Here is a 60,948-nt window from a genome sequence, read left to right as displayed (position 1 = left end):
TTTCTCTCTCCCCCTCCTCTGACAAATTTGCCGAGCTACAGTATGCACTTGGACAAATGCCTTGGCCATCATCTGTGCCTTATTATCTGTTAATGCCACATCCTCCCCACTCGTCAACACTGGATAATCCCACTCCCTTCTGACCCCACTCATCCTCTTAATCATCCCCCTACTTCTCCCACAATTGACGCCCTTCCAACGGTGTCACAGAACTGACGCCAACATGTCCTCTTTGCCTGATGCATAGTTCTCCTCACCAGGGCCTGCTTATACTGAATCAGGTGTTGGAAGTTGTGTCCTTTGCAGTACTCTAAATGCCCTGTTCCTTCTCCTCACCATTGCCCCACACACCTCCATCCACCATGGGACTGCTTTCCTCCTTCTCCTCCCTGAACTCTTAGGTATAGCCTCAGTAGCTGCCCCCATTAAAGCTGTTCTCACCCAGTTATTCATACTATCCACATCCCCTCTCATATTCACCCGAGCCATCACCTGCTTACTCAGCTCCTGAAACGGATCCCACTTTGCCCTTCCAAACACCCACCTGCCTACTCCATTCACTGACACCTCCTACTCCCTCCGGCCTACTGTGCATACTATGGGGTAATGATCGCTCCCTACTGTCAACTCCTCTCATACCTCCCACTCACAGATTCCTGCCATCACACTAGATACCAGAGTGAGGTCCAAGGCAGACTCTTTCCCTGTGGCTACATCAATCCTGGTCCCTCGGCCATCATTCAGGCACACCAGATCTTTAATTTATATTATATTTTCCATCACATGGCCATTTCCATCCATCTATCCGTTTCCCCCCAGAACATTTTGTGGGCATTAAAATCCCCACACCACATTACCCTACTTCTATCCTGGCCCTCCACAGCACTTCCAGGTCCAATATCTGACCTGGATTATAGTAGTTCACTACCACTAGCACCCCTCCTCTCAACCATACCTCCACCACCACATATTCCTGTTCAATACCTTTGCCTAGCATCCTGTAAGGAAGTCCTTGCTTTATGAGGGTGGTATCTTTGAACATTCACTAGAACGCCTCCTCTCAAGATGTCGCTTACCGCTTTAATGCTGACACTCACAGGCACTCCTGTTATCACCCCTTTAATCCACGTCTTCCCTGCTTGATCAGTCCAGCTGCTCGACACCACCTTACACTTCCCTATTTGATTCAATCTGGAGAGCTTTTTTCCTCTGCGCCATGTCCTTACAGACACGTTTGAGGAGTAACGGATTACATGTAATCCGTTACATTACCAGCAAAAATATTGTAATCAGTTTACAGATACTTTTGAAAAACTAGATTACTTTGAGGATTACTTTTAAATCGTAAATGACTTTTAGCGAGCAAAAAAATATTTTACATTCTTTTCTCAATGACAATCAAATTAGCATTGACAATTTGTTAAGTTTGTTCCACCTGAGTGAGTCTGACCACAAGTCAGAGATCACTATGATTGACACAGCAAATGTGTTTGATCGATCGCGGGAAAAGAGCAGGAATAGGTTTCGTAGGCTACAGACCAAGCTATGTCTTCCAATGGTGCGACTGCTGTCGGCAACGAATCTTTGTTTTTGAAACCAGTGGACAGCCTATGGAATAAAAGTGGGCCCTTTGTTGCTCAATCTAATTCATGCTGATAAAAAAAAGCCATAGGCCTAATGGACACATGCTCAAACTCACACATTTTTGATAGACTTAAGAGGCAATCCGTAGTTGCTACATCCATTTTTGGACTTGTAAATATATACACACAGTACCAGTCAAACTTTTGGACCCACCTACTCATTCTAGTTTTTATTTTTACATTGTATAATAATAGTGAAGACATCAAAACTATGAAATAACACATGGAATCATGTAGTAACCAAAAAAATTGTTAAAAGAATCATAATAGATTTTAGATTCTTCAAAGTAGCCACCCTTTGCCTTAATGACAGCTTTGCACACTCTTAGCATTCTCTCAACCAGCTTCACCTGGAATGCTTATCCAACAGTCTTGAAGGAGTTCCAACATATGCTGAGCACATGTGGGCTGTTTTCCTTCACTCTGCGGTCCAACTCCTCCCAAACCATCTCAATTGGGTTGAGGTCGGGTGATTGTGGAGGCCAGGTCATCTGATGCAGCACTCCATCACTCTCCTTCTTGTGAAAATAGCCCTTACATAGCCTGGAGTTGTGTTGGAACATTGTCCTGTTGAAAAACAACTGATAGTTACACTAAGCGCAAACATCCATATATGGCCAGCTATGTAAACTTTAACATTGATTTATCCTGTAATAGATGTCGTTCAATTGGTGACATACATTTGTGTCTTCTTCTAATGCATCTTAAGGGGAAAGTCATCTAAAAGTAACTGAATGTAATCAGATTACATTACTGAGTTTGGGTAAAAGTTACATTACTGATTACAATTTGACAGGTAACTAACATTTGGAAAGTAACCTACCCAACCCTGCTTACAGAACACCAACAAGCTCCCATCTCTTAACACTTTAGCATTGACAACTCCCCCAGTCAACTATTTTATCACAGCCGTTAACCTTATCAGCCTCATCACACCAACTTTCCCTTCCTCCTTAAACTTCAGAATCACTTTATGATCTTCCTCAACCCATGCTCCCCTCGCGATTTATCTTTTCCTTCTTTGGCACTCTCTACCTCAACTATATTGCTCTCCTCAAACTTTTTTTTTTCAAAATCTCTCCCTCCATAGACTTCTCGCTCCCCTTCAAACCCCTAGTCCTTTTCTCTTTCCTGCTCCATACTTCCTTCAATTTCTCTCCATCATCTCCATCCATCTCCGACCGTCAGGTCATAGCGGTGCCAAACCGTCGCCATCGTGCTGCTTCCTCTCATTGGGTATCTCAAGTTGAAGGCCGACCGAGGTACTGCAGGCTGCCATTAGCAACTTAATTATGCTTTTAACTTCGTCTGTGTGTTATTTTAAAGTAATCAGTTCAACGATATACATCTGGTGAAAAATATGCAACTACTGGTACCATGACTGTGTTCGACTTTCTATAATGGGGGATCGTGTTCTTGAAAGAACGCTTTCAGTACCTTGGTCTGCCATCAAATTAAAATCCTGAATGCGAGAGACCAGTCTTGTTTCCGTGGTATCTGCCCTCTCATTGGCTAGAATGGTCCCACCTGATCTTTTCTCCTCCCGCCTGCCTTCCATCTTTGAGGACATGTATTTGCATTGTTAGAGCGGTCACTCGACTATCTTGTGCATATGATAGATCGTATTTGGCCACACCCACGAAACGGGAGCAAACGTACCTCAAAAGTTGATGAAGAGTGTGCACCGTTTGGTGGAAACGTGTTGTTCAGTACATACCGTCGCGCAACAATAGCAAACGATGAACGCACCCAGGCTACATCCCACGAGCGACTACACACCCATCAATGTAAACAGATTGAGGTGCTGATAGTCAGTTGATTGACTTTGACTTGGCCTGCAGAGCAATAGACTTTCGTGATGTGGTCCAATTAAAACGCAGGTTTCATTCTTCAGAAGCCAACCAGATGGACTGTTACGCATAGACCAGGAAGCAATGCCGAGTAGTGGTAATCTGAAATCCTCTACTATTTCTGCATGAAAAGAAGTAGCTAGCTATATATCTTTATGAATGTCCACTGAAAAGGGCTTTGCATTATACAATGACGATACAACGGCGAGGAAATCCTAAAGTCCCAGACGCCAACGGGATTGAGAAAAAGATCAAAAGGTAACGTCAACGACATGCATGGCCAGTGCTAGTCTGATTAAACAGCCTGTGCAATACACAATTAATTGGTATATGTACACATCCTGAAACATTGGAGTGCAAAATTGTGTAAATGTTCCTTACACACCAGAATATTGAATACAATTACAGTTAAACTTACTCTACCGGTTGTCTGTGCGATTTGTTCTAAATTTGAGACAAAATATCCCCAGGAAAGTACTATATTGTTTACCCAACTTCCTAGAGAGCCAGTAGGTTTTGGTTCCGTTCGGCACCGAGGTAAAATTCGTTTTATTGGCTATTCGGTCGGCAGAACTATTTTGTGTGTGGTGTGTGGTGTGTGTGTGTGTGTGTGTGTGTGTGTGTGTGTGTGTGTGTGTGTGTGTGTGTGTGTGTGTGTGTGTGTTAATAAGATGGGTGGAAGAGGGAAGTCTTTTTGTTTTTCTGTTCTCCTTTCACTGCAGGACAATCAAACCAAACTTCCTCTCTCCTGTCCTCTCTCAGGGGTAATGCTCTAAGGCAGGCGTCTGCATGGCGGGTGTCCCGTGGCTCTCTGCTCGTAGTGGTGGTGGCCATGGCTGTGGTGGGAACCCTCACCTGGCTCTACCTGGCCTCAGGGGACCCTTACACCACAGAGACCCTGGTCAGACAGGCTGAGGTGGTTGCTCAGACCAGGGTCTACACTGTGGATTGTTCTGAGGACTATGAGAACTACAAACGCTACCCAGGTTGGTTTAAAACAACACAGATTTGTATTAAAGCCACAATCTAAAAATGATGCGTCCCATATGAAGAGTTTAGTTGAATTAGATGCGTTAGTGCAAGGTTAGAATAAAAGCCAGCACACTTCCTTTCCCTAGTTGGGGAATACGCTATGAAACTCCCGCCTACTTCCTGGATCATGTCCCATACTGTTTTTGAATGAGTTTTTAAGATTATATAATCAAATTCATGAAAACATGGTCATTTTAATATTATATTTGTATTCGTGTATTAGTTTACTTTTACCTGATGCCTTTCCTGAATGTTTTAGATTGCTTTTTTGTAATTGGTTTCTTTTATAAAAGGCTTTGAGTAGAAGTAAATGAAATTCTTGAATCCCATTAAAAACAGTATATGACATGATCCAGGAAGTAGGCAGGACTTTCATTTTGTATAGGCACAGATAGATGAGTAGAACATCTTTGGTATAGGGCTGGACTGCATTCAGTATGTTTTTATGTTCTGGAATGTTCAATTGAACAGAAACAATGCTGTACTGAACGAATGTGTTATTCATGTAACCGATGTGAAATGGCTAGCTAGTTAGCGGTGGTGCGAGCTAATAGCGCTTCAATCGGTGACGTCACTCGCTCTGAGACCTCGAAGTAGTTGTTCCCCTTGCTCTGCAAGGGCCGCGGCTTTTGTGGAGCGACGGGTAACGATGCCTCGTGGGTGTCAGTTGTTGATGTGTGCAGAGGGTCCCTGGTTCGAGCCCAGGTAGGGGTGAGGAGAGGGACAGAAGCAAAACTGTTACATTGGTGCCGTGACCCGGATCACTGGTTGCTGCGGAAAAGGAGGTCAAAAGGGGGGTGAGTGTAACCGATGTGAAATGACTAGCTAGTTAGCGGTGGTGCGCGCTAATAGCGTTTCAATCGGTGACGTCACTCGCTCTGAGACCTCAAAGTAGTTGTTCCCCTTGCTCTGCAAGGGCCGTCTGTGGCTTTTGTGGAGCGATGGGTAACGATGCCTCGTGGGTGTTAGTTGTTGATGTGTGCAGAGGGTCCCTGGTTCGAGCCGGTAGGGGTGAGGAGAGGGACAGAAGCAAAACTGTTACATTCAGTACAAACCACTCTGCGATATAGCAAACATTCAATCAAACTGAACACACCCCTGGTGTCCACTGTCCTAAACCTAACTGCTCTGCCATTCATGTGCATTGGCTGCGCTCCAGTGATGATTTGGACAAAGTTGAGCAGGCAGGCTGAAGTTTCTTCTGTGATGTTGCAGATGATGTGAGATACTCTTTTTCCCAGGATGCACTCCCCAAACATGTGGCCGAGCCGTCACAGACAACTCGGTGACCAGGGAGGAGGCCATGGCCCTCAGGCGGTGAGGGATTCTATACTATCTTTTGTCTCTGTCTCTAGCTCCTACCTCCCCTCTCTTTCCTTTTCTCTGTAACTTATTTCTCTACTCCTGCAGGTTGGCAGAGAGGGGTCTGGCCCTAGCTGGTTCAGATGGAGGGGTGAGTGTCTACTTTTAGTTACACATATTTGGACTTAAACAGGACCTAAAGCTAGGATGAAGACTGTTGCTCAGATTTCAGTTGTAGCTTCCCTCTGTCTCCGCTAGAGGTCAGGGTGGTACAACCATAGAGATCTTATTAAATTCTAATTCCTAATTCTATGGGTACAACATCCAAAGTTATGTTCAGACAGGCCGATACAGTTATTAGTGTGTAATGCTATCGTACATGGCTGTTTGGTTGACCCCTCACCGTCCTATCTTCCCTCCACCTCCTGTAGATCTGGTCCACAGCCATAATAAATGATTGTTTATGGCCTGTTAAGATACTGTAGTGGAAGAAACTGGGGACATCTGAAAAAATGAACATGATTTATTTACTGGCTAAGAGAGAGCAGAGTATCCCTGGGTAGCTGACAGAACTATTTAATTTGTATCCCGCGACGTGGTTAGCCTCAGTTGCTGGGACCGCTACTATCTGTCCTGGGATACTGCCATACCCTAAAGGTCTAGCTTAACAAAACCTTTCGATATTGCCAAGCTTTTCAATGACTTTCACCAGTAAACTCAGAAGTGAAATGACAACAGTGAAACATCATATTTTTGTATGTAAGATCTAATATGAAAGAAAAGGATCGCTGTTTTCAATTTGGTCAAGAGAGGTGGAAAAATTACTATTATCCATCAATAATGATAGGCCAGCAGGTATAGACAACCTTGATGGGAAAGTATTGAGAATGGTAGCAGACTATTGCCACCCCTATTTGCTAAATCTTTAACCAAAGCCTAAAGGAATGTGTGTGTCCACAGGCGTGGAAGGAAGCTAAGATAATACCACTGCCTAAAAATATTAAAGCACCCTTTGCTGTCTCTAACAGCCACCCAATGAGTTTGTTGGGGGTAGAGAATTGTGTTTGACCAAATACAATGATATTTTCTAGAGAACAAGTTAACTACTGACTTTCAGCATGCATATCGTGAAGGGCACTCAACTTGTACTGCACTGACTCCGAAGACAGATGATTGGTTAAAATAAATGGATAATAAGATGATAGTTGGAGTTGTATTGTTAGATTTCAGTACAGCCTTTGATGTTGTTGATCATAAATTGTTATTGAAAAAACTCACTTGCTATGACTTTACATCATCTACCATCACATGGTTGGAGAGTTATTTATCCAATAGAACCCAGAGAGTGTTATTCAGTGGAAGCTTCTTTAACATCCAATATGTACAGTGCGGTGTCCCTCAGGGCAGTTGCCTTGGGCCGTTACTGTTCTCTATTTTTACAAATGATTTGCCACTAGTCTTACACAAAATTAGAACAACTACGTATGCAGATAATTCCACACTCTACATATTAGCACCCAAAGTCAGTGAGCTCACTGAATTATAAATAGGGATTTACAGTTCAATCAGAATGGGTGATTAATAATAAACTGATCTTAAACGCATCTACAACTAAAAGCATTGTATTTGGTTCAAAACTTTCTCTAAGACCTAAACCTCAACTGGAGTTGTGTATAAAGGGTGTGACCGTTGAGGAAGCTAAACTCCTAGGTATAACAATGGCTGGTCAATTATCATGGGCAAGTCATATTGACAAAGCTGTTGTGGTGATGGTGAGGAGTACGGCTGTTATAAAAACATGTGGACTAGTTGTTCAGGATCTGGTCTTGTCCCATCTTGATTACTGTCCAGTAACATGGTCAAGTGCAGCAAAGAAATACCTAACAAAGCTGCGGCTGGCTCAAAACAGAGCAGCACGCCTTGCCCTTAACTGCACATACAGAACTAACATCAACAACATGCATGCCAGTCTTTCCTGGTTGAGGGTTGATGAGAAATGAACTGCCTCTCTTCTAGTTTATGAGAAGTATTACTGTAATGAAAGTTCCAGATTGTCAGCTTAATCAAATAACATTCAGCTCAGACACCCAGACATACCCCTCATGACATGCCACCAGGGGTCTCTTCACACTCCCCAAGTCCAAAACTAATTTACTGCAACGCATACAGAGCCATGATCCCATGGAAGCAAACCTCAAAATTACTTTAAAAAAAAGAATATTTTAATTTTGTGTGACTGTCCTTGTCTATCCAGTGTGTTGTTACTTGTCATGTTTTGTGTGTGTTTTTTTAATTTTTTAAATTTAAGTGTGGACGCGAGGGTGAACTGATGCGGTATGTGTCTCTCCAGTGTGTGTGGTGGAGACTGTTACTCTCGTATGCTGGCGGAGTAAGAGAACTGGGGGAGGTGCGCTGGCTGGTTGGGGTCCTCAGGAACAATAGCTGCTGCTTCGGCAAAAGCTAATGGGGATCCGAATAAACCAATAAATAACAAGTAAAGGGCAGAGAAGTAGACAGAAATAAGTTCTAATAATTTGCTTGTTTTCTTATTGTCATTTTTTTTGGCCTCTCCAGGCTTCCATCCTGGACCTGCACTCTGGGGCTCTGTCGATGGGGAAGCAGTTTGTCAACATCTACAGGTGAGGAGGAGTGAACAGTTCTCTCGCTATCTCGCTCTCTCTCTGATCCAGTGTTTTTTCCCTTTTTATATTCATAATAATGATCCTAATTAAATAGCACTTTTCATTACGAACAGGAATTTCAAAGTCTCTTTGAAAACAAAAACAAATGTACAGATCTGGCAGTTCGTGGCTGATCGTCTTCCACAGCTTCAGATGTCTGGAGGCAGTTCGGAAAGGCAGTCAGTAGCTTGAGGCAGTTTGGAAAGGCAGTCAGCAGCTTGAGCAGAGGGAGTATCGATGATACAGACAGGCAGGGAGAAATGTCAGTCAGATAGTAGACAAGCCCAAGCCCAGAGCTCTTCATCAGGCATGCCGTCTCCTCCGTAGGCACACTATCAAAGTGCAGCACCCACCTGGCTGATACTTCGGCGGCTGTAAAAGTGCCAGAAAAGACCACCACACCTCGACAGTAGTCTGGAACAGTCCCGTATGAGGCGAGCCTCTGCCTTTCCTTCAAACCGCAGTCCGTGTCTTTCCAGAAATATTTACAGAGCTCTCTGCCTAGGCGACCTCATGGCGCCATGGCAACCACAGAACTCCTGGGTATACCGGTATGGATCCACATACTTGTATATCTGCGGTAAAGAGGTCAATGGAATAGAAGAAGGATGCCGGATTGGCGTTCATTCAACACATATAATTGAACAAATTGGATATTTGTAAAATCCGTAGTGATTGATGTATTATAACAGGCCCACGATGTGGTCACTTAAGTCCGATTTGGATATACAGTATTTGGCTGTTTTCGCTCCATAACATTTAGAAGTGGTTACTTTTCAGGTTTAGAAGAAGTGACTGATAAATGCTAACTCCCGTTTCGTATACGCTGGTAGCATAGCTAGAGTACAGAAATCGGTGGAGGTTGTCAAAGTCGTTCTTTAACTGCAATGCAGCTGATTGGTGACGATGACATGAACATGTGTTGGGGTTGACATCCATACAAGCCTTATACATTGTTTTACCTCAGCATAGTGTGAAATACACATAAACAGTAGCCCAAATGTATAGGCACAGTTTTGCTGGGGGACAATGAGGAGATTCGGTGTCATTCCCCCATGGCGTCTTTCTCCCACATGTTTCCATGGCATTTACATTTTTGGGTCGAGTTCCATTGAGCTCTTTACCAGATCTATGTACTGCCTATAAATGCTAAATAAATGTGAAGTTCTACAAATGTCATTACTTCACTGTCAGTTTTGTCCTAGTTTGATTGAGTGTAAAACCATCAGAACAGAGAAAGCCCATTCCACTACTCATAAAACATATTAAGAACTTTTGAATATTCTGAAACTTAAAATACTGTCAAATACCCCCATACCCTCAAAAATGTGAAAAATATTGTGATAGGATATTTTGGCCTTATCGCCCAGCCCTACTCTGACTCTAAAACTGAATCTCATTTGCCCTCCCCAGCTATAAAACCTTGGTGCAGCTGGCTGCTACACTCATCGAAATAGAATCTAGATTAGATTTCTAGGGCTACACTACTAACTAACTGAACCATTAATCTCACTCACTCGCTCCATCAGTCTTCCGAATCTGTGGCATCTCCTGCAATCCACCTGCTTCTTTATCCTGCCCTCTTTGGAAAGTTGCTCTGCCATGGCCTCTTGGGTAATTGTGCAGTGCACTGTGCTTTCTGTGTGTTGCTGGATGGTAATGTATGCTAATGGCCCGGTTCTGTTCTGCTCTCTATGCCTGCGTGGCTGGTGACAGGTACTTTGGGGAGCAGATAACAGATGTATTCTCTGAAGAGGACTTCCGACTCTACAGGTTGGTGTGTGCGTGTTTTTAGGGCTGCATAATTCATCGATTTCAGATCGAAATTGACATGTGCAATATACATATTCTCCTTTCATTAACATTCCATTAATACAACAAAAACTACACTCTGGTACCTCTTCCAATGAGATGCGCTAGACTCCGTTCAGTCATTCTCTACATGCACAGAGGAAGCTGACCAATCACACTCTGCATGGCATGCACATACTGGCCAATCACAACCGTCCCTGCTGAGAGCGCGCAGTTCTATATTGTAGAGCTCCGCCCCCTATTGGTTTAGCAGCATCGCCTGAGAAAATGTAGTTATGCACGCACCTTCAGACTATGAGAGTACATGTGGCCCTATACACTGAGTATAGCAAACATTAGGAACACCTTCCTAATATTGAGTTGCATTCCCAATGGATTCTGCAAGGTGTCAAATGCGTTCCACAGGGATGCTGGCCTGTGTTGACTCCAATTCTTCCCACAGTTGTCAAGCTGGCTGGATGTCTTTTGGGTGGCGGACCATTCTTGATACACACAGGAAATTGTTGAGTGTGAACAGCCCAGCAGCGTTGCAGTTCTTGACACAAACCAGTGAGCCTGGCACCTACTACCATACCCCATTCAAAGGCACTTAAATATTTTGTCTTGCCCATTCACCCTCTGAATGGCACATGTACACAATCCATACCTTAATTGTCTCAAGGCTTAAAAATCCTTCTTTAACCTGTCTCCTCCCCTTCATCTACACTGATTGAAGTGGATTTAACAAGTGACATCAATTAGGGATCATAGCTTTCCCCTGGACTCACCTGGTCAGTCTGTCATAAAAGAGCAGGTGTTCTTAATGTTTTGTATACTCTGTGTATATTGAGGCTATTTCCCTCAATTAGCCTCCCAGTTATTTTCAGTGTGACTTGAAACTGTAGAGTCATAGAAGAAAAGAAGTTGACGAAACCGTCGTAGGATATCAAGTCACCCTACGTCGTCATGAGTACGCTGGGATTTCGGTCCCTCAGTATTCCGTGTCAGTGAGCTTGGGACAGGCAGCTGTTTTTTTATTTTTATGACCTTTCCACAGGATATATGGGATCATCAGATCATGATATTTTGTTATTTCACACAGAGGCTTGGTGATTATCGAGGCCGGGAGTGTTGGAAAGATTTTTCAAATACTGAGGAACTATCATTTGCAATGGATGTTAAAAAAACAGACTTCGTTTACAATGTTTGAGTGGAAGAAATAATGACTGAGAAGCTCAGCTTATTAGTTGTGGACTTGGTGAGTTAAGACAATCAGATATTGCCAAATGGGCCCTCTCCTACATTAAACCATCAAAGGGAAAACAATTCACACCATTCATAACAATGAATGGGCAAGAATTGACGGGAGACAGCTGAGCGCATTCTGAAGAGCTGAGGTATATGTTTTATGGAGAGAGACACTTCATATCTTTGCCACACACCCTTTCTCTTGTTACAACAGTTTAAACTCAACTCAAGACACATTATCTTCACACTTATTTTAGATGTTTTGTCTGACAGTCACAACACAATCAGCTCAACATATTGCCACACAGGCTGCCCAAATTGCTGGATTCCCAAATAGGCATAGGCCTACACACTTGTGATTTGAAACCATCCACAGAAGAAAAAAATGAAATAAGCTAATGATCTCTGGTTAAGTCATGCTCTCTGGTGAAGTATTTTATTTACACAGGATTCATTTATACATTTTTGGCAAAACATCAACTTAATTCAAGGGAAGCCTGCATCCTAACAGTGCACTGTGCAACCGCAAACTTTCCTTTCCAATTTGCAAGAGGCTGAAACCAGAGAGCTGTATATAATGATGAGATGCTCATGTCTCCGCCCTAACAATGGGAGTCGTTGTGACCAAGGTGGGAAGGCAGGCGACAAGCTTAGGTCTGCATATTATGCCCATAGATACGCATTGGGCTTATTCTGGACAGATTTCGGCGAGAGTGAGCCCACTTGCTTCGGAGAAACTCTCACCGGAGAAAGAATCCAAGTGAGCGAAACAGCGTCCCTCTGCCTTACTATATATAGCCCATGTATCTGATGAGGTCTGGCCAGAAATAGTATGACATGTCATACTCTTTTGGTCCAGACAGGATCAGAGACATGGTCTACACATACTGAGACACGGGGTGCTGTTTCGCTCGCTCGGATCAATATTTCAATATTTAATTTGGATGGTCCTTGCGATGACGACTACTTGGAGGAGGCGACTGTCACTCCCTCTCTAACATTTTGACCAAACCGGCTCCGTGCATGCACCATCGTGTTCATGTTGATTTTGTCTATCCCCCCCAGACGCATTCATGACACGCATGTTAAAATACCAAAACCAACTGTGAACCAACTACACTGCTCAAAAAAATAAAGGGAACACTTAAACAACACATCCTAGATCTGAATGAAAGAAATAATCTTATTGAATACTTTTTTCTTTACATAGTTGAATGTGCTGACAACAAAATCACACAAAAATAATCAATGGAAATCCAATTTATCAACCCATGAAGGTCTGGATTTGGAGTCACACTCAAAATTAAAGTGAAAAACCACACTACAGGCTGATCCAACTTTGATGTAATGTCCTTAAAACATGTCAAAATGAGGCTCAGTAGTGTGTGTGTGGCCTCCACGTGCCTGTATGACCTCCCTACAACGCTTGGGCATGCTCCTGATGAGGTGGCGGATGGAAACTAAACATTGGTTTGTTGTTTTACCTGAAATGCATATGGTCCTTTTTTTTGTTTGGTTATTTGTAGAATTTTTACCCATGTTGAGTCATACAAAATGGTATGTTCTCTACTCCGACAATTAATCCACGGATAAAAAGGGAAACCTAGTTTGTTTTCTTCTTCTGTGGATGTTATATGGTAGTTGGCAACCAACTTTAAGGTGCATTACCACCACCAAATGGGCTGGAGTGTGGCCCCCGTTCATCTTTCAATCACCCACGTGCACATATGCTCATGAAAACAGTGAGATGGGAGAGGTGGGACCTGCAGAGCATCAAGTGTCTAAAATATAATTACTATTTTAGCGCCTGGCTACGCTTGCGAGCACTTTGGATTGAATAACATTTTTATTTTGCAACATTTTTATCACGCATGCAAAACGGGGAGTGTGGTCAGCATGTAAGAGCAGTTTTGTTTTTACTCTTTGAGGAGCCTGCAATCCAACTCGGGATTACCCTCCCCCTCTTCCTCCTGTGACGGAAGCAGCTGAGTGGGTAGGCGGACCCTACAAGTGTCTGAAGAAGGCAGATGAACCAATGGCTCCATCCATGCCAGCTCTCAAGTACATGGAGGGTGCCTGGGAAAGCCCGCTGATGGCGTAGTGTAATTGTTCCTGCCATTGACGAGTGTCCGCTCTCCAAGAGACACTCTCAATGGAGATTCCTAAGCTCAATGACACCATGTTCATCTTGTTCCGGGCTCCTGACCCTATAATAAAAAACCCACGCTACCGAGTCCAAAGGACCGATTCACAGCACAGCAAGCTGAAAAGTATTTCACTCTCAACACTCAGGCAGCAGCTGCTGCCAGCAATGTGGCACTCCTTGCAGTGTCGCTGTCCAAGTTGTTGACAGGGAAGGATGCTCTCACGGGGAAGGTGGATAAAGTGGCTTGGATTTCTGGCGCTATCCTTCATTTGACTCAGGTCTCCGCAATATGTGCTGGGCGGCACCTGTGGCTCACCGGCACCTGTGGCTCTCTCTCACTGCCATGAAGGAGCTAGAGCGGAACGAGTTTCTCAACGCACCTATCTCCAAGAAGGCTCTTTTCGGAGCTGCTGTGGTGGAGGCGATGGAGCGCTTTGGGAAATCGGATGTGTGAAAGCAGCTGGCCAAACATCTGCCCTTGGTGACGTCAGCCTTACAGCATCGACGGCCATCTTGTCATCCTCATCTCAGAGACCAGGGTCTGTAGTCCGATACCGAGCCCGGCGCCAGGCGGCAGCTCCAACCAACACTCCTGCTGTCCCAGCTACCCTGCGCCGCCAGCTGACCCAGATGCGACGCCGCGTTTGACACAATGCGGGGGAGCAGATGGGGGGGGAACAGACTCTGACCAGTTTTACCTCCATTCCCCACGCTCCTGTTGGAGGAGACCCTATTCCACAAAGGAGACCCTTTTCCATGACAAACAGATCTCTCAGGTTGCTCTCTGTCCAGAGGTGTATCGGCCCTTTTCAGGCGCGTAATGTCAGACTCGCATATCTCTGGCTCACGTGTCCAGTGCTCATCAGAGAAGATGGTGTGTGTGACAGAAAGGGCTCCGACCCACTACCAGCCCCCTTTGGAGCAGGCAGCAGGGATGAGCTTTGGCCCACGTACAGGGCCACAGACTGAGCCTGCCTCTGTTATTAGGAGACGCCGGTACTACCATTATGCACATAACTATCATAACGGCGCCACCGGATTCTCTGGTCTGATGAAACTAGGGTCGTCACTAGTTACCACAAACACAAAGTCATAAACCCCACATATTTCTAAAATGTATCTTCTTAAAATGTGATTTTTAAACTTAACCCTAAGCTTAACTCCTAACATTATGCCTGACCCCGACTTTAAATGAAGACCAAAAGCAAATGTTGGTTTTCATGAAATTTTACGATATAGCCAATTTGTGACTGTGGGAACTAGTGCAAACCCTGAATGAGGAGCAGCAAGTGTGCATAACGATAACGCTGCAAACGTGGTAAAGGCCATCGCGTTGATTGACTGGACCAGACTCCAATGTTTTGGAAACAGTCTGCACCTTGCAATCGGTAGGCTCAATGTCATTTTTTTTAAGGCACTTTGACTTTAATTTCAATTATAATAAAGGTTGAACCTACCTATACATAATTGCACAATCATAAGCTTCCTATTCCATTTGCAGTCCATGGCTGCCTGAATACATAATTAACTTACTGTTTAACAACACATAATGGTAACATAGGAAATAGGCTCTAATAATATTGTTAATTAATTACTGTTGCGTTTATAGCACACTATATTTTGAAGATCTTGTTAAAAATGAATGTTTGTTAATATGTAGCTGTAATGATCCTATCAATTATCATATATATATATAACAATGTTGAACAAGATTTTCATTAGGTTTTGTATTCAGTTAGCACAGTACGTATTAATTCATACAATCTCATGTTAGAAGTGATGTTTTCTACCCTGACATATGTTTTAACCATGTCTGATGGAATTACCAAGTTTTCACCCAAGTGTTTGAAAATCGCAATTCATAATCGCAATTGCAATATCTGGCCCAAAAAAATTGCTATTTGATATTTTGTATTAATCGTGTGTGTGTGTGTGTGTGTGTGTGTGTTCATCTGTGTGAATTATATTTACAGGCCCAAGTTACTGTTAAGCACAATTGTAAGATGCCCTGTATGAATCAATTTTCATTCATTAATAATAGACTGATTGATTAATTGTTTTATTGGTTGATTGATTACTTCCACCCTACAGGGAGGTGCGTGGTCGTATTCAGGCAGTGATAGCGGAGACATTTGACCTGGACCCGTCTCTTCTGTACCTCACCAAGCCCACCTTCTTCTCACGCATCAACAGCACACTGGCCAAGACACAGCATGATGAGTACTGGCACCCTCACATAGACAAGGTAAGATTATTTTATATAAGATAAGGTGCCATAATATAATTAAGCAATAAGGCACCTAGGGGTGTCGTACGACACAACGCGGAGTGCCTGCCTTACGCACGACACAACGCAAAGTGCCTGGATACAGCTCTTACCTGTGGTATATTGGCAATATACCACAACCCCCCCAAGCTGTCTTATTGCTATTATAAACTGGTTACCAACATAATTAGAGTAATAAAAATACATGTTTTGTCATGCGTGTAGTATACGGTCAGATATACCGCGGCTTTCGGCCAATCAGCATTCAGGGCTCGAACCACCCAGTTTCTAATGTTACATAAAGAAAGGTGTCATATGTTTTATACCATGGTGTTGTTGAATACTGCTTTCTGATTGGCTTGAAGGGCATTCTAGAGCGTGCATTATTTCCCTATAACGCATGGTATATTTACACGGTAGAATTCAATGGCTATAGTTCATTTTTACATGTTGTGTTTTCAGCTGCTTTTGAAAGTAACAGTCAAATTGAAAACAGTATTGGTATTGTTGAATTCGATTTTCATAATAGCAAGCTAGGACTGATGGTTTAGTTAGCTAAACTAGCAAGTCTGTTTGTTTGGTTACCGCGGCAACTACTGTATCTATCTAGTAAACTTCCTAGCTACTTCAGTGGATGTTGAACACATTTCTACCAGCAAATGAACACATTTCCAGTGGCAAATCTGTTTAAATTATAGCCATAGCATAAACGGGATAATAAATTCTGGGCTCTATTCGTTCTCTGGAAAATAATGCAACTAGGTGGAAGGTCAGTTCCACTGCACTAGCGCGTCGTGGAACATACCTTCCACCTCTAACTTTTTTCTATAGAACGCATAGCCTCTCGTTGATTATCTCTTACATGTATACAAACAAACACAAACGTTTAAACTTTGCCTCTTTCTGCATTATCCTGTGATACATTTTACAGGGGCACCTAGATTACCTTTAAATCAAATGTTACGTCACAGGCGCCGAATACAACAGGTGTAGACCTTACAGTGAAATGCTTACTTACAAGCCCCTAACCGACAATGCAATTAACAAATAATTAAAGAGCAGCAGTAAAATAACAATAGCGAGATTATATACAGGGCGTACAGGTACAGAATCAATGTGAAGGGTCACCGGTTAGGAGGGGAATGGGGCAATGCAAATAGTCTGGGTAGTCATTTGATTAGATGTTCAGGAGTCTTATGGCTTGGGGGTAGAAGCTGTTTAGAAGCCTCTTGGATCTAGACCTGATGCTCTGGTACCGCTTCCCATGCGGTAGAAGAGAGAACAGTCTATGACTGGGGTGGCTGGAGTCTTTGACAATTTTTAGGGCCTTTCCTCTGACACCGCCTGGTATAGAGGTCCTGGATGGAAGGAAGCTTGGCCCCAGTGATGTACTGGGCCGTACGCACTACCCTCTGTAGTGCCTTGTGGTCGGAAACCAAGCAGTTGCAATACCAGGCAGTGATGCAACCAGTCAGGATGCCGTCGATGGTGCAGCTGTAGAACCATTTGAGAATCTGAGGACCCATACCAAATCTTTCCATTCTCCTGAGGGGAAATAGGTTCTGTTGTGCCCTCTTCACGACTGTCTTGGTGTGCTTGGACCATGTTAGTTTGTTGATGTGAACGCCAAGGAATTTGAAGCTCTCAACCTGCTCCACTATAGCCCCGTCAATGAGAATGGGGGTGTGCTCGGTCCTCCTTTTCCTGTAGTCCATTATCATCTCCTTTGTCTTGATCATGTTGAAGGAGAGGTTGTTGTCCTGGCACCACACGGCCAGGTCTCCGAACTCCTCCCTATAGGCTGTCTCGTTGTTTTCGGTGATCAGGCCGGTGGGCGGCCCGTCAGGAAGTCCAGGATCCAGTTAGCTTAGTGATGAGCTTTGAGGGCACTATGGTGTTGAACGCTGAGCTGTAGTCAAAGAATAACATTCTCACATAGGTGTTCCTTTTGTCCAGGTGTGAAAGGTCAGTGTGGAATACAATAGAGATTGCATAATTTGTGGATCTGTTAGGGCGGTATGCAAATTGGAGTGGGGCTAGGGTTTCTGGGATAATGGTGTTGATGTGAGCCATGACCAGCCTTTCAAAGCATTTCATGGCTACGGGTCGGTAGTCATTTAGGCAGGTGACCTTAGTGTTCTTGGGCACAGGGACTATGGTAGTCTGCATGAAACATGTTGGTATTAGACTCAGACAGGGAGAAGTTGAAAATGTCAGTGATGACACTTGCCAGTTGGTCAGCGCATGCTCGGAGTACACGTCCTGGTAATCCGTCTGGCCCTGCGGCCTTGTGAATGTTTACCTATTTTTTAAAGGTCTTACTCGCATCACTTTAGTTGTGTAGTCAAGAAGTGTTGAAGCCTCCTAGCTTACCAAAATGCAATGAATGTCCCCTTCTCCTGTTTCACAGTACAGCAGACCCGCTGACTGTAGTCAGACTCGTGTAGGGCATACACTTCCTCCCATCTGTGTTTAAATATCCCCTTTAATGTTTATGAAACAGATTTCATATTCAAGTATGAAACTTTTGTACAGTAGTTCTATATCAATGACTTCATAAAAAGTACAGTATGGAACAGGAAAACCTATTGAATGTGTTTTGGGGCGAGTAAAACTTTTTGTTTCAGTTTTTTATTTTTTCTCCAAAAAGTGATTTGAAATATAGTCTTGAGGGTAAGTTCATGGTTAATTGAAAGTTGCGTGTTTTCTGTGAGATTGAATGCAGCTTTGATCGCACATGAATATATCTCATTATTGTTTAGCCAGCAGGGCAATAGAATGAAGTGATTATTTCATACCAGACTATGATTCCTCCCATTCCATCTTCCTGTGATGTCTCGACTGTGGACCTTGGCAAAGCAAACTTTTTGAAATTCATTGGGTTATTCAATTGATAGGACTGTAAGAGTTGTTTGTACACATTGAACACTACAGATAAAGGTCCCAAAGGATATGTCGGAATGTTTATCTTTTCTGTTCGCTAAGGTGTGTGTGTGTGTGTGTTCTCGTATCTTTGATCATTGTTCATTTGCTGATGCTCCATCGTGTGTGTGTTCGCCTTCTGCCTGTGTACGTGCGCTTATTAGTTATTCTGGGTATCTCTGATCATTATTCATTTTACGGTGCCCCAAAAACTTCTCATCATATCTCCTCTGAGTCTTCCGCAATATTAATTAATGTCTCCTTATCCTCTCTTTCGGCTCCTCGACAGCTGGGAAAATGTAATCCAAAACACGTGGTTGCACGTGTTAGATATTCTGGGTATCTCTGATCATTATTCATTTTACATTTCCCCAAACATTTATCGTCATATCTCCTCTGTCTTCCACAATATTAATGAATGTCACCTTATCCTCTCTCTCTCGGCTCCTCGACAACTGGGATAATGTAATCCAAAAACACCAGCTCTCTCCCCCATCTGTCCTCTCCACCCTGCCCCTTCCTCCTCCACCAGGTTTAATTGGCCCAACCAGGTCCTCATTTAAATGTAAATGGTTTTAAGTGTCTTTGGGGCTGGTTTCCACCCCATCAATCTTACTGCTGAGATGGTTTCATACACACTTGGCCTCTCAGCTGCAACATGTCTGTTCTCTGTATCGCCCAGGACGAATCGGCATAATGTCTGGCATGAAGACGTGGGAAACTAATGCAGTTTCCCCTAGGATTTTTTGGTAACTTTATATTTGGGTAGTCCATCTGTAGATGCTCTACAGACTACCAGTAACATTTCTGCTAGCCCTATCCCTTATCCTAACCTTAAACTTAACCCTAACCCTTAGCCTAACCCATATTCTAAACCTAACCTTTACTGTAACCTTAGCAAGCAGTTGCTTTTCAAGACATAGTTTGTTAATAGTATGAACATCTACAGATGGACTATCCAAATAAAGGTTTATATTTTTTATATATTGTTTTGCAGCGCTAGTGTGCCACTGTTAAATGCGTATAAGGGAAAAACTGCTATGTAAAACAGTGCAAAATAACCTTGCCATGCCCATGCTCATCCAGTGAACACTGAAACACCATTATGGGAGTATGTTCCCAAGTTGAAGAAGAACATTTTTAGTTATGTCCCTGATGTAATTTGGTTTGATTAGATGGTTTTTAGATGTTTTATTTGTGTTTCGGGGTGGCAGTTAGCCTAGTGGTTTGAGCGTTGGGACAGTAACCAAAAGGTTGCTGGATCGAATCCCCGAGCTGACAAGGTAAAAAATCTGTCATTCTGCCCCTGAACAAGTCAGTTAACCCAGTATTCCTAGGCCGTCATTATAAATAAGAATTTGATCTTAACTGACTTACCTAGTTAAATAAAGGGGATATATATATATATATATATATATATATATATATATATATATATATATATATATATATATAATGATTTTTTTATTCATCAAACCCCCTGGCTAAACAAGCACTATTGTAGACATGACAACAGTTGTTTGCGACAGTTAATCTTTCATATAGCCTAATCAAACAGCCCAATTAGATGTATAGATTTTTAGAAGCTCCTTAAATCTCTCTTGCTGGCATTATTTATTTTCTGGACATGTTGCTTGATGAAAATACTTGAATAAGGCAAAACTTCCCAAATTGTCGTCTGGTGCCTGGAAAATGAAGGCATATAGGTATGAACAAAAAAAGAATCGCACTCGGTATTACTGCCAACAAGTGAGCGTATTGTTTGTCTGCAGAGGTTTAAGAACCTGTTGTGTGTTTACCAACATAACAGGTAACCTACGGATCCTTTGACTACACCTCTCTGCTCTACCTGTCTGACTACGGAATGGACTTCACCGGAGGAAGGTTCATCTTCATGGACTCCAATGGCAACCGCACTGTGGAACCGCGAGCAGGTAAAACAGCTCAAAATCTATTGGAAAACTCTTTTGTAAATGCTATTCATTTTTACTATCCCTTTTATTCTTCTTCTTCTTCTTATTATTATTATTATTATTATTATTATTATTATTATTATAACATTATTACTTTCACTTTTGGCTGTACATTGTAATCAGCGTTTAACAGTGTTAGCAGTGCTTCGTAAGTGTCCACTCTCTTTATGGTTAAAGTAGTGTTTATGTGTAGACTAAATGACCCCTAATCCCCTGTAAATGGGTGACTGTGTGGAAGTAAGGCCGTAAATGCTGCAGGATTAGCCGTGATTGTCCTTGGGGGGCCTCGGCTAATGCTGTTGTCAGTCACTGTAGATCATGTTAACTCTCACTCTTATCTTCTTGGTAATGAAGAGTCTGCATTTATTTATAGATGATTGTAAAGTATGGTGATTATGTGTAAACTGTTTAGTTTCAAGAGAAACTGATGTGATTAAATATTATCTCTCTGTGCCTTGTGTTTTGACACCACTGGTTGAGTGGAAGTGTATGATGTCCATATTCAGTCCTCTCCACATGAGACTCTGGGCTTGCTTTCTCTCACACTTTCTCACTTTTTCTCTGTTCTGGCTCTCTGGCTATGGATTTATCCGCCTCTTGTAGTTTCTGAAACTATCTATTTTGCGGACTTCTCTCTTTCCTCTACTATGTATTTTTATTTTCTTTCTCGTCTCATGACAGTGAGTTCTGTGTTTCATCTGACAGACCTTCAGAATACACATGACCAAAGTCCTTTATTATTAAAGAGAGAACATGCAAATGACATGTATGACTGTATGTGACTGCTGAGAGAAAGAATGGGGAAGAAAAAAGAAGGAAAGACCGTGAAGGCTTTTGAAGAGGGACTGCTGTGAATCTTCACTGCACACGACCGAAGCCCTTTATTATTAAAATAGAGAATATACAGTACCTGTCAAATGTTTGGACACGCCTACTCATTCAAGGGTTTTTCTTTATTTTAACTATTTTCTACATTGTAGAATAATAGTGAAGACATCAAAACTATGAAATAACACACATGGAATCATGTAGTAACCAAAAAAGTGTTAAACAAATTAAAATATATTTTAGATTCTTCAAAGTAGCCTTGACGACAGCTTTGCGCACTCTTGGCATTCTCTCAACCAGCTTCACCTGGAATGCTTTTCCAACAGTCTTGAAGGAGTTCCCACATATGTTGAGCACTTGTTGGCTGCTTTTCCTTCACTCTGCAGTCCAACTCTTCCCAAACCATCTCAATTGAGTTGATGTCGGGTGATTTTGGAGGCCAGGTCATCTGATGTAGCACTCCATCACTCTCCTTTTGGTCAAATAGCCCTTACACAGCCTGGAGATGTGTTGGGTCATTGTCCTGTTGAAAAACAAATGATAGTCCCACTAAGTGCAAACCAGATGGGATGGCGTATCGTTGCAGAATGGTAGCCATGCTGGTTAAGTGCGCCTTGAATTCTAAATAAATCACTGACGTCACCAGCAAAGCACCCCCTACACCATCACACCTCATCCTCCATCCTCCCCGTTGGGAACCAGACATGCGTAGATTTTCCATTCACCTACTCTGCGTCTCACTAAGATATGGACTTATCAGACCAAAGGACAGATTTCCAACAGTCTAATGTCCATTGCTCGTGTGTCTTGACCCAAGCAAGTCTGTAATTATTGGTGTCCTTTAGTAGTGGTTCCTTGGAAGCAATTCAACCATGAAGGTCTGATTTCACACAGTCACCTCTGAACAGTTGATGTTGAGATGTGTATGTTATTTTTATTTGGGTTGCAATTTCTGAGGCCTGTAACTCTAATGAACGTATCCTCTGCAGCAGAGGTAAGTCTGGGTCTTCCTTTCCTGTGGTGTTCCTCATGAGAGCCAGTTTCATCAGCGCTTGATGGTTTTTGCAACTGCACTTGAAACTTTCAAAGTTCTTGAAATGTTCCGGATTGACTGACCTTCATGTCTCAAATGAATGATGGACTGTCATTTCTCTTTCCTTATTTGAGCTGTTCTTGCCATAATATGGACATAGCCCTATTTGGTAAAATACAATTTTCTGTATACCACCCCTACCTTGTCACACAACTGATTGTCTCAAACGCATTAATTAATTAATTTTTATTTCACCTTTATTTAACCAGGTAAGCCAGTTGAGAACAAGTTCTCATTTACAACTGTGACCTGGTCAAGATAAAGCAAAGCAGTGTGACACAAACAACAACACAGAGTTACACATGGAATAGACAAACGCAAGAAATAAACAAACGTACAGTCAATAACAAAATAGAAAAGACAGTGTGTGCAAATTAAGTAAGATTAGGGAGGTAAGGCAATAAATAGGCTGTAGTGGCAAAATAATTAGTGTGTGTGTGTGTGTGTGTGTGTGTGTGTGTGTGTGTGTGTGTGTGTGTGTGTGTGTGTGTGTGTGTGTGTGTGTGTAAATACAAAAATAACAATATGGGGATGCGGTAGTTGGACGGGCTATTTACAGATGGGCTATGTACAGGTGCAATGATCTGTAAGCTGCTCTGATCGGTGATGCTTAAAGTTTGTGAGGGAGATATGAGTCTCCAGCTTCAGTGATTTTTTTTTATTTTTTTTTGCAATTCGTTCCAGTCATTGGCAGCAGAGAACTGGAAGGAAAGGCGGCCAAAGGGGGAATTGGCTTTGGGGGTGACCAGTGAAATATACCTGCTGGTGCGCGTGCTACGGGTGGGTGCTGCTATGGTGACCAGTGACCTGAGATAAGGCGGGGCTTTACCTAGCAAGGACTTATAGATGACCTGGAGCCAGTGGGTTTGGCGACGAATATGAAGCGAGGGCCAGCCAACGAGAGCATACAGGTCGCAGTGGTGGGTAGTATATGGGGCTTTGGTGATGAAACGGATGGCACTGTGATGGACTGCATCCAATTTGCTGAGTAGAGTGTTGGAGGCTATTTTGTAAATGACATCGAAGTCAAGGATCAGTAGGATAGTCAGTTTTACGAGGGTATGTTTGGAAGCATGAGTGAAGGATGCTTTGTTGTGAAATAGGAAGCCGATTCTAGATTACAATTTTGGATTGGAGATGCTTAATATGAGTCTGGAAGGAGAGTTTACAGTCTAACCAGACACCTAGGTATTTGTAGTTGTCCACATATTCTAAGTCAGAACCGTCCAGAGTAGTGATGCTAGGCGGGCGGGCAGGTGCGGGCAGCGATCGGTTGAAGAGCATGCATTTAGTTTTACTTGCATTTAAGAGCAGTTGGAGGCCACGGAAGAGTTGTTTGGCATTGAAGCTCATCTGGAGGTTAGTTAACACAGTGTACAAAGAAGTGCCAGAAGTATACAGAATGGTGTCGTCTGTGTAGAGGTGGATCAGAGAATCACCAGCCGCAAGAGCGACATCATTGATGTATACAGAGAAGGAGTCGGCCCGAGAATTGAACCCTGTGGCACCCCCATAGAGCCTGCCAGAGGTCCGGACAACAGGCCCTTCGATTTGACACACTGAACTCTATCTGAGAAGTAGTTGGTGAACCAGGCGAGGCAGTCATTTGAGAAACCAAGGCTGTTGAGTCTTCCGATAAGAATGCGGTGATTGACAGAGTCAAAAGCCTTGGCCAGGTTGACGAATACGGCTGCACAGTATTGTCTTTTGTTGATGGCGATTATGATACTGTTTAGGACCTTGAGCATGGCTGAGGTGCACCCATGACCAGCTCGGAAACCATATTGCATAGCGGAGAAGGTACGGTGGGATTCGAAATGGTCAGTGATCTGTTTGTTAACTTGGCTTTCGAAGACCTTAGAAAGGCAGGGTAGGATAGATATAGGTCTGTAGCAGTTTGTGTCTAGAGTGTCTCCCCCTTTTGAAGAGGGGGATGACCGTGGCAGCTTTCCAATCTTTGGGGATCTCAGACAATACGAAAGAGAGGTTGAACAGGCTAGTAATAGGGGTTGCAATTCCGGCGGATAATTTTCGAAAGAGAGGGTCCAGATTGTCTAGCCCAGCTGATTTGATGGGGTGCAGATTTTGCAACTCTTTCAGAACATCAGCTATCTGGATTTGGGTGAAGGAGAAATGGGGGAGGCTTGGGCAAGCAGCTGTGGGGGGTGCAGAGCTGTTGACCGGGGATGGGGGAGCCAGGTGGAAAGCAAGGCCAGCTGTAGAAAAATGCTTATTGAAATTCTCGATAATTGTAGATTTATCGGTGGTGACAGTGTTTCCTAGCCGCAAGTACAGTGGGCAGCTGGGAGGAGGAAAGAAATTCCACAAATTAACAAGGCACACCTGTTAATTGAAATGGATTCCAGGTGACTACCTCGTGAAGCTGGTTGAGAGAATGTCAAGTGTGTGCAAAGCTGTCATCAAGGCAAAGGGTTGCTACTTTGAAGAATTTCAAATATAAAATATATTTTGATTTGTTTAACAATTTTTTTTTGGTTACTACATCACTCAATATGTGTTATTTCATAGTTTTGATGTCTTCACTGTTATTCTTCTATGTAGAAAATAGTAAAAATAAAGAATGACCCTTGAATTAGTAGGTGTGTCCTAACATTTGACTGGTACTGTATACATGACATGTATGACAGGGAGGCATGGGGATGACAAAAGAATGAAGGAGAGGGTGAGCCTGAATGGTTTAAAACGAGGACTACCATGTGTCCATTTTCAGAGCCCTCGGAGTCCTCCGCTGAGTCACATTACATTATTATATGAGAGAGAAGATGGAGCAGAGCTTAAAACTGATCCTCTGGGGTTTGGCGTGTCAGTGTGCCGTTGCTTATGAAGATTGAGTGAAAGAAACTCCGGCATAATTCCTGATGTTATTCAGGAGCAGTTATTTCCAGGTTGGAGCCAAGTTGGAGACGTGGGAGAGACGTGTGCACTGTATCATTGTATTGAATGAAGATCACCCATCTTCTGTGGTCTAATGATGCAGTGAACCCCACACAGAGATAATTAGGGCTGTTTGAGATAGCAGTGGGGAGAGGGAGGGAGAAAAATATTTTGGAGGGAGAAAGGAGGGAGAGAGATTGAAAGGGGAGAAACCGATCAGGAAGGAAAGGAGAGATTAAGCTGTGAGATGGAGAGATTGAGGCAGAGGCATAGGAGGAGAGATGCAGATCCAGGGATCGGAGGAAGTGGCAAAAAGGGCATGTCTGTCAAGTCACAGGAGTTCATGGGTGTTAGCCTGTAGGACCAGAGGGATTCTATACAGGTGGCTTGTCTGATTGGTGCTTTTAAGACCACGAATCCCAGTCGTCCCTCTGTGGCTGCCTGTCTGGGGGTCTTCAACCGTTTCTTGCCCAAGGACCCCCTCCCAGGTAAACCGCGACCCGTGGACCCCCATCATAGTTTAGCCAACCTCGGGTGAATGATAATGGCAAGGAGAAGTAATCTTTTTTTGTACTTTTTTTAATTAATATATTTGGTAGATAGTTTCTCATTATTTTGACCTCCCTATATTATAATTGGAAGAGAAAGTGTAATTTTTAACAGCCTGTTAGGTAGAAGGTAACTCCAAACACATTTTTGCTAAGAGCAGCTGTTAAGCTGGTTTAACAAAGGTTAGCCATGTGTTGGCAAAAATGTATGTCAAAGTCAAGAAAGGTTACCAGCAGCACTTGCCGCAAGATATTGTCATATTTTCTACAGCAGGTAGTTCATGTAATTAAAAAATATTTTGTTGTTTCTAGCGATATTCCTAAAAACATAAAACTATTTTTCTTTTAAATCATTTTTTGTTCAATATTTTTGGACCTCCCTAGTGGGCTGCGGACCCCCAGGTGAATATCTTAACGTTTTTTTTAAAACCTCTATTTAACTAGGCAAGTCAGTTAAGAACAAAATCTTATTTACAATGGTGGCCTACCCCGGCCAAACCCGAACGATGCTGGGCCAATTATGCGCCGCCCTATCGGATGTGATTCAGCCTACCCCTGCTGTAGACGATCCCCCCTTGTACTCCTATTAGCAGATCGGAGTACAAGGGGGTCGTTACTTTAACACTAGGGGTTTGCACATAAGTCAACCCAGGCACTTTAATATATTTATGAGACTCTGAGATATACAGTTTAAAATCAGATTACTAATTCATGCATAACACACCTGGCAGTTTGGGGAGAAAGAAAGTGACAGTGCGGATCATTAATTATGGTGGTGTGGGAGGAATAGATTAATTGTCTGGAGGATAGGGATGCTTTTCTGCTGATGAGAGCGTGGGTGGTGTAAAGTTTATAGGCTAAGCAGCTTCTACTGTCTACAGGGTTGGATGAGTCATACACCTGCATCTATTAATAGTCTGAGGTAGCCTCCTTCCCTTCTTGCCTTGTCTCTTTCTACATCAATGGTCTCCAACTCACATCCTGGAGCTAATGTGTGTGCAGGCTTTTGTTCTAGCCCTGCAGATCTGTTTCAAAGAATTGATTAAGCTTCATCCATTATTTTTCTGCCACACTGCTTCTTCCTATCCTGTTTTTTCATATGAGTGTAGATAAAGGAGAGGAAACGAAGGAGTGGATGCCACTACAGCCACTATTGAGCTGTAACCATTATTGAGCTGCAACCATGTACTTTAACTTGGAGACAGAGAACACTTATCTCCTTCATGTTCAATAGCTGCATTTTCACAGGCAGCCCAATTCTGATATTTTGCCCAGTTATTGGTTTTTTGAAAAATCAGATCAGATCTTTGCTAATAATTTGGCAAAATATCACAATTGGCCTGCCTGTGTAGCCAGGGCAGACTAGCAAAAGCTACTAACTCTCTCCCTCCCTTCCCCTCTACTAACTGAAACTCAGCCGAAGGTTTAAATAGCCTCATAAAATACAATAGCCTGTGGGGCCATGGGCACAGCAATATCAGTGGGTTGGTTTGGAGTCTGGCTGATAGGAGTCTGATTTGATTTGCTCACTAGCAGCCTCTTAGCTTTGTATCTGGTCTCATGGAGAAATGTGCATGGCCACGCTTGTGCTTCACTGGCGTGATTATACATGCAAAGATAACTTACTGTATATCCTCCTGAATATTGGCACTGCTCCATAAATCTGTAAGCCGCTAAGCTAGAGGAGGAGCAGAGGTATGTGAATTCTATTCATTGATTTGATTAAAGCTTTCTCAGATTAGATTATTTTTCTACCGTCTCTTATTGTATACTAATCCATTGGCTTGATATATAGTCAGGTCCAAAATGATTGGCACCGTTGATAAAGATGAGCAAAGAAAACTATATAATCAATAATACAAATACTGAGCTATATTGTATTTAAAAAATGTTTTGCAAAGTGTATTTTATTCTAATACAATTGCTCAGAGTAAGATTTTAATAAAAATGTGTACTTAAAATGATTTTCTCTCAAAAAGTTACGGGACAAAATTATTGGCTCCCCTGTTTTCAATACCAATACCTTGTTTTTAATACCACTGAGCCTTTTTCTAAAATATTTTATGAGATTGGAGAACACATTGGGAGGGATCTTTGACCATTCCTTCATACAGAATATTTTCAGATCCTTGATTTCTAAGCCAAACCCACCACTGGTGTGCGTGGCCAAATAACTATTTTCATGTCTTTTTTTGTCAGCCAGTGATTGTCAAGCAAATAACTGCTATTTAATATAAACACATTTAGCATCTCCTGGCTACAAGCCATTGATGCAGACCTTTGGAAATTTGATTTAAAAAGTCTAAATCCATTTAATATAGCCTACACTATCACAATAAACCCATTATTTATTTAAGACTGGTCTAAATAAACATGATATGAAGAAAATGTAGTCTTTTTCGGGAAGAACAGAATAGCATACTCTTGTGTTAGGCCCTGATATGGCTATGCCATATGGCTGTGGGCTACACTAGTTCATTTAGCAGACAAGATTTGCTTAGAATTCGAAGCCTTTTGTGACCAAAGTGACCGCTGGGCCCTTGGGCTGAATATAATCATTAGAATTCCCTTCTCCCGGCTGCTGGGTTCAGAAGCGCCTCTCACTCACATGGCTCTCTCAGGTATCTCAATTGTTATTAGCGTATGCCTGTCAGGTGATCGGGTCCTTCTCACAGGCATCTCAGTTCTGAAGTAGGCTACAAGTGAAGACAAATGCATCCGGGACGCGACTGCGTGCGTCCCTCATCGAATTCCGAGTTTCATATTGAAGCTGTTAGAAGAACTCTCCACATTTTAGCCTACTTTTTGTCAGCCAACAAGATGAATAGGACTAATGAACAGCAAAAGCACTAGCCTCTGTCAATCTGCTATCCCCCATAGTACAAAAGTTTACATTTTATTGGTCAACTTGTCCTTCTGTGCAATAAATAAATATTCCAAACAGACTCTGGGACAGTTGTGGGATGCGATAGATCCCAAATTAATACAACCACTCGCATGGTTGTAACTACAAAATGTAAAACAATTAGGCTGCTGCAACCGATCAGAATGTTTATCTTAAAATGTTGATAAACTATTAGGATATTTCTTCACGCGAATGTTCCAAAATGCAATCAATTAGCGGGAAAACACTGTTCTCAAAAGTGACCGCAAATGCGATTATGCATATAATGCTTTTATTATAAAGGTGCTTTTTTTATGGTGCAAATGATCTTCCCCAAACTTGAAGCTCACGCGCCACCTACGGTGCTGTGAAAAAGTATTTGCCCCCTTCCTGATATGTTATTTTTTTGCACATTTGTCACACTTAAATGTTTCAGATCAAACAAATTTTTATTACACAAAGATAACCCAAGTAAACACAAAATGCAGTTTTTAAGTGATGCTTTTATTTATTAAGGGGAATAAAGCTATCTGAACCTTCATGGCCCTATGTGACAAAGTAATTGCCCCCCCTTGTTAAATCATGAATTTACTGTGGTTAATCAACTTTTTTGGAAAGCTGAGTTCAATTTCACTAGCCACACCCAGGCCTGATTACTGCCAGACCTGTTGAATCAAGAAATCACTTAAACAGAACCTGTCTGACAAAGTGAAGTAGGCCAAAAGATCTCAAAAAGCAAGACATCATGCTGCGAAACAAAGTAATTGACATCTATCAGTCTGGAAAGGGTTACAAAGCCATTTCTAAAGCTTTGGGACTCCAGCGAACCACGGTGAGAGCCATTATCCACAAATGGAGAAAATTTGGAACAGTGGTGAACCTTCCCAGGAATGGCCGGCCTACCAAAATTACGCCAAGAGTGCAGCGACGACTCATCCAAGAGGTCACAAAAGAACCCACAACAACATCTAAAGAACTGCAGGCCTCAGTTAAGGTCAGTGTTCATGACTCAACCATAAGAAAGAGACTGGGCAAAAATGGCATCCATGGCAGAGTTCCAAGGCGAAAACCACTGCTGACCAAAAAGAACATAAAGGCTCGTCTCACTTTTGGCAAAAAACATCTTGATGATCCCCAAGACTTTTGGGAGAACATTCTGTGGACTGATGAGACAAAACTATAACTTTTTGGAAGGTCTGGCGTAAAAGTACCACAGCATACCAACAGTCAACAGTCAAATATGGTGGTGGTAGTGTGATGGTCTGGGGCTGCTTCAGGACCTGGACGACTTGCTGTGATTGATGGAACCATGAATTCTGCTCTCTACCAAAGAATCCTGAAGGAGAATGTCCGGCCATCAGTTTGTGACCTCAAGCTGAAGCGCACTTGGGTTCTGCAGCAGGACAATGATCCAAAACACACCAGCAAGTCCACCTCTGAATGGCTTTAAAAAAAAAAAAATTAAGGTTTTGGAGTGGCCTCGTCAAAGTCCAGACTTGAATCCGATTGAGATGCTGTGGCGTGACCTTAAAAAGGCGGTTCATGCTCAAACCCTCCAATGTGGCTGAATTAAAACAATTCATTTTGTGTTGGGTTATCTTTGTGTAATATTTAAATTGGTTTGATCTGAAACATTTAAGTGTGACAAATGTGCAAAAAAATAAGAAATCAGGAAGGGGGCAAATACTTTTTCACAGCACTGTATGTATGCCAGTTAGGCTCTGCACCGGTTGTAAAGCGGATTAATGTGCTTAAAATTAAGACGTTTGAAAGATTTATTGGAATCTTTGTGTGTAGCCGGACAGGTAGGATGGCTGACAATAGTGAAGGTGAACAGGTGGTCACGGGTCAGATGACTGAGAGGAATTGAGGAGACTGAAGCAGGAATTACTTTAATCAGAAGTGGTATATTTAATGGTTCGTTTTTTGTTTGCTGCATAACAAAGGAAACAGAACAACATGTATCAAATTCATAATCCCAAAGTCAAATCATAATAACAATCATTCTCGTTATTAACATAATGAATTAGTTCAGCAATTCAGTTCAATATGAAGCATGATTGAGTCATTTAGGATCGTAACCGTTCATCATAATCATAATGCAAATCGATCAATTACTCAATCAGTTTGATCTCAGGATGATCAATTTTGCAAATAATGATTACATTTCATATTTCATTCTTCCAGATTTGTCTTATGTACATATCATTTTGTTACATTTTACCATATATCAATGGTTTAATTGTCCCGTGATGATCTGTAGGGCTGTGATGATCTGTAGGGCCGTGATGATCTGTAGGGCCGTGATGATCTGTAGGGCCGTGATCATTGTCCACTGATATAACACAATAGGTTTGAAGCGTGCGCGCCAGTCTGTGCTCCGCAATAATAACTATAAACAATAACTGATGGCCCGCTCTCCCGAGCGCAACAGATAGTTCAGATGAAAGATAACAGATTTGGTGGATTTACATTGTGTGTGTCGACAAATCAATGTCTGGATTAGAAGGAGTTGGGGGAGAGAAAGCAGCGAGGTCGGGGCGGTGGCCATTTCCTCCTTTTAATGAGTTGAGATCTGTCTGACATTTCCACCCGACCTAATTAAAGAACTCTCGCCCAGCTGCGCAAGCGGCCATGAATGAAAGGGCGATTCCACCAAGTCCATTGGCCTTTTCCACAGCCACCTCGGGATTTTGTTGAATTCCACACTCCTCATAAAGCTCATCCCTCCACGTCCTCTGTCATCTCAGGGAGAGGAATTATCTGGGCAAATTGCCAGATATGTCAGGTTCTTTACCTGGATCTCCCCTGATCTAACACAACCATCGGTCCCAGGCATGGTCTTGGTGATATGGCCCACCACCCAGGAGGGTCCATTATCATTACTACTTAGCCAGTGTCCAGGCTTGCCATTTCCCTCCTACATTTCCCTCTGTGCTGTAGGATTGGTAAGTAATCCCACATGAATTGGGCCCAGAAATGGTCAGGTAAGAGGCCAAGCGAGCATCGGGCAAATCCCCAATTTTGGTTCCAGTTGCTCCGGCCGCAATTTCTGACATTCCATGCAGGCGTATTGGTGCTTGCGAGGGCTCCTCATCCTTTAAGTATCTAGTACTTCCACCTCATCTTCCCATATACCCTCTCTGGCCCGGTGGAGAAGCTTCTCATAACTCTTTATGAGGAGGCTGGTGAGAGGGTGTCTGGAGTATCGGATAATTGGATGGATAGCATCAGGATCCAAGACTTATGCATGGTGCAGCCTCCCTCCAACTCTGATCATTCCGAGTATATGGTCGTACTCTGGGGCAAGTGAGAGAAGACTGCTGTCCTTAGCCACTTCCTTACCGGCTTTCAGAGGTTTTAGCTCCTCAGGGAAGCTGACTGCTTGGGCATGCTGCAGGAGGAGTGTCTCTGCAGTGAGGGAGGTGGGTATGGAAGCCACCCCATCTGAGGTCTGGTTGGTGGTGGTGATCAGATCCTGCAGTGTTTGGGATTGTGCTGGGTCAGGGAGAGCTGTTGTTGGCTCAGTAGAGATTTCGTAGCTTCGGATACTTGGAGGACAAGGAGTCCTTTGCAAGCACCAATACACCTGCATAGAATGTCAGAGATGGCGGGCTGGAGAAACTGTGCTCAAAATGGTGGACTTGCCCCCTGCTCGCTTGGGCCTCCTCAAACCCCCCTTCTGGTCAACAGGAGTAGATTTGGCCAATTTAGTTGTGATACAAACCTTATCAAAATATATAGGCCTATGGACTAGGCTACATGAGGTGTGCGACTATGATTAAAAAAAGGCATGTGCTGTTTCTTGCCTTACTGCACACATTGGGCATCATTCACAAGTGATTGGCTAATACATCATTCACAAGTGATAGGCTAATATTGCCACCCATCAGACTATTCTTAATTTAATGTTGTCTTTACATATACTAAATATAATATGTGTGAAATTAGTTTTGGTTTAGAATGGACCATTATCATGCACCTGTCTCAGAACAGGGGCAGGGGGAAAAATACATGTCATCTATGCACTTAACGTAAACTCATTCACTTTTGTACATCGCCTTGGTCCGTACAATTGACCTTTTATTTTGGCGCCCAAAAAACGTAATACTTCCAGATCAACTGTAATGTCAATACCATTGTAAAGCACAATTTCTCCCCTTTCCACCGAAATCCATGCCGAGACCTCCACGCTGCCCGTTTCTGCATGATTCAAGAAGGCAATGAGCTCCGTCGGGTCTTTTTAAAAATGGCAGATGGGGAAGTGACACTACTGCGTGGTAGTGAGAAGGAGAGATGTCGTGTGGGAAAACGGCTTTTTTCACTCGATCTGTCCGACTTATCACCTTATCGCCTCTAAAATGTAAATAAAACACCATAAAGAGTTTATATAATTCGATTTTATTTGCATTAATGTCTGAGTGATTAGAGGGACAATAGAGTGCTGAGTACCAGGCAGTTAGCAGGTTTGGTAGGCTACTAATTACCAACAGCCGCATCAGAGCTTGGAGAAGCCTAGTTACCGTGACTGAATGTTCACGTAGAATTTGAATGCGGTCATGACGTGTGGCGGTAATACAGTCACCATAACAGCCCTAATTGGCACTTGGATTCAAACAGGTGCTTGGATTTGAACCAATGGTCAGATGACATGAAAATGGAGCTCTTTGGCCATGCACACCAGTGGTGGGTTTGGTGTCGAATGAAAGATGCAGAAAATAACCCCATATCTACTGTAAAATAGGGTGGTGGATCTTTGATGTTATGTGGTTATTTTGCTCATGCTGGTCCTGAGGCCCAAAATCCACCAAAAAATGGTTAGTTAAACACAAAATCATTATTTTGCAATGGCCATCTGTCTCTGAACTTGAACCCCATTGAAAACATTGTTTAAGTTGAAGAGGGAAGTCCTTCAGCTCAGACAGAGGATATCAAGGATCTGGGAAGATTCTGTTTGGAGGAATGGTCTAAGATCCCTCCCAAAGTGTTCTTCAGTCTCATAAAACATTTTAGAAAAAGGCTGTGTCTTTATACTTGCAAGGTGAGGTATTGAAAACACGGGCAATAATTTTGACCCCTATCTTTTTGAGTAGGAAATATTACATCTCTTTCTCTGGGCAATTGTATTAGTATAAAATAATATAATTTCCTTTTTTTTTTTTGCATACAATATAGCTCAGTATTTGGATTTTATTTTTTTGTCTTTTTTGCCCATCTTTATCAAGGGTGTCAAAGCATTTTGAACTTGACTGTAGTAGCTGACATTCACATTATCAGCAATAGTGCCTTTTCATAATAAACGTTTAATAAACGTTTTTTTACCGTTACCTATGACTAATACCATTAATTTATTAATACCCCTGCACTGAAATACCCTCCTTTTCAGTGAAGGGAAAAGCAACAGTTTGTCTATTATAGCTCTTGTCATTTCTGCTAGCGCTCTCTCTGTCTTTTGTTTAGCTGTCACCTTACTGTTTCTCTCCTTTTTCCCATTGTCTAGTTTTTCAAAGTGTAAATTCTATTAACGCCTCACGCTGATTTCCCCTGCCATCCTCTGCAAGCAGACAGCTAGGGGGACTTATCTAAATCACACACAACTTTCCTCCCAGATAATGCTCTATAAAAAAACAGACAACAATTCTGGCTTTATATTTAAATGGTAATGACAAAAACACTCAATTTTTATTTATTTTTATAAATACAATAAAGACATCTGCCCTAGAAAGACACATTGCTATTGCAGTTGAGCGTAATACTGAAGGCTTATTGGAACAGCAGTGTGCAGCAAAACCGGTGTAGAAGTGGATATACTTTTTAAGGAGCTTTTGAATCCTTTTACTTTATCCTGCAGCTACTTTTTATTTGCTGACCTAGCCAATCTCAAGTCATGTCTAGTAAAAAAGTTGGCCTTAGACGCTAGAACTTGGTTGCCTGGCTACCCATCCTTATCGATAGAATCGCTGATGAGTTTGTTTTGTAGAACGCCCCTCATTTTGAAGTCACACAAACGACTTCTAGGATGGCAGTGTCAGACCGAATGGATGTAGCGATCGATAGCAGCAACGGAATTTAATTCCGGGTGAGTCGTCAGAACTTGGGGTTACAACCAATGATTCATATCTACACTAGATGTCTGACAGATGGCGGTGCTTTGAAGCCACCGCACCTCCATATTGGCACCCCCACTGTTGTAACAAATATTTTGGTAGCTATAGAAATGCATTTATTAATGTCAACATTTTGTTTTTGCCACATTTATTTGATTAGACACCATATTTTCAAATTATAATATGTGCGCTAAACATAAAAAAAATTATATAGATATACACTGCTCAAAAAAATAAAGGGAACACTTAAACAACACAATGTAACTCCAAGTCAATCACACTTCTGTGAAATCAAACTGTCCACTTAGGAAGCAACACTGATTGACAATAAATTTCACATGCTGTTGTGCAAATGGAATAGACAACAGCTGGAAATTATAGGCAATTAGCAAGACACCCCCAATAAAGGAGTGGTTCTGCAGGTGGTGACCACAGACCACTTCTCAGTTCCTATGCTTCCTGGCTGATGTTTTGGTCACTTTTGAATGCTGGCGGTGCTTTCACTCTAGTGGTAGCATGAGACGGAGTCTACAACCCACACAAGTGGCTCAGGTAGTGCAGCTCATCCAGGATGGCACATCAATGCGAGCTGTGGCAAGAAGGTTTGCTGTGTCTGTCAGCGTAGTGTCCAGAGCATGGAGGCGCTACCAGGAGACAGGCCAGTACATCAGAAGACGTGGAGGAGGCCGTAGGAGGGCAACAACCCAGCAGCAGGACCGCTACCTCCGCCTTTGTGCAAGGAGGAGCAGGAGAAGCACTGCCAGAGCCCTGCAAAATGACCTCCAGCAGGCCACAAATGTGCATGTGTCTGCTCAAACGGTCAGAAACAGACTCCATGAGGGTGGTATGAGGGCCCGACGTCCACAGGTGGGGGTTGTGCTTACAGCCCAACACCGTGCAGGACGTTTGGCATTTGCCAGAGAACACCAAGATTGGCAAATTCGCCACTGGCGCCCTGTGCTCTTCACAGATGAAAGCAGGTTCACACTGTCACGTCTGTCACATGTGCTCAGTCTGGAGACGCCGTGGAGAACGTTCTGCTGCCTGCAACATCCTCCAGCATGACCCGTTTGGCGGTGGGTCAGTCATGGTGTGGGGTGGCATTTCTTTGGGGGGCCGCACAGCCCTCCATGTGCTCGCCAGAGGTAGCCTGACTGCCATTAGGTACCGAGATGAGATCCTCAGACCCCTTGTGAGACCATATGCTGGTGCGGTTGGCCCTGGGTTCCTCCTAATGCAAGACAATGCTAGACCTCATGTGGCTGGAGTGTGTCAGCAGTTCCTGCAAGAGGAAGGCATTGATGCTATGGACTGGCCCGCCTGTTCCACAGACCTGAATCCAATTGTGCACATCTGGGACATCATGTCTCGCTCCATCCACCAACGCCACGTTGTCCCACAGACTGTCCAGGAGTTGGCGGATGCTTTAGTCCAGGTCTGGGAGGAGAACCCTCAGGAGACCATCCGCCACCTCATCAGGAGCATGCCTAGGCGTTGTAGGGAGGTCATACAGGCACGTGGAGGCCACATACACTACTGAGCCTCATTTTGACTTGTTTTAAGGACATTACATCAAAGTTGGATCAGCCTGTAGTGTGGTTTTCCACTTTAATTTTGAGTGTGACTCCAAATCCAGACCTCCATGGGTTGATAAATTGGATTTCCATTGATTATTTTTGTGTGATTTTGTTGTCAGCACATTCAACTATGTAAAGAAAAAAGTATTTAATAAGATTATTTCATTCAGATCTAGGATGTGTTATTTTAGTGTTCCCTTTATTTTTTTGAGCAGTGTATATTCAGAGATTTTCCTTGAAGTATAATTGTTTTAAAGTTCTATTGTTACTGTCCCCACTGCAACAAAAAAATACTTAAATACATGTAATTCTGCCCTTGAAACATTAATTGAAATACTGACGAATTCCATTCATTCCTATGGAGGACTGCTCCTTCTGGGGAGTACCAATATGGCTGACCGGTGGCTTCAAAGCCTCTTATTGGCCAATGCATAGCATCAGAAATCCAGGGTTTGTATACTTAATTGGTTTACACCAGTTTGTGTGACTGTCTATTTAATATTTGTTTTGTTCTGATATCTCAATAACATCTCTGTTTTCTGAAGTGTTTTCTGTCTGTTGGCTTTGGAGCTCACTTTGCACCAGTTCTTCTGTCTCCATACTACAAATGTGTTACTGTCCCTCGATTATTTTCTCCTCTCTGTTACTCCTTGTCACCTCTTCTCTTCCCCTCACTTTTCTATCTCTCATTTTCTCTCTTGCTCTCACCTTGTCGGTTCTTTTGTATATATCTGGCTCCGCTGTATCTTTCTCTAACTCTTTTCCTATACCATCTTTTACCTAGCCCATGTCTCTCCTTGTCCTCTCAACCCTTATCTCTCGATTTCTCTCCCTTCCCTTATAACTTTCTTCCATCCTTCTTTCCTCAGCAATTTAGAATTCAGAATTTTAACAACCACAGTGTTAAATGTAACATTTTCTTAGTGTATATGTGACCCACCGAAAAAGTGTTAAACTAACACCCCCAGAGTGTTGGGTCCCTAAAACCGTGGGTGTTTCAAATTCTGACTTAAAGTAACACTTTATTAGACTTGATGCTGTTACACTTTCTCAGTGAGTAACCATGTAGTGTCACAGTAATTTGTTTGGGTGTGTAAAGCCATATTTGCATATTTCCCAGAGTGCCTTTTGACTGGATGTTAGTTGTCCACCCATGACTGTTTGTTAGTGACATAGACATGGTTGTTGCATTAATTAACTTCCAGTTCTGACACCTTCACCAAGTGGCTGCCTAAGTGAAAGTGTTTGAATGAATAGTTATGGCCTAGTTTTCCTTAACAATATGGTCTTAAAGTGCAGGCTCATGGGCCACATCAGACCTGCAAGTCACAATATGCTGGCTTTCAAAGTTTTTTTTATTTAACTAGGCAAGTCAGTTAAGAACAAATTCTTATTTATAATGACGGCCTAGGAATACTGGGTTAACTGCCTTGTTCAGGGGCAGAACGACAGATTTTTAACCTTGTCGGCTCGGTGATTTGATCTAGCAACCTTTCGGTTACTGGCCCAACGCTCTAACCACTAGGCTACCTGCCGCCCCAAAGTGATTTGTAATTCCTATTGGAATCCAGCCAAAGGGAGGATATTCAACAATTTTATCACCTACAACCTGCATTCAAAATGACTGCTATGGTAAAAAAAAAACTGCTGACTACCTAAACCATGTAAACTGGAACAACCATCTCAGTAATAGGTGCAATAAGTCAAACCACTTACATATTGGATAAGTTTAGAACAATTTCAGTTCTTTATCAATTAATCAATCAATGTTCATGCAGAAACATAGATGTTAAAACAATCTATTCTGAAAATCCACCAGCAACAAACAAAGCACTCAGTTAACGGAAATTAACTCCACACAGTTGAGTAACAACAACCCCATGCCGTGTTGATTCCACTGTGATTCAAATAACACTGCAGATAGCTTCAATTTCTATCCCACTGGTGTTAACCCCACTAGAATCAACACTCGGATAACACTCAATACTTTTACCTCAACACAGAGATTTGAACACTTGTACATTCTCTGCGCTTTCCCTCTTTTTAACCCCCGATCTTCTCTTCTCTCCCTCCAAGGTCTGATGATCACCACCCCATATCGATCCCCTCTTATCCCTCATTCCTAACCTCTCTTCCTCTCCAGGGTCAGAGAGATGTCGACCCATCTCTCTTCTGACCCCTCTTTCTCTTCTCTTCCAGGGCGAGTATCGTTCTTTTCCTCAGGGTCGGAAAACCTTCACCGCGTAGAGCAGGTCTCGTGGGGAACGCGCTACGCCATCACAGTCTCCTTCACCTGTGACCCCGCCCACGCCATTTCAGACCCCGCCATGCCCATTACCTCTGTGTGACAGTCGCCTGGAGGACTCCTGCAACACAGAGATGGGAGAGGAAAGGGAAGGAGAGAAAAGGGTGGTGAGGAGAGAGAAGAGGGGGCAGATATGGGATTTTCCCTGATCATTCAGCAACATCTGAAATAATATTTTCTATATCAGCATCTTATACTTAAACAGAAATGAATGCTTTTTACTTTTCTATGTGGTGCTAATCACATCACTGATGGTAGAGGCAAGGAGAAGGACAAAGGATAATACACACTGGTCTAAGATCAGTTTTATCAGTGCCAAAGTAAACAGGGTGTACTGCTTTCTGACAATACGATTCCACTTACTACCCAGTATGTTCTTCACAATCTAAATTAAGTGATTTAAAAGTAAATTGTTTTGATACAATGTTTTGCCTTTTTTCTTTTCTTCGTCACATTTCCATTCCATGGTTATCTCTATACTGATTGTGTTGCAGAAGGGGTCAAATGTAGTCCGGGTACCAGTCTCTTCAGCTAACATTCCACTCCTCGCCACTCCTCCTTTGCAATGACAAAGAGTGTCAGCTAAAGAGACCGGTACTTAGGCAAGGTCAAATGCCTGTGCCCTCTATTTCTATCTAATTTCAACTTTGCCTTGTTTATTCCTCTGTTTTGTTTCTCTTTCAATATTTGTGCACCAATGGTTTCCACTCCACTAGAAACTGAATGGCTCAAAGCACAAACAGTTCTCAGAGAAATGGGTTTTGGAGAGGTGGAGTAGTGGTATTTGTACACCTCTTGACAACTTTCCTATTCCCTCATGTGAAAGTATCAACCTCTTGACGCACCAAAGGGCACTTCCATGCCATTCACTCTCACTTACATAGGGAATGTGACAATGTGTTTTCTTCTGAGAAGAAACCCCACAGTTGAAAAGTAATTAGTATTTTTACGTGTCAAGCTTTATCATTTGATCGAATGGGATATTATTTGAAGATTGTCTGTGGGATTTGGAAGAAATAAAAGAACCCGAAGTAACCTAGTTTTGGACAACAAAATCAATGAAGGGGAGTGAACGAGTGCAGAATTGGGCTTACGACTTAGAAAGTTGTGGCATCATCTCACCACCCCTGGCTGTCTGAAACACACTTAGGAAGTCATTGTAAGAGCCTTCAGCCATTTTACGCCCTCATACTCAGGATAAGGCATGGTGTTTCCAATTTCTAGCTAAGGACATGGTCCATGCATCTGCTTATGAAGCCTGCTTCCCTAAATGAATCGGGAGGATGCTCATGGCATCCATACCGTGACAAATGCATTTTTATTCTTAACCTCTCTATCCACTTACTCCCAAACAATTTGAAATCAAATATTATTGGTAGAAAATGAATGAGCGTGTTCCCCCATGCAGCATGTATAGTGTTTATTTTGTACAAAACATAAAGAACATCTTCCTAAAATTGAGTTGCACCCTTTTCCCCTCAGAACAGCCTCAATTTGTCAGTGCATGGACTCTACAAGGTGTTGAAAGCGTTTCACAGGGATGCTGGCCCATGTTGACTCCAATGCTTCCCACATTTAAAGGGTGAATGGGCGAGACAAAGGTGTAGATGAAGGGGAGGAGACGGGTTAAAGAAGGATTTTTAAACCTCGAGACAATTGAGACATGGATTGTGTATGTGTGCCATTTAGAGGGTGAAGGGGCAAGACAAAATATTTACAGTAAGTGCCTTTGAACGGGGTATGGTAGTATGAGTCAGGCTCAACGGTTTGAGTGTGTAAAGAACTGCAGCGCTGCTGGGTTTTTCACGTTCAACAGTTTCCCAAGTGTATCAAGAATGGTCCACCACCCAAAAGACATCCAGCCAACTTGACACACAGGAAACTGTTGAGCATGAAAAACCCAGCAGCGTTGCAGATCTTGACACAAACCGGTGCACCTGTCACCTACTACCATACCCGGTTCAAAGGCACTGCAATATTTTGTCTTGACCATTCACCCTCTGAATGGCACACATACACAATCAATGTCTCAATTGTCTCAAGGCTTCAGAATCCTTCTTTAACCTGTCTCCTTCCCTTCATCTACACTGATGGTGGATTTAACAGGTGAAATCAGTAAGGGATCATAGCTTTCACCTGGTCAGTCTGTCATGGAAAGCGGTGTTCATAATGTTTTGTACACTCAGTGTATACTTCAATTGCCAATGCATTGATTATCAACTGACTTTTGTCACAGAATGACAATTGAGTTGGTTAGATTCTGTGGTTGTGGGAGGGACCCACATGACATATTGGAGCAGGGGTTGTATCACAATAGTCAAACGTGGCTTCTTCTCCTTGTCTCTTCTCCTTTGTACACACTAATTCACAATAAGGCATCTCCATATTGCTTTCACCTGTGCTGTTTTTTCAGTGCTGGCGAAGGAAAGGACAAGAGGAGAGGCAGCCCCGTGACACCTGAGATGTAGCCCCAGGGACTGTTATCTGTTGGGTTGGGTATCAGAAAGCTGGCACACAGGACCAGTATGCCTTGTAATCCGTGCCAGTGAGTTGGCAGAGTTTAAATCCTATTATGTCTTTACCTGATCTTTTAAAGCCTCAGTCAGCTCCATGTCGGTCAGTTTATTTCACCCTCGATCAGATCAGTCTTTTTAGACATCAGATGCATATTAATAATCGAGTCTGTTGTCAGGAAGCCATGTTGAAAACATCAATAAAGTGATGATTGAAAAGAACAGCATGCCTTGAGCTATTGTAATGCATGACAAGTCTTGTTAGGGTCTGTGTATGTTCCGTTCATTTGTTTTAGCTTCAGTATCTGTTACACACAGAACTAAATCCCTCCCTTCAGTTCTGTCTGTAGGGGGAATATTAGTTGTGAGTGAGCCCAATAGCTTATCTTTAGTGAGGATAGAAATGAACTTTTCAGAAGTGCATGTGAGTACAAGTGTGTTACCTAGATCTCTTCCTCAGGCACTTCATATGGGGCCTGCTAGACAGCTTTCATCTTTGAGGAGAGAAGGATGAGGAGGAGGAGGAGAAGAAAGGGATGAGATGAGGAGTGGGAGGGAGGGAGGATGGAAGAGTGTGAAATTAGGAGAGACGGGAGGTAGCAACAACAGCATGGAACACACACGATGGAGCACACATGTCAAATAAACTACAAGAAACGGTGGAGAATCTGGAGTTCCACGTGTTGGTGAAGTGCTGTGCATAAGAATTCTGGTTCACACTAGGGGATGTGTTTAATTCAAAGCTGTTGGACCGATCTTTTGGGTAACAAAAACAGTTTAGGAGACCATAGAGAGGAAAAACGGCTACCACGTTGAAATGCAGGAAACCTGTGGGATTCAAGGCACTCTTGTTTGTGTGTATTGAAAATAATTTCGGATTTCTAAAGAAATAGCTCAATGGGTCCCCACACAGGGACTCTGATCAATAACAAGAAAATACAGGCTTTATAAACTCAAACTTTTTTTTACCTCCTTTAGATAAGTGCCTTGAACAAGTTCTGACTATTCAAAGAGCACATTGTAGGACCTAGTCTCAACTCCAAAGCGACATACGCACACACGATCACCCTTCTATATCAGTTGTCCACATTGCTGATCTCTTCTGATCATATAATTTTTCCATTGTAAAATATCAAATGAATTGGTAGATTTAGCTGAACACTGTCTTCTGCTTCCTCACTATTAAAGAAGTTCCGTAGTTAAAAACGGCCCATGAAGACTTTCTTGCGGTTACTTGATGCAAATGGAAAGTGAAGGTCCAGTGCCTATTACTTAATTTTCCTAACATGTCCTCCCTCGTTAAAACTGTAAAACCTCCAATTGTCTCTCATTCCTGCTCCACGTACGTAACGGGCATAGCCTAGCGCCTGTTGGAGCGCTCTGAGTAATACAAGCCTTCGTTGGCTGATAAAACGCAGCCCGGTGTTTACACTTGAAGCGGCTGCGTTGCGTTATAATTTCCTTAAACTGCCTATTTACCCTCCTCTGTCTTGAAAAAACCGATGGGGATAGGAAACCGCTCGGCTTTGCATTCCAAATGGCATCCTATAGGCCCTGGTCAAAAGTAGTACACTATATCAGGAAAAGTGTGCCCTTTTAGACCCAGAATGCAATCTGAGAGTATGATGAACATCAGAGAGAATGTGAAAAATTCAGCAAGGCTCCGGTGTTATCTGCTGGAGTAATATATTATTATCTGGGACTAATTAGGAGAGAGAGAGCGGTACACCATCTAAGCTTTTTCACTGGCAAATGTTACGGATATGTGCAGGCCACCTGGGACTTGGTGTGTGCCCGGGTACGTGTGTGTGAAAGGAAGTGTATAAAACCAATTTCCTGCCATTTGGCTGTGTTTTATCTGCGTGGGTGAGAGGTGAGTTTGAGGAGGTGGAGATGTGAAGGCAGATGGTGGTCTGACGTGACACTGATACGGTTCCCGTTGGAGCAGATTAGACTAAACAACCATCTGCCCAGCACAGGAGGCCATCTTAATTAGAGGTTGACCAATTAATCGGTAATCGGTATTTTTGGACACAGATTTGCTGATATTTTTTTTTACATTTTTTACATTTTTTTATAGACCTTTATTTAACTAGGCAAGTCAGTTAAAACCTGTTGTGGATAGGGGGCAGTATTTTCACGGCCGGATAAAAAATGTACCCGATTTAATCTGGTTACTACTCTTGCCCAGAAACTAGAATATGCATATAATTAGTAGATTTGGATAGAAAACACTAAAGTTTCTAAAACTGTTTGAATGGTGTCTGTGAGTATAACAGAACTCATATGGCAGGCAAAAACCTGAGAAGATTCCAAGCAGGAAATGGCCTGTCTGACAATTTGTAGTCCTTCTGTTGCATCTCTATCGAAATTACAATATCTGAGCTGTTACGTGACACTTTCTAAGGCTTCCATTGGCTCTCTAAAGCCTTCAGAAACAGGATTGACGCGTCTCCTGTCTCTGGGCAGATAACAGCAGCACAGTTTGTCAGTGGACTGCCTGGTGACAGAGAGACTGGAGATGCGCGTTCACAAGACCTCGCCATTTTTTTTCCCTCTGAATGAATACAACATTGTCCGGTTGGAATATTATTGCTATTTTACGAGAAAAATAGCATAAAAATTGATTTTAAACAGCGTTTGACATGCTTCTAAGTACGGTAATGGAAAATTTTGAATTTTTTTGTCACGAAATGCGCTCGCGCGTTACCCTTTGGATAGTGACCTGAACGCACAAACAAAACTGAGGTATTTGGATATAACTATGGATTATTTGGAACAAAAACAACATTTGTTGTTGGAGTAGAAGTCCTGGGAGTGCATTCTGACGAAGAACAGCAAAGGTCATACAATTTTTCTAATAGTAATTCTGAGTTTAGTGAGCCCCGAAGTTGGTGGGTGTCTGAATAGCTAGCCTGTGATGGCTGAGCTATGTACTCAGAATATTGCAAAATGTGCTTTCGCCGAAAAGCTATTTTAAAATCTGACATAGCGATTGCATAAAGGAGATCTGTATCTATAATTCTTAATATAATTATGTATTTTGTCAACGTTTATCATGAGTAATTTAGTAAATTCACCGGAAGTTTTGGGTGGGAATGCTAATTCTGAACATCACATGCTAATGTAAAAAGCTGTTTTTTGATATAAATATGAACTTGAATGAACAAAACATGCATGTATTGTATAACATAATGTCCTATGAGTGTCATCTGATGAAGATCATCAAAGGTTAGTGCTGCATTTAGCTGTGGTTTGGGTTTTTGTGACATATATGCTTGCTTTGAAAATGGCTGTGTGATTATTTTTGGCTGGGTACTCTCCTGACATAATCTAATGTTTTGCTTTCGCTGTAAAGCCTTTTTGAAATCGGACAATGTGGTTGGATTAACGAGAGTCTTATCTTTCAAAAATGGTGTAAAATAGTCATATGTTTTAGAAATTGAAGTTACAGCATTTTTAAGGTTTTTGTATTTCGCGCCACGCTCTACCATTGGATATTGGTGAGGCGTTCCGCTAGCGGAATGTCTGTCCTCAACAGGTTAAGAACACATTCTTATTTTCAATGACGGCCTAGGAAAGGTGGGTTAACTGCCTTGTTCAGGGGCAGAACGACAGATTTTTACCTTGTCAGCTCGGGGATTCGTTTCTGCAACCTTCCGGTTACTAGTCCAACGCTCTAACCACCTGCCTTACATTGCACTCCACGAGGAGCCTACGTGGCAGGCTGACTACCTGTTACGCGAGGGCAGCAAGAAGCCAGGGTAAGTTGCTAGCTAGCATTAAACTTATCTTATAAAAAAACTATCAATCTTAACATAATCACTAGCTAACTACACATGGTTGATGATATTACTAGTTTATCTAGCGTGTCCTGCGTTGCATATAATCGATGCGGTGCCTGTTAATTTCTCATTGAATCACAGCCTACTTCGACAAACGGGTGATGATTTAACAAGCGCATTTGCGAAAAAAGCACTGTCGTTGCACCAATGTACCTAACCATAAACATCAATGCCTTTCTTTAAAATCAATACACAAGTATATATTTTTAAACCTGCATATTTAGTTAATATTGCCTGCTAACATGAATTTCTTATAACTAGGGAAATTGTGTCACTTCTCTTGCGTTTCGTGCAAGCAGTCAGGGTATATGCAGCAGTTTGGGCCGCCTAGCTCATTGCGAACTGTGTGAAGTCCATTTATTCCTAACAAAGGCCGTAATTAATTATGACATAACATTGAAGGTTGTACAATGTAACAGCAATATTTAGACTTAGGGATGCCATCCGTTAGATAAAATACAGAACGGTTCCGTATTTCACTGAAAGAATAAACGTTTTGTTTTCGAAATGATAGTTTCCGGATTCGACCATTTTAATGACCAAAGGCTCGTATTTCTGTGTGTTATTATGTTATAATTAAGTCTATGATTTGATAGAGCAGTCTGACTGAGCGATGGTAGGCACCAGCAGGCTCGTAAGCATTCATTCAAACAGCACTTTCGTGCGTTTGCCAGCAGCTCTTCACAAAGCTTCAAGCATTGTGCTGTTTATGACTTCAAGCCAATCAACTCCCGAGATTAGGCTGGTGTAACCGATGTGAAATGGCTAGCTAGTTAGCGGGATGCGTGCTAATAGCGTTTCAAACGTCACTCGCTCTGAGACTTGGAGTAGTTGTTCCCCTTGCTCTGCATGGGTAACACTGCTTTGAGGGTGGCTGTTGTCGATGTGTTCCTGGTTCGAGCCCAGGTAGGAGCGAGGAGAGGGATGGAAGCTATACTGTTACACTGGCAATACTAAAGTGCCTATAAGAACATCCAATAGTCAAAGGTATATGAAATAGAAATCGTATTGAGAGAAATAGTCTTATAATTCATATAATAACTACAACCTAAAACTTCTTACCTAGGAATATTGAAGACTCATGTTAAATGGAACCACCAGCTTTCATATGTTCTCATGTTCTGAGCAAGGAACTTAAATGTTTGCTTTTTTACATGGCACATATTGCACTTTTACTTTCTTCTCCAACACTTTGTTTTTGCATTATTTAAACCAAATTGAACATGTTTCATTATTTATTTGAGGCTAAATTGATTTTATTTATGTATTATATTAAGTTAAAATAACTGTTCATTCAGTATTGTTGTAATTGTCATTATTACAAATAAATAAATAAAATAAAAATCGGCCGATTAATCGACATCGGCTTTTTTTCTGGGTCCTCCAATAAGTGGTGTCGGCGTTGAAAAATCATAATCGGTTGACCTCTAATCTTAATCACCATTATAGACTCTACATAAAACATGAGGGCTGATTTAGCGATTGTTCATTAGCCGCCAAGAGGACAGCACAACCGGAACAGAAATTCTTGTCCAAAATAACAAATAGATAATTTTATCTGTATCACACTAAAGATATTGATCCAGTCTGATCAATTCTGGATCACACATTGTTAGGGTTCCATTGATGATCAATGAAACACTGATATATGATCAGGATTAAGGAGAATTGTGGTGACTTTGTCACTTGTAGAAGGCCCGATGTAAACAAACCACGCTAATAGCAGAGATTTCAGCACCATGGCCAGCGGTCATACTGGTGTTCCAAAGTTCCGACCGTCAGCACCACATGACAGTAGATAGCGACCATCACTCAGGTACTTGTACTGAAGTAACTCTGCACTCGGAGGAGAAAGACAGGAAGGCCTACACAGTTTCCTCACCTCAGTGCAAATGAAGGACAGGAAAGTATATTTTTGACTATTGAGAACCCATTCTTCTCAGCCAGACGGTGACAAACCAGGGCAGAGGGAAGAGATGCTTTTACTGTGTAACTTTCACATCTGTCTGCTATATTTTCCACCTCCATGGTGGATCTTCCTCCCACCTGCTGTGGTATTCAGTGAAAGTATTTATTAGAGTCTACCTGCCAATCACTGTAGCCACTGATGCTAAACACTGAAAGACAGCAGGTGGGAGTCAGGTAGATTATACAAGTGTAGTAGAATATAGCACAGGAGACTCGGAGTCAAACAGTAGTAAAACCAGTTTCTCCTCCACACACTTCATCGCTCTGCCATGAATTGAAACTAGTCCTGATTGACCTGTCCACTGTCAAGTCATATCTAACTTGAGGGATAGGAAGAAGGAAGGATAATACAAGAATAATATACCCAGCCACATGGCAATGTATATCTTAGCAAACTACTTTTGTGCATTTGACAGATGCGTAAAAGGGATAATGATTACCCGTTACCTGTTGCAGTTCCAAAATCTCTCTCTCTTTGCACGGGCTCACTGTCCCTGCAGAGTCCCCATCACCAGCGTCTCCGAGTTAAACTCAAACTGATTCGAGGAGGATGCCGACTTCCCGCAGGAATACAAGCTGGGCGTGCGCTGCTTAAAAGACGAGGTGTAGCGGTAGAAACTCTTGTGTCTGTTCTTCAGGTATTCCCTGTAGTTCTTGGTGAGGAGGGTGTATAGGAAGGGGTTAATGCAGCTGTTGCTGTAGGTGAGACAGGCCACCAGGTAGTTAATACAGGTGTGTGTGTGAGATGCCAGGCCTAACGGTTTGTGCTGGTACAACGGGAACAGTTGCCAAATCCAGAACGGCAGGAAACACGCCCAGAACACCAGAACTATAGTGAAAATCATTACCAATACTTTCTGCTTCGGGGAGCGCTTGTTCCTTTTGTTGATGACCGAGTTCTTCTGGGACTCTAAATAAGTCCGGGCTAACTTCGTATATAAATAGCCGATAATCAACCCAGGCGCCATGATGCTCGTGCCAAACAAAACGGTCAGGTAGATCTTATACGCCCGGGGCGCCCAGGTGGGCGCGCACATCCTCTTCACCCCCCCGTTGGGCGCGCTCTTGGTGGTCTCTGTGACCATGACCATCATGGGTAAGGTGAGGACCAAGGAGAGCAGCCATACCCCCCAGGCCAGAGCTTTGCGGTAGCTCTTCGAGCGCCGTACCGTGTCAAGGGGCTTGGTGACGGCCAGGTAGCGCTCCGTGCACATCACAGTGAGGGTAAATATGCTGGCGTGCATGGTGAGCAGGTCCAGGCTGAGGAGGATGCGGCAGCCCACATCTCCGAAGTACCAGTCCTTGAGGAAGTAGGTGCACACCACGAACGGGATTGTGGAGAGGTACAAGAGGTCCGCTAGCGCTAGGTTAATGATGGAGATGTACATGGAGGTGGCGAAGCGGATAGAATGACACATCACTACTAGAGTGTACACATTCCCCGACACGCCGACTATGTAGACGACCGACAACAAGGTCCCGAAAGTGGAGGTGATAACCAGCTCGTCCACGCTGCTCCCGGAGCCGCTGTTTGGAGCTGGCGGACTGACATTATGGTTAACAGTCTTGTTGTGGTTCATCGCACTGTCTGTGTGGAGCCTCTCTGGTGTCGTTCCGTTTTTGTTCCGATGTATTGTTTATGGTGAAGAAGAACTAAAAGATGCAGCTAGGGTTAGTTGGTCACTGGTCAGTGAAGCGCACCAGTGCAGGTTGTGTGTTGACTTTAGCGATATCTGTCTGCGCGCGCTGCCGCTGCTCTTCTCCGCTTCTCCTGACGTCAGTCACTGAACTCTTCACCAGTCACACTCTCGTGGATCTTGCATAACATATACAAACATAACACTATATATAGTACACTATATTTAATTAACTCTGAATTTATTCATGAACTCATTAATTTTGAGCTGTGACAAAATAAGTCACATGCCAAACAAGAGGGACTGAGAGAAATAAGGTGCGTTTCTTACATAAATGATTTACTTTGCCTGCAAAAAAATAAACGAAGATTGAGTATGGATTTCCTACAGATTAATATGTTAATTTGGAAATGGTAGAATTCCCGTTATTGCAAGGAAAGAGAGCGGGACACATTTACGCACGTACATTCGGGGTAATTATTAACAGTGACTTGTCTCGATCGTTAATTTGATATCCAGGGTGTCCCTTTACTGAAGATCAGGCTGGCAAACTTAGTAATAGAATCTCATAAAAAGCGTATTGTGATATTCATCTTTTTCACCTGGACCTACACACGCGGAGGTATTAGGAAAAATCAAACGTCCCTGCTTCTGGCACAACAAAAAAAACTTTCGTTTTAATGCCCTTGTATAATCTAAGAGGTGAAAATATATTTTCCATTTCCTCAAAAACGTTTAGACTAATGACGCTACACAGATCGTATAATAATATACCACGAACTTGATTTTGTGCATAAAGAAGTTGTTGAGGTTTGAGAAATAGTTTAAGTGAGCAATTTACGGAGAAAGTGTGTGCAGATACACCTGTGCTTCTCCAATGGGGCTGTAACTTCTTTATTCCAGTCACAAAGTATAGATTTGATAAATGGTTATTATTACATTTCCAAGTAGTGCCCTCTTTTAAAAGCTCCTTCAGGAAAGGGCAGGCAGGCCAGGTGTCTTTAAGGGTAATTTTTCTGATGAGAGGGGGCCATGCTGTCTCCCGGATAGAGAGTGCAATAACAAGTGCATAGGAGGTGTGTGTGTATGTATGTGTGTGTTAAGAGAAAACACACAAGAGAGACTGTGTTATGTGAGATAAAAGATGTCTGCAGATGGGAGGGGAACAGAATAGAGGAAGCATACAGTGCCTTGCAAAAGTATTCATCCCCCTTGGCGTTTTTCCTATTTTGTTGCATTACAACCTGTAATGTAAATTGATTTTTAATTGGATTTCATGTAATGCACATACACAAAATTGTCCAAATTGGTGAAGTGAAATGAAAAAAATGACAAATTTTTAAAAGTAGTGCTTGCATATGTATTCACCCTCTTTGCTACGAAGCCCCTAAATAAGATCTGGTGCAGCCAATTACCTTCAGAAGTCACATAATTAGTTAAATAAAGTCCAGCTGTGTGCAATCTAAGAGTCACATGATCTGTCACATGATCTCAGTATATATACACCTGTTCTGAAAGGCCCCAGAGTCTGCAACACCACCAAGCAAGGGGCACCACCAAGCAAGCGGCACCATGAAGACCAAGGAGCTCTCCAAACAGGTCAGGGACAAAGTTGTGGAGAAGTACAGATCAGGGTTGGGTTATATAAAAAAATATCAGAAACTTTGAACATCCCACGGAGCACCATTACATCCATTATTAAAAAATGGAAAGAATATGGCACCACAACAAACCTGCCAAGAGAGGGCCGCACACCAAAACTCACGGACCAGGCAAGGAGGGCATTAAGCAGAGAGGCAGCAAAGAGACCAAAGATAACCCTGAAAGAGCTGCAAAGTTCCACAGCGGAGATTGGAGTATCTGTCCATAGGACCACTTTATGCCGCACACTGCACAGAGCTGGACTTTACGGAAGAGTGACCAGAAAAAAGACATTTCTTAAAGAAAAAAATAAGCTAACATGTTTGTTGTTTGCCAAAAGGCATGTGGGAGACTCCCCAAACATATGGAAGAAGGTACTCTGGTCAGATGAGAGTAAAATGGAGCATTTCGGCCATCAAGGAAAACGCTATGTCTGGTGCAAACTCAACACCTCTCATCACCTCGAGAACATCATCCCCACAGTGAAGCATGGTGGTGGCAGCATCATGCTGTGGGGATGTTTTCATCGGCAGGGACTGGGAAACTGGTTAGAATTGAAGGAATGATGGATGGCGCTAAATACAGGGAAATTCTTGAGGAAAACCTGTTTGAGTCTTCCAGAGATTTGAGACCTTAACGGAGGTTCACCTTCCAGCAGGACAATGACCCTAAGCATACTGCAAAAGCAACACTCAAGTGGTTTAAGGGGAAACATTTAAATGTTTTGAAATGGCCTAGTCAAAGCCCAGACCTCCAATTGAGAATCTGTGGTATGACTTAAAGATTGCTGTACACCAGCGGAACCCATCCAACTTGAAGGAGGTGGAGCAGTTTTGCCTTGAAGAATGGGCAAAAATCCCAGTGGCTCGATGTACCAAGTTTATAGAGACACTCCAAGAGACTTGCCACTGTAATTGCTACAAAAGGGGGGGGGGAGTGAATAATTATGCACGCTCAAGTTTTCTGATTTTTTTTGTCTTATTTCTTGTTTGTTTCACAATAAAAAATATTTTGCATCTTCAAAGTGGCAGGCATGTTGTGTAAATCAAATGATACAACCCCCCCCAAAAATCTGTTTTAATTCCAGGTTGTAAGGGAACAAAATAGGAAAAATGCCAAGGGGGTGAATACTTTCATAAGCCACTGTATCATTAAATACAGAAGTTTCTGTGTCACTGTTAATGTGTCATGAGGTCTGTCCCAGTCACACAGAGTAGAGAGACAGTGAGGAGGACATCGCCCTGTGAGAGGAACTTACTTCAAGGCAGGGACTGGAGAGCTCTCACTCACTCACTCACTCACTCACTCACTCACTCACTCACTCACTCACTCACTCACTCACTCACTCACTCACTCACTCACTTACTCACTCACTCACTCACTCACTCACTCACTCACATGTATTTGACCCCCTCTCAATCAGAAAGATTTCTGGCTCCCAGGTGTCTTTTATACAGGTAACGAGCTGAGATTAGGAGCACACTGTTAAAGGGAGTGCTCCTAACCGCAGCTTGTTAACTGTAAAAAAGACATCTGTCCACAGAAGCAATCAATCAATCAGATTCCAAACTCTCCACCATGGCCAAGACCAAAGAGCTCTCCAAGGATGTCAGGGACAAGATTGTAGACCTACACAAGGCTGGAATGGGCTACAAGACCATCGCCAAGCAGCTTGGTGAGAAGGTGACAACATTTGGTGCGATTATTCGCAAATGGAAGAAACACAAAAGAACTGTCAATATCCCTCGGCCTGGGGCTCCATGCAAGATCTCACCTCGTGGGGTTGCAATGATCATGAGAATGGTGAGGAATCAGCCCAGAACTACACGGGAGGATCTTGTCAATGATCTCAAGGCAGCTGGAACCATAGTCACCAAGAAAACAATTGGTAACACACTACGCCGTGAAGGACTGAAATCCTGCAGCGCCCGCAAGGTCCCCCTGCTCAAGAATACATATACATGCCCGTCTGAAGTTTGCCAATGAACATCTGAATGATTCAGAGGACAACTAGTGAAAGTGTTGTGGTCAGATGAGACCAAAATGGAGCTCTTTGGCATCAACTCAATTCGCCGTGTTTGGAGGAGGAGGAATGCTGCCTATGACCCCAAGAACACCATCTCCACCGTCAAACATGGAGGTGGAAACATTATGCTTTGGGGGTGTTTTTCTGCTAAGGGGACAGGACAACTTCACCGCATCAAAGGGACAATGGACGGGGCCATGTACCGTCAAATCTTGGGTGAGAACCTCCTTCCCTCAGCCAGGGCATTGAAAATTGGTCGTGGATGGGTATTCCAGCATGACAATGACCCAAAACACACGGCCAAGGCAACAAAGGAGTGGCTCAAGAAGAAGCACATTAAGGTCCTGGAGTGGCCTAGCCAGTCTCCAGACCTTAATCCCATAGAAAATCTGTGGAGGGAGCTGAAGGTTCGAGTTGCCAAACGTCAGCCTCGAAACCTTAATGACTTGGAGAAGATCTGCAAAGAGGAGTGGGACAAAATCCCTCCTGAGATGTGTGCAAACCTGGTGGGCAACTACAAGAAACGTCTGACCTCTGTGATTGCCAACAAGGCTTTTGCCACCAAGTACTAAGTCATGTTTTGCATTTGGCTCAAATACTTATTTCCCTCATTAAAATGCAAATCATTTTATACAATTTTTGACATGCGGTTTTCAGGATTATTTTGTTGTTATTCTGTCTCTCACTGTTCAATTAAACCTACCATTGAAATTATAGACTGATAATTTCTTTGTAAGTGGGCAAACGTACAAAATCAGCAGGGGATCAAATACTTTTTCCCTCCACTATATATATTTATATTAAAAAAGGGTGTGTATAGACAGAGTGGACAGTATATGAATAGGAAAGTTGTGTACAGCAGTAGTTATATTGCATGAGCCATGACTGGAATACAGTATACAGTGCATTTGGAAAGTATTCAGACCCATTAACATTTTCCACATTTTGTTACATTACAGCCCTATTCTAAAATGGATTAAATACATTTTTTTCTCATTAATCTACACACAATACCCCATAATGACAAAGCAAAAACAGTTTTTTATAAAAACAGAAATAGCTTATTTACATAAGAATTCAGACCCTTTGCTATGAGACTCAAAATTGAGTTCAGGTGCACCCTGTTTCCATTGATCATCCTTGAGATGTTTCTACAACTTGATTGGAGTCCACCTGTGGTAAATTCAATCGATTGGATATGATTTTGAAAGGCACACACCTGTCTACTGTATATAATTTTTAGCCATCTACCAGTAGGTGCCCTTGTTTGCTAGGCATTGGAAATCCCCCGTGGTCTTTGTGGTTGAATCTGTGTTTAAAATTCACTGCTTGACTGAGGGACCTTACAGATAATTGTATGTATAGGATACAGCGAGTCATTCAACAATCATGCTAAACACTATTATTGCACAAATATTGAGTCCATGCAATTTATTATGTGACTTGTTTAGCACATTTTTACTCCTGAACTTATTTAGGCTTGCTATAACAAATCATAATAAAATTAAATAATTCCATTCCCAACCCCCAAGACCCCCCCCCCAGCACCAATCCCCTAATGCACCAACATCCAACAAAATGAACAAAAGAGAAAAAAGACAAAGGAAAACAGAAAACAACAAAGCAAAAAACAAAAGACATCAAGGACAACAAAAATCACAACAGCAAGGCCAACTGAATATGTTTGAGTGCATGTACAGTATGGCAGTATTTACATGTGTGTATGTGTGTGTGTCCCCGTGTATGAGCACGTGTGTGCATTTGAATGAGAGTGTGTGTATATGCATGTGTACATGGGCACAAACACCTGCGCGGCATCAGCCTCAGGCAAGCAGGCATTAGCTGTAACAACAGTTTCATTCAAACTAACTTCTTTTGTGTTTATTTTGAATTTATTTTTTACTTTTATCTTTGACCGTCATTCTATCCCCCGCCAAGCAACTCCACTCCCACTTGTCTCCAGTTCTATATCCAATTCTCTGACATGACAGTGCATGTCAGAGCAAATACCAAGCCATGAGTTCATAAGAATTGTCTGTAGAGCTGTGTCAAGGCACAGATCTGGGGAAGGGTACCAAAATAATTCAGCAGCACTGGAGGTCCCCAAGAACACAGTGGCCTCCATCATTCTTAAATGGAAGAAGTTTGGAACCACCAAGACTCTTCCTAGTGCTGAGGTCGAGGGATTAGGGCCTTGGTCAGGGAGGTGACCAAGAACCTGATGGCCCCTCTGACAGAGCTCTAGAGTTCCTCTGTGGAGATTGGAGAACCTTCCAGAAGGACAACCATCTCTGCAGCACTCCACTAATCAGGCCTTTATGGTAGTGGTCAGACGGAGCCACTTCTCAGTAAAAGGCACATGACAGCCCTCTTAGAGTCTGCCAAAAGAAACCTAAAGGACTCTCAGACCATGAGAAACAGGATTCTGTGGTCTGATGAAACCAAGTTTGAACTGTTTGGGCTGAATGTCAAGCGTCATGTCTGGAGGAAACCTGGCACCATCCTTACGGTGAAGCATGGAAGGGGCAGCATCATGCTGTGGGGATGTTTTTCAGTGGCAGGGACTGGGAGACTAGTCAGAAGACTAGTCAGCGCTCAGTGTATACTAGTCAGCGGGAAGTGTATAAACTGGGCAGTGTAATAAGAGTTTGGTAGCAGCAGTGATGAGTGTATGTGTGTGTGTCTCTGTGGGTGTGTGCATGAGTTAGTGCATGTGTGCTAAGGTGTGGAGAATCGGAGCAGGTGGTCAGTCCAGTTCAAGTGTTCAGCAGTCTGATGGCTTGTAGATAGAGACTGTCTCTGAGCCTGTTAGTATCAGACCTCATGCTATGATACCGTCTGCCCGACGGTAAGGGAGAGAACAGCTGGAGGCTGGGGTGTGTGGGGTCCTTGATGATGCTGTGTGCCTTCCTCAGACACCGTTTCGAGTAGATGTCCCAGATGGGTGGGTGCACGGTCCCAGTACATTTTCACCACCCGCTGGTTCACAAGGCATTATTCCACAATAGTCAGTCCTTTGCATACTGTAACAGAGATACATTTTGGCCCCTCAGAGGAGGAAGGGCTGACTAGTCCATGGGCGTTGTCATTAGTTCCTGGACCATTTGCCATGCAGCTCCAGGTGTCAGAGAGCACATAATTTAGGGCTGAGCCTACAAATCCCCTCTGGACAGAAGCTGTATATGGACAGCCTGTGTCCAATATAGGAAGAAACAGCCCGTACCATAAGAGAGTTCCTTCTTGAGTCTTCAGTCCAGCTAATGGAACCCAACTTCTAGTTCTTGGTCCCATGACATCAGGAGTGTCTTCCAGGGAGCGTTGACAATGTGCTTTTGACATGCAAATGTCGCTAGGTACACATTCCTTCAACCAAGCTCAACAAAACATCATTATTTGTTAACGGCAGGAAGATCAGTTCTCAACACTTGATGAAACATTATTATAGTCAAGAGTTACTAGTCACTGTTTGACTTTGTATGTTAGTCAGATTGGCTGGTCTGATCAATGGTATCCTCAACGTTTACCAAGTATGAATCAGATGGATTTAAAATTGAATAAAAGGCCATGAAATGCATAGTTAAAGTTACACTCTATCATAAGTATTATATTGTACTTTTCTTTGAGAAAAACAGAAAGTTAAATTGAAAAAGCCTCTCCCCTCTGGGAGGAAGTTTGCCTTGAAAATATGAATATTCATGAAAACCATATTCATGAAAACAAATCACCCCACGATCAATTCTTGAGTTTAAATGAATAGAAACAGAACATAATACTAACACATCATGTTAAAAGCAAAAGCAATTAAATGTTCTCTAAAACAGTTAAATAACATTAAAGGTAGTGACATGTCTGTGTCCCACCCTGATCTGTTTCACCTGTCTTGTTCTTGTCTCCACCCCCCACCAGGTGTCTCCTATTTTTCCCCATTATCCCCTGTGTATTTATACCTGTGTTTTCTGTTTGTCTGTTGGCAGTTTGTCTAGTTATGTCAGGTCTTACCAGTGTGTTTCCCTGTACTCAAGTTTTGTTTTCTAGTCTTCCCGGTTTTGCTCTTTCTGCCTGTCCTGACCCTGAGCTCGCCTGCTGTTCTGTCCATGATTGACTCTTCCTTGGATTACGAACCTCTACCTGCCCCTTTGTTATAATAAATATTCTGAGAATCATACTATCCGCCTCCTGTGTCAGACTGGGTCATATCCTCAGTCGTGATATACCTATTATACACTGAGTGTACAAAACTTTCCATGACATAGACTTACCAGGTGAAAGCTATGATATTTTCTTGATGTTATTTGTTAAATCCACTTCAATCAGTGTAGATGAAGGGGAAGAGGCCAGTTGAAGAACATTGTGTAAGCCTTGAGACAATTGAGAGAGACATGGATTGTGTATGTGTGCCTTTCAACTGGGTAAGGTAGTAGGTTTGAGTGTGTTAAGAACTTGGAGTTTGCTGCTGGGTTTTTCACGCTCAACAGTTTCCAGTGCCCCGACGAATTGAGGCGGTACTGAGGGCAAAAGGGGGTACAACTCAATATTAGGAAGGTGCTCCTAATGTTTTTTACAGTCAGTGTATATGATCTGTAATTTTCTGATTCCCTATCAGTTCTGCATGTAGCTGGCTGTTCAGGAATATTGAGGAGCAGTGACTTGTACACTGTTCTGTGGCAGAGCATGCTTTGCACTCCTCCTCTGTGTTCTCATCTAGGCTACTCACGTGTCCGCACGTGTTGTTATTGGTGCGTATTCGAGCATTTTCTTTTCATCTTCCTATGCCCCTAGAGTTGTCAGATGTATTTCTCTTACGCATGGTTTGTGGGCATTGTATTGTATTTATTCATCTAGATGTTGAAATGAGATGAGTCCGACAGAGAGTCAAGGTTACCTAAGTGTTTTTTGTTGTTGTGTTCTTTGAAGTTGTAGACGTAGCTAAAAGGCTTACTATATGACGTGAATACCTGCTCATCAAACATCTCATTCCAAAATCATGGGCATTATTATGGAGTTGGTCTCCCTTTGCTGCTATAACAGCCTCCACTGTTCTGGGAAGGCTTTCCACTAGATGTTGGAACATTGCTGTGGGGACTTGCTTACATTTAGCCACAAGAGCATTAGTGAGGTCGAGCACTGATGTTGGATAATTAGGCCTGGCTTGCACTCAACGTTCCAATTCATCCCCAAGGTGTTTGATGGGGTTGAGGTCAGGGCTCTATGCAGGCCAATCAAGTTCTTCCACACTGATCTCGACAAACCATTTCTGTATGGACCTCCCTTTGTGTACAGGGGCATTCATGCTGAAACAGGAAAGGGTCATCCCCAAACTGTTGCCACAAAGTTGGAAGCACAGAATTGTATAGAATGTCATTTTATGCTGTAACGTTAATATTTCCCTTCACTTGACCTAAGGGGCCTAGCCCGAACCATGAAAAACAGCCCCAGACCATTATTCCTCCTCCACCAAACTTTACAGTTGGTACTATGTATTCGAGCAGTTAGTGTTCTCCTGGCATCTGCCAAATCCAGATTAGTCCGTCGGACTGCCAGATGGTGAAGCGCGATTCATCCCTCCAGAAAAACGCGTTTCCACTGCTCCAGAGTCCGATAGAGGGGAGCTTTACACCACTCCAGATGACGCTTGGCATTGCGCTTGGTGATCTTAGGCATGTGTGCAGCTGCCGTTGCTTCCAGAGGCAGTTTGGAACTCGGTAGTGAGTTTTGCAACTGAGGACAGACGATTTTTACACGCTACGCGCTTTAGCCCTCGGCGGTCCTGTCTGTGAGCTTGTGTGACCTACCACTTCGTGGCTGAGCCGTTGTTGCTCCTAGATGTTTCCACTTCAGCACTTACAGTTGACCGGGGCAGCTCTAGCAGGGCAGAAACACATACTTTTGTATATCAGGTACGTGATACCTACAGTATATGAAGCCTGTGAATGTGGATGTTATGGAGATCTGATATCAACCACATGCAGCGGTCAGACTGGAATTAATATTTACCTAATTGATTTGTTTTTACATTTTCACGCTATGTTTTTCCTATGGTTGTAGGCCATTTTTTCCAAAATGCACTGTTACATCTGCCTCCATTAATATGCAATATGGAAATTGACTAAGCGACCTTACTGATCTTCATAATAGAGATAATTATATGTAAATTTGCACAGAGATCTCACAGTTTCTTGCTACTAAAGTGGTAAGAAAAAAGGACAGGGAGGGAGAGAGGGGAGAAGAGATGAAGATGAAATCAGGTTAATGATAACAGTCTCAGAATAAATGTTCTGTGTTTTTTATTTTACGTTTATTTAACTAGGCAAGTCAGTTAAGAACAAATTCTTATTTACCATGACGGCCTACCCCGGACAAACCCTAACCCGGACGATGCTGGGCCAATTGTGCGCCGCCCTATGTGACTCCCAATCACCGCAGGTTGTGATACAGCCCAGGATCAAACCAGGGTAGTAGTAGCACTGAGATGCAGTGCCTTAGACCGCTGCGCCACTCGGGAGCCCTAGAATGTGTGAGTGTGTGCGTGTGCATGTGTGCGAACGCGTACCTGTGCGTGAGTTTTAAAATTCACTGAAATGTCTCATATCTAACCTTCTAGCTTTTATTAAATGCAAATGCCTTTTCAGAATCACCAGGTAGCCATGGTGTAGATCAGAGGTCTCCAACCTTTTCTAGCATGAGAGCTACTTTTAAACTCTCATACTTTTTCCCCCTAGCTTTCCCCCTAGCTTTCAAAGGTATTTTTCAGAATTCTGTTTTCTCAGTTTTATTTTTCCTGATTTTATTTATTAAATGTATTTACTAAATTACAATTATTCATAGAGAAACAATGAATTTGGATGCTCTGAATCCATGTCAATGCTTAAATTACATCAGAAGACCATTTTTGAGGGCTGGAAGAAAAAAAACTATAACATTTATATTTTTTGGTGTAATATCTATTTTGTGCTGGTCTAGCAATGTTTTTGCTGCTGTCATGACAGACTTTGCTAAACAAAGCCTACCTTAATTGATAAATAATCATGATATAATTCTGTCAGCAAAGCCTACTTTGAAGTTAACATTTAGAAATGTAAATAAAAATTTGTGTAGCTAACTGGCTACACAAAGTGAATGATAGACAAACGCGGGTACCACACAGTGATATAGTGCCAATTTTGCTGGAAATTAAATGACATATTGTGGTACGTTTGGCGTTTGAAGCCAATTGTGCCCAACTAGTGGTGGGATAATGTCAATGTGGATTTGAATGGATAGTAGACGGGAGCTTGAGTTGTCTGATACCTGCGAGATTGGTTTATGTCAGTTTGTGGTGGAACACGTGAAAAATACATGTCGTTTCAGGATTGTTTGGCAAGCTACTCTTAGGTGGGCTGAGAGCATCTCGATCGACCTGTTGGAAACCCCTTGTGTAGATCATTATCAGTAACCAGAGAGCAGGCAGGCTTAGCTAGTTTCAGGAACACAACATGCAGACAGGCAGAGGCCTGGCATGGCTGCCTTCCTGCCTTTTACAATCTGAATGTCAAGTGCTTGTGCAGCCGATGTTAGTGTGCCGCTAACAGTTTAGCTTCCTCCACTGTCCCTGTCCCCATACCTGGCTCAAACCAGTGATCCTCTGCTTCACAACACACTTGACTGCCCTATTTGACAAAGTGCAAACCGATTGAGCCAATTGGAGATACCAATTGGAAAACTCCATCTGCGATATTTCAAACTAGCGGTGGAGTGAGCTTATGGTACATTCTTAACTACGTTACAGTTGTACTGTGCTGGAGGACATGTAATGTTCTCTCACCTGAGGCTTTCCAGGAAGTTTCTCACTTGCCTTTTAAAAGCTAAACTTCTTATTGAAAATCATGACCTTTGAAATAACAGCTCTTCAACCTAGGGAGCTTTTTGCAGAGATGGAAAAGAACATTCAGAATGTTTTTATTCTACAGCAGGTATTCCCAAACTGGGGTACACATATGCCGTCGGGGGTACGCCAAACAAAAATGTGATTCATGCTTAAAAATAATGTAAAAATTCTTCACATTTTCAAACAGTCCATTTATATTTTCCAACGGAGGTATACATTTGGGTTCAGCGAAATACATTTGGGTTCAGCGAAATAACAACACAAGTCAAATACAGGTAGCCTAGTCAAATAATTAACATCCAATCACATTAACCGTTACTCTCTCGCTGGAATTCCACTAACGGTCCGTATGTAGCCAATCGT

The 60,948-nt window shown here is 42.6% G+C and overlaps 2 protein-coding genes across 2 annotated transcripts; one reads left to right on the top strand and one right to left on the bottom strand.

Annotated features, from left to right (window-relative positions):
- Nucleotides 1–3,482: 3,482 nt before the first annotated feature.
- Nucleotides 3,483–40,126, top strand: ogfod3 (2-oxoglutarate and iron dependent oxygenase domain containing 3). Its single transcript, XM_029764706.1, has 9 exons — nt 3,483–3,751; nt 4,256–4,479; nt 5,767–5,842; nt 5,936–5,978; nt 8,402–8,466; nt 10,225–10,281; nt 15,785–15,938; nt 20,692–20,815; nt 38,986–40,126. Exons 1-9 carry the CDS (start codon nt 3,684–3,686, stop codon nt 39,132–39,134), a joined length of 960 nt encoding a protein of 319 aa, XP_029620566.1. The 5' UTR covers nt 3,483–3,683; the 3' UTR covers nt 39,135–40,126.
- Nucleotides 40,127–42,056: 1,930 nt separating this feature from the next.
- Nucleotides 42,057–49,072, bottom strand: LOC115201241 (urotensin-2 receptor). The gene is made up of 2 exons (XM_029764705.1): nt 47,865–49,072; nt 42,057–42,098 (listed from the first exon to the last, which is right to left on the bottom strand). Exon 1 carries the CDS (start codon nt 48,995–48,997, stop codon nt 47,903–47,905), a length of 1,095 nt encoding a protein of 364 aa, XP_029620565.1. The 5' UTR covers nt 48,998–49,072; the 3' UTR covers nt 42,057–42,098; nt 47,865–47,902.
- Nucleotides 49,073–60,948: the final 11,876 nt, after the last annotated feature.

This window comes from Salmo trutta, chromosome 10 (assembly GCF_901001165.1).
Source record: "Salmo trutta chromosome 10, fSalTru1.1, whole genome shotgun sequence".
Classification (NCBI taxonomy): Eukaryota; Metazoa; Chordata; class Actinopteri; order Salmoniformes; family Salmonidae; genus Salmo; species Salmo trutta.
The sequence above is the reverse complement of the archived record's forward strand: the minus strand, read 5'-3'. Positions and strand labels throughout refer to the sequence as shown.

What these genes read in the sequence shown, in the direction of transcription:
- ogfod3 (XM_029764706.1), top strand. Translation starts at nt 3,684, where the DNA reads ATGACGATACAACGGCGAGGAAATCCTAAAGTCCCAGACGCCAACGGG. An exon ending in TAGCTGGTTCAGATGGAGGG is followed by an intron (nt 5,979 to 8,401) that starts GTGAGTGTCTAC and finishes TGGCCTCTCCAG; the next exon opens with GCTTCCATCCTGGACCTGCA. An exon ending in CAGTTTGTCAACATCTACAG is followed by an intron (nt 8,467 to 10,224) that starts GTGAGGAGGAGT and finishes GGCTGGTGACAG; the next exon opens with GTACTTTGGGGAGCAGATAA.
- LOC115201241 (XM_029764705.1), bottom strand. Translation starts at nt 48,997, where the DNA reads ATGAACCACAACAAGACTGTTAACCATAATGTCAGTCCGCCAGCTCCA.